This window comes from Oncorhynchus masou, chromosome 24 (genome assembly GCF_036934945.1).
Source record: "Oncorhynchus masou masou isolate Uvic2021 chromosome 24, UVic_Omas_1.1, whole genome shotgun sequence".
NCBI classification, from domain to species: domain Eukaryota; kingdom Metazoa; phylum Chordata; class Actinopteri; order Salmoniformes; family Salmonidae; genus Oncorhynchus; species Oncorhynchus masou.
Genome location: NC_088235.1, coordinates 115,829,223 through 115,901,311, shown reverse-complemented (window position 1 = coordinate 115,901,311; position 72,089 = coordinate 115,829,223). Strand labels below are relative to the sequence as shown.

The following is a 72,089-nucleotide window of genomic DNA, read 5'->3' as shown; positions in this document are numbered from 1 at the left end:
TACAGGGAAGACAGTCAGCAGTTCACACACCAACTAGGCTACAGGGAAGACAGTCAGCAGTTCACACACCAACTAGGCTACAGGGAAGACAGTCAGCAGTTCACACACCAACTGGGCTACAGGGAAGACAGTCAGCAGTTCACACACCAACTAGGCTACAGGGAAGACAGTCAGCAGTTCACACACCAACTAGGCTACAGGGAAGACAGTCAGCAGTTCACACACCAACTAGGCTACAGGGAAGACAGTCAGCAGTTCACACACCAACTGGGCTACAGGGAAGACAGTCAGCAGTTCACACACCAACTAGGCTACAGGGAAGACAGTCAGCAGTTCACACACCAACTGGGCTACAGGGAAGACAGTCAGCAGTTCACACACCAACTAGGCTACAGGGAAGACAGTCAGCAGTTCACACACCAACTGGGCTACAGGGAAGACAGTCAGCAGTTCACACACCAACTAGGCTACAGGAAGACAGTCAGCAGTTCACACACCAACTAGGCTACAGGGAAGACAGTCAGCAGTTCACACACCAACTAGGCTACAGGGAAGACAGTCAGCAGTTCACACACCAACTGGGCTACAGGGAAGACAGTCAGCAGTTCACACACCAACTAAGCTACAGGGAAGACAGTCAGCAGTTCACACACCAACTAGGCTACAGGGAAGACAGTCAGCAGTTCACACACCAACTAGGCTACAGGAAGACAGTCAGCAGTTCACACACCAACTAGGCTACAGGGAAGACAGTCAGCAGTTCACACACCAACTAGGCTACAGGGAAGACAGTCAGCAGTTCACACACCAACTGGACTACAGGGAAGACAGTCAGCAGTTCACACACCAACTAGGCTACAGGGAAGACAGTCAGCAGTTCACACACCAACTGGGCTACAGGGAAGACAGTCAGCAGTTCACACACCAACTAGGCTACAGGGAAGACAGTCAGCAGTTCACACACCAACTAGGCTACAGGGAAGACAGTCAGCAGTTCACACACCAACTAGGCTACAGGGAAGACAGTCAGCAGTTCACACACCAACTAGGCTACAGGGAAGACAGTCAGCAGTTCACACACCAACTAGGCTACAGGGAAGACAGTCAGCAGTTCACACACCAACTGGGCTACAGGGAAGACAGTCAGCAGTTCACACACCAACTAGGCTACAGGGAAGACAGTCAGCAGTTCACACACCAACTGGGCTACAGGGAAGACAGTCAGCAGTTCACACACCAACTAGGCTACAGGGAAGACAGTCAGCAGTTCACACACCAACTAGGCTACAGGGAGGACAGTCAGCAATTCACACACCAACTAGGCTACAGGGAAGACAGTCATCAGTTCACACACCAACTAGGCTACAGGGAAGACAGTCAGCACTTAAAGTAGATGGCCCTAGCTAGCAAAAAGACCATACTAAACAACAGATAAAGGTATTATATAATTGCACTTGAGCAGTCGTTCCCAATCACCAGCTGATTACAAGTGTGTGTGTGTGTGTGTGTGTGTGTGTGTGTGTGTTTCTATAATAGAGGCTTGTGATCCTCTGCTTGATTACACTGCTGAGGAGTGATTGGATTTGCAACCTCTTCACCAATAGAAATCTTTCAGCCAAAGGAGAGCAGGGTCATTATTACACAGCAGTCTATCAACCACTCATTCAAAATCCCTACAACAATATCTGCAATCCTATTGGAGCAGCTTCATAGTTAATGTCATCACCTAATCCAGAAAACAAAAAAAAACAGCATTTTGCCATTTTAAAAGAAACACACAGTGACACTAATTTAATCGCAATGTGGGAAAATGGCAGAAGTGGAAAGAGTACAGAAATATCTTACTCAAGAAGAAGTCAAACTATGGGTGTAAAACCCCCATCTGAAATAAAAGTACCTCATTTAAAATGTACTCAGAGTAAAAGTAATTGACTTACTTTAAAAATGATTAACAATCTTGATAATTAGCAAATTTCACTAATGTTTCCTGAATGTTGTTAGCCATGATTTTTTCCCATGATTCTACTGTAGGAACTAAGTCATAATATGGAGTTGCTACAAGGCACATCTGAATGGAAAAAAATATTAATCTATATTCTATTTATATTTGAAAATAAATGAAAGCAATTCATGAATAGAGTACTGAAATATTCTACTCAAGTAGAAGTACAATTACTGACTTAGAAAAATACTCAAAAGAGTATGAGCACTCGGAAATGCTACTAAATTACAGTAACGAGCCCACAACATGGAGGCCACAACATGGAGGCCACAACATGGAGACCACAACATGGAGGCCACAACATGGAGACATGGGGTCCACAACATGGAGGCCACAACATGGAGGCCACAACATGGAGGCCACAACATGGAGGCCACAACATGGAGAACCACAACATGGAGGCCACAACATGGAGGCCACAACATGGAGGCCACAACATGGTGACATGGAGGCCACAACATGGAGGCCACAACATGGAGGCCACAACATGGAGGCCACAACATGGAGGCCACAACATGGTGACATGGGGTCCACAACATGGAGGCCACAACATGGAGGCCACAACATGGAGGCCACAACATGGAGAACCACAACATGGAGGCCACAACATGGAGACATGGGGTCCACAACATGGTGACATGGGGTCCACAACATGGAGGCCACAACATGGAGGCCACAACATGGAGGCCACAACATGGAGAACCACAACATGGAGGCCACAACATGGAGAACCACAACATGGAGGCCACAACATGGAGACATGGGGTCCACAACATGGAGGCCACAACATGGAGGCCACAACATGGAGGCCACAACATGGAGTCTGCTGCAGTTCAGCCTCTTTGGCAGCCTGTTGAAGGAAGGTGTTTGTCCCACGGTGATCAATCAAATGTATTTATAAATCCCTTCTTTCATCAGATGTACAGAAACCAGCCTAAAACCCCAAACAGCATGCAATGCAGGTGTATTAGCACGGTGGCTCGAAAGGCCCGAACCTAGGAAGAAACCTAGAGAGGAACCAGGCTATGAGGGGTGACCAGTCCTCTTCTGGCTGTACCGGGTGGAGATTATAAACCTAGAGAGGAACCAGGCTATGAGGGGTGACCAGTCCTCTTCTGGCTGTACCGGGTGGAGATTATAAACCTAGAGAGGAACCAGGCTATGAGGGGTGACCAGTCCTCTTCTGGCTGTACCGGGTGGAGATTATAAACCTAGAGAGGAACCAGGCTATGAGGGGTGACCAGTCCTCTTCTGGCTGTACCGGGTGGAGATTATAAACCTAGAGAGGAACCAGGCTATGAGGGGTGACCAGTACTCTTCTGGCTGTACCGGGTGGAGATTATAAACCTAGAGAGGAACCAGGCTATGAGGGGTGGCCAGTCCTCTTCTGGCTGTGCTGGGTGGAGATTATAAACCTAGAGAGGAACCAGGCTATGAGGGGTGGCCTGTCCTCTTCTGGCTGTGCCGGGTGGAGATTATAAACCTAGAGAGGAACCAGGCTATGTGGGGTGGCCAGTCCTCTTCTGGCTGTACTGGGTGGAGATTATAAACCTAGAGAGGAACCAGGCTATGTGGGGTGGCCAGTCCTCTTTTGGCTGTGCCGGGTAGAGATTATAACAGAACATGGCCAAGATGTTCAAATGTTCATTGTGACGACCCTCCCACTCTGTCTGCCGTATTCTCTCTTTGTTCTTGTTTCCTTATTAGGATGCCGGTGGGCGGAGTTGTGAGGGTCGTCAGCTACATGGGAAACACCTGGGCCAGGTGTGCCCTGGGGATAAATAGACCTCTTCACATTCATTGGGGAGACTCTCTCCATGCAGACACAGACAGATTTTGGTTGTGGCATTTTTGTGGCTATATAGGTTGGTTTGCATTGGCACCTTTCAACACCCCTCATTATCATATGTATACACGCGACCACTCACTTACACTACTGACTAAACACACACTCACTTACACTACTGACTAAACACACACTCACTTACACTACTCACTAAACACACACTCACTTACACTACTGACTAAACACACACTCACTTACACTACTGACTAAACACACACTCACTTACACTACTGACTAAACACACACTCACTTACACTACTGACTAAACACACACTCACTTAAACTACTGACTAAACACACACTCACTTACACTACTGACTAAACACACACTCACTTACACTACTCACTAAACACACACTCACTTACACTACTGACTAAACACACACTCACTTACACTACTGACTAAACACACACTCACTTACACTACTGACTAAACACACACTCACTTACACTACTCACTAAACACACACTCACTTACACTACTGACTAAACACACACTCACTTACACTACTGACTAAACACACACTCACTTACACTACTCACTAAACACACACTCACTTACACTACTGACTAAACACACACTCACTTACACTACTGACTAAACACACACTCACTTACACTACTGACTAAACACACACTCACTTACACTACTGACTAAACACACACTCACTTACACTACTGACTAAACACACCCTCACTTACACTACTGACTAAACACACCCTCACTTACACTACTGACTAAACACACACTCACTTACACTACTGACTAAACACACACTCACTTACACTACTGACTAAACACACACTCACTTACACTACTGACTACTGACTCAACACACACTCACTTACACTACTGACTACTGACTCAACACACACTCACTTACACTACTGACTACTGACTCAACACACACTCACTTACACTACTGACTACTGACTAAACACACACTCACTTACACTACTGACTACTGACTCAACACACACTCACTTACACTACTGACTACTGACTCAACACACACTCACTTACACTACTGACTACTGACTAAACACACACTCACTTACACTACTGACTAAACACACACTCACTCACTACTGACTAAACACACACTCACTCACTACTGACTAAACACACACTCACTTACACTACTGACTAAACACACACTCACTTACACTACTGACTAAACACACACTCACTGACTACTGACTAAACACACACTCACTTACACTACTGACTAAACACACACTCACTTACACTACTGACTAAACACACACTCACTTACACTACTGACTAAACACACACTCACTCACTACTGACTACACACACCGTTGTTAATTGTATTTACGTTACTTCAGTTAATAAATACATTTTGTTTTTCCTTATCTCCACTTTGTCTCCCTTTTGTTACGGGCTTCGAGCCGGTTCGTGACATCATAGATGACCAGCAGGGTTAAATAATAATAATAATCACAGTGGTTGTAGAGGTTGCAACAGGTCAGCACCTCAGGAGTAAATGTCAGTGGGCTTTTCATAGCCAATCATTCAGAGTATCTCTACCGCTCCTGCTTTCTCTAGAGAGTTGAAAACAGCAGGTCTGGGACAGGTAGCACGTCCGGTGAACAGGTCAGGATTCCATAGCCGTAGGCAGAACAGTTGAAACTGGAGCAGCAGCACGGCCAGGTGGACTGGGGACAGCAAGGAGTCATCGGGCCAGGTAGTCCTGAGGCATGGTCCTAGTGCTCGGGTCCTCCAAGAGAGAGAGCGAATTAAAGAGTGAATACTTACATTCACACAAGACACCGGATAAGACAGGAGAAATACTCCAGATATAACAGACTGACCCTAGCCCCCCGACAGATAAACTACTGCAGCATAAATACTGGAGACTGAGACAGGAGGGAGGGGTCAGGAGACACTGTGGCCCCGTCTGACGATAACCCCGGACAGGGCCGGACAGGCAGTGACCTGGTCCCCCAGGAGAGCCAGGTCCTCCTGGTCTACAGGCCTGCTTAGAGACTCCAGAACCTGGATCAGGGGGGCATGATGATTCCTGGGCATGATGATCCCTGGGCATGATGATCCCTGGGCATGATGATCCCTGGGCATGATGATTCCTGGGCATGATGATCCCTGGGCATGATGATCCCTGGGTATGATGATCCCTGTGCATGATGATCCCTGGGCATGATGATCCCTGGGCATGATAATCCCTGGGCATGATAATCCCTGGGCATGATAATCCCTGGGTATGATGATTCCTGGGCATGATGATCCCTGGGCATGATGATCCCTGGGCATGATAATCCCTGGGCATGATAATCCCTGGGCATGATAATCCCTGGGTATGATAATCCCTGGGTATGATGATCCCTGTGCATGATGATCCCTGGGCATGATAATTCCTGGGCATGATTTTCCCTTGGCATGATGGGGGCAGCAGGGTAGCCTAGTGGTTAGAGCGTTGGACTAGTAACCGAAAGGTTGCAAGTTCAAATCCCCGAGCTGACAAGGTACAAAATCTGTTGTTCTGCCCCTGAACAGGCAGTTAACCCACTGTTCCTAGGTCGTCATTGAAAATAAGAATTTGTTCATAACTGACTTGCCTAGTAAAATAAAGGTTAAAAAAAAAAAATCTCACCTCCAAATCTCTGGCGGACAAGAGCCAGACAGGCAAACATTTTCTGTTCACATTAATCCACCAAAGAATGAGGAATTTGTCAACTCAATAGTTTATAAATCAACAGTCTTTGGGTGCAGAATTAAAAAAGCGTAGTCCAAACCTTATCCCACCAGAACCAGAAGTATTTTAGCCTGGTTGAAAGAGATGGTGATGCCGTCTATCTCCTCCAGAGTCAACGGTCTCCCTACAATACTATGCAGACGTCTGGGGGCATAATCAAAATACACAGGTATTCTGTCAGGTATTCTGTCAGGTATTCTGTCAGGTATTCTGCCAGGTATTCTGTCAGGTATTCTGTCAGGTATTCTGTCAGGTATTCTGTCAGGTATTCTGTCAGGTATTCTGTCAGGTATTCTGTCAGGTATTCTGCCAGGTATTCTGTCAGGTATTCTGTCAGGTATTCTGTCAGGTATTCTGTCAGGTATTCTGCCAGGTATTCTGTCAGGTATTCTGTCAGGTATTCTGCCAGGTATTCTGCAAAGGGATCCAGTATATAATACTGTGGTGGAGGTGGACATACAACGACAGCAGTCCTACACATCTATAAGGGCTGATTTAGCCTGTGACCTTTCATAGATTACACAGAGAGACTGACTTTTCATAGGTTACACAGAGAGACTGACCTTTCATAGGTTACACAGAGAGACTGACCTTTCATAGGTTACACAGAGAGACTGACTTTTCATAGGTTACACAGAGAGACTGACCTTTCATAGGTTACACAGAGAGACTGTGACCTGTCATAGGTTACACAGAGAGACTGACCTTCCATAGGTTACACAGAGAGACTGTGACCTGTCATAGGTTACACAGAGAGACTGACCTTTCATAGGTTACACAGAGACTGTGACCTTTCATAGGTTACACAGAGAGACTGACCTTTCATAGGTTACACAGAGAGACTGTGACCTTTCATAGGTTAGCAGAACCTCCTATAGTCTGCTTTTGTTGTCCTCAAGGTTGACTGACCAGAGGACTGACCAGAGAACTGACCAGAGAATTGATCAGAGGCCTGACCAGATAATTGATCAGAGGCCTGGCCAGAGGACTGACCAGAGAATTGATCAGAGGCCTGACCAGATAATTGATCAGAGGCCTGGCCAGAGGACTGACCAGAGAATTGATCAGAGAATTGATCAGAGGCCTGGCCAGAGGACTGACCAGAGGATTAACCAGAGGACTGATCAGAGGACTGACCAGAGGATTAACCAGAGGACTGACCAGAGGATTAACCTGGTGTACTGTAAAGTGTTCTGCTACTGATGTGGACCAGGGGAAGAAGAACCTGGCTATGGAAACAAACACATACATCCAGTAATCACATTACCCATGCTGTTGAACACCTGGAGGTGGGTGTGTTTTACCTCTGCTGTTGTGTTCTGAGCAGAACAACAGAAATTAACTCCATGCGTATTCCTGCTGAGTTACCATGGCAGCATCTTTTGTCATGTCTCCATCCCATTGAGGGTAGAGTGGTGTGTTCTGGAACCCACGCGATCATCAGTACTCAACATACTCATGTACTGTTTACAAGGCTGGTTCAGACACCTCTAGACTCGGCTTCATTTCTGCCTGAGCTGAATGAGAGGCCTGCAGTAGTTTACAATGTACACTATATATATATATACTGTATATATCTGTATATATATTTAAATAATTTAAATATATAAATCAATTAAAATGTGAGGATTATAAATTCACTCAATTAAAAGTTTGAGCCCTAATAGCAATTAATTCATTAATTAATGATCCGTTCTTGTATCACCACATCAAATGTTGACAAAAAAATTATGAAGCAGCTTTAAAGCTCCCATATATATACAGCATAATGTGGACCCACCTTCAAATGAGTGGATTCAGCTGTTTCAGCCACAGAAATCTAGCACTCCGCCATGCAATCTCCATAGACAAACATTGACAGTAGAATGGCCTGCACTGAAGAGCTCGGTGACTTTCAATATGGCACCGTCATAGGTTGCCACTATTTCAACAAGTCATTTCGTCAAATTTCTGCCCTGCTAAGGAGCAACAACGGCTCAGCAGCAAAGTGGTAAGCCACTCAAGCTCACTGAATGGGACCGCTGAGTGCTGAAGAGCGTAGTGCTTAAAAATCGTCTGTCCTCGGCTATAACACACACTACCGAGTTTTCAACACAGAAAACAGGAGAGGACAGTCACCGTCATACTGTATGTAATCAACACAATTACACAGCGTTCAGTAGGGTCTGCTAATTGAACATAAGCACTCATAATAATCAGTACTAGGAGCCCCAACAGTGTATTTATAACCTGGACATCATTCAGATCATCAGTAAAAATCAGTGTAGAAAACCACTCTTATTACTGCGAATGATTATTCCCTGATTGGTCAAGGTACTGTGTTCTCTTTAAACCCTCCTCCGGGTCTCTCTCTCTCTCCTTGACTCTCTAAATCTCTCCCCTTGACAAAAAATACAAGTTGTGGAAGGTTTCCAGATGAGATTGAAAAAGAGTTTCACGGGATCTTAAGCGCTTACGCTTTCGTTAACATATTGTACGAACTGGAATTGGTAACATCATATAAAGGGGAATGAAGAAGCAACATATCGAACGATATAGGTGATGTCGTCCACCATTGGCTCCATTACAGAGAACAATATAGGTGACGTCGTCCACCATTGGCTCCATTACAGAGAACGATATAGGTGACGTCGTCCACCATTGGCTCCATTACAGAGAACGATATAGGTGACGTCGTCCACCATTGGCTCCATTACAGAGAACGATATAGATGACGTCGTCCACCATTGGCTCCATTACAGAGAACGATATAGATGACGTCGTCCATCATTGGCTCCATTACAGAGAATGATATAGATGACGTCGTCCACCATTGGCTCCATTACCTAGAACGATATAGATGACGTCGTCCACCATTGGCTCCATTACCTAGAACGATATAGATGACGTCGTCCACCATTGGCTCCATTACCTAGAACGATATAGATGACATCGTCCACCATTGGCTCCATTACAGAGAACGATATAGGTGACGTCGTCCACCATTGGCTCCATTAGAGAGAACGATATAGATGACCTCGTCCACCATTGGCTCCATTACCTAGAACGATATAGATGACGTCGTCCATCATTGGCTCCATTACAGAGAACGATATAGATGACGTCGTCCACCATTGGCTCCATTACCTAGAACGATATAGATGACGTCGTCCACCATTGGCTCCATTACCTAGAACGATATAGATGACATCGTCCACCATTGGCTCCATTACAGAGAACGATATAGATGACGTCGTCCACCATTGGCTCCATTAGAGAGAACGATATAGATGACCTCGTCCACCATTGGCTCCATTACCTAGAACGATATAGATGACCTCGTCCACCATTGGCTCCATTACAGAGAACGATATAGGTGACGTCGTCCACCATTGGCTCCTGAGTGCTGCTTTCAAAACTACTGGCTGAAATGATATAAAACCTTTATAACGCATCTTTAAGTGAGAAACATATGGAAATATTCTTTATGCACAATGACGAGACATATCTGTATATACTGTACTGTGTCTTCGGAAAGCATTCAGACCCCTTTCACTCTTTCCACATGTTGTTACGTTACAGCCTTATTCTAAAATAGTTTTTTAAATCCTCGGCAATCTACACACAATGCCTCATAACGACTAAGCAAAAAAACTGTTGTTTTTTTTCTTCAGCAAATGTATTAAGAATAAAAAACAGAAATACCTTATTTACTTTACATAAGTATTCAGACCCTGGTGCATCCTGTTTCCATGAATCTTCCTTGTTTCTGCCACTTGATTGGAGTCCACCTGTGGTAAATTCTACTGATTGGACATGACTTGGGAAGGCACACACCTGTCTATATAAGGTCCCACAGTTGACAGCACGTCAGAGCTATAACTGAGCCATGAGGTCAAAGAAATGTCCCATGGAGTTCTTAGACAGGATTGTGCCACAGATCTGGGAAATGTTATTAAAAAATGTCTGCAGCATTGAAGGTCTCCAAGAACACAATGGCCTCCATCATTATTAAATGGAAGAAATTTGGAACCACCAATACTCTTCCTAGATCTGGCCGCCTGGCCAAACTGAGCAATAGGGGGAGAGGGGCCTTGGTCAGGGAGGCGACCAAAAACCCGATGGTCACTCTGACAGAGCTCTAGAATTCCTCTTTGGGGATGGGAGAATCTTCCAGAAGGACAACCATCTCTGCAGCTCCCCACCAATCAGGCCTTTTTGGTATAGTGGCCAGTTGGAAGCCACTCCTCAGTAAAAGGCACACGACAGCCTGCTTGGAGTTTGCCAAAAGGCCCCTAAAGACTCTCAGACCATGAGAAACAATATTCTCTAGTAGCGATTATAGCTTCGAGTCTTCTTGGGTATGTATATCTGATCTGATGAAACCAAGATTGAACTCTTTGGTCTGAATGTCAAGCGTCACGTCTGGAGGAAACTTGGCATCATCCCTACGGTGAAGCATGGTGGTGGAAGCATCATGTTGTGGGGATGTTTTTCAGCAGCAGGGACTCAGAGACTAGTCAGGATCGAAGCAAAGTACAGAGAGATCCTTGATGTGAAATCGCCACTGTATATACAGTACCAGTCAAACGTTTGGACACACCTACTCATTCCAGGGTTTTTCTTTATTTGTACTGTTTTCTACATTGTAGAGACATCAAAACAATGAAATAACACATGGACTCAGGTAGTTACCGAAATAGTGTTAAACAAATCTAAATACATTTTATATTTGAGATACTTCAAAGTAGCCACCCTTTGCCTTGATGACAGCTTTGCAAACTCTTGGCATTCTCTCAACCAGCTTTCATTCCCACATCCCTTAAATTGGTGCTGGCTGTATCCACATGCACATCGTGGCATTGTTGACAAGTTAGCTATTTTAATGTGGGGATATCGTTTTTTTCCTAATTCACTTACATTATTCTAAGCCCCGAAAGCAGGAGTATGATAATGTATCTTCAAAGGCTCTTAGACATAGGCTGTGTTTGAATACTCAGACTAACCGCACTGACAGTACTATTAGTGACGTAAATTGAGTATGTAGTATGCTTATTGGTCATAGCATGGATATAGTTTAGTATGTCAAAAGTTCAACTACATTCGCCAAAATACGAAGAATACAAGCAGTGGTCTGAGGTCCAGATGGCGACTTGAACAGACACTTTTTTAACCGAGCTCCGCACCAAACTTCCGAAAGATTGTGGAACTCGAATCTGGTATCAGGATAAATATAACAATGAGTCACCGATTTTATACTATGTATTTTTTATTAGCTAAGTAATAAATGGCAAATGCAACTTTCGTATATACGGGCTCACTGTAATACCACGCAGGGCAGAACAGAGAACTGACAGGATGTATGTAAACACTATTCTTCATACTGTGATAGACATAGTTCCAACACGTCTGTTGGCCTATCACAGTAGAGACTGGGCGTGGTTTAAACTTGCCCAGCCTATCGCAGGCGCTCAGGTGGGTCTCCGCCTCTTGGAGTCCTCCCTCCGTCGATGTATAGATCCTTACTGTTCTGGTATCACAGCCTAGTTATAACAGATGCTCAGTTCCTGCTATTGTGTTGTTCAGTATTTTTCCATCTCAGTTAAACCTCGTGACGACCACCCCTCCCTATCACAACTTTGTAAGATACAGCAAGTCACACCATGTGCTCAATATTGTTACATACAAACACAAGGACAAAGCATCTGCTGGGCTGTTATCTACAGTTTTGCAACATGCATGTCACACCATGTTACTCAGTTCTTGTCACATACAAACAGGCAAGTAGCAAGCAGTTGTTTAATCTCTTAATGATGCTCCAGTGCACAAATGCAGACACCTCACACAACCAACATCAGATGATATTTAATCATATATATACTAATGGCTATAATGTAAAACACAGGATCCAACAGTATATATAGATTAAATGAACTGGATAATATATATTTAATAAACTGGATAATATATATAGATTAAATAAACTGGATAATATATATAGATTAAATAAACTGGATAATATAGATTAAATAAACTGGATAATATAGATTAAATAAACTGGATAATATATATAGAGTAAATGAACTGGATAATATAGATTAAATAAACTGGATAATATAGATTAAATAAACTGGATAATATATATAGAGTAAATGAACTGGATAATATAGATTAAATAAACTGGATAATATAGAATGAATCAACTGTATAATATATATGGATTAAAAGTAGAAGGAGCCTTTATTATACAGAGGAAAAAATGTCATCCTATTTCTTTAGACTTGAGAAATTTAACTCTACAAATAACACTATCTATAACATTGATGGTGTTATTACAGATGACCACAAATAATTAGCTAAATACTGTAGCAATTTTTACAGGAAATTGTTATAGCTCTACATCCTGTCAGGAATCCACAGATATGTTTTTTAACTCACTGAATAATGTTCACTCTATCAGTGATATAGAATCTAAACAGTGTGATGAACCCATCAAAGTTGAAGAGATTATAGTCTATCAAACATCTAAAGAACAATAAATCACCAGGTGTTGATGGAATTACTTTATAATTTAACTAACTTTTTTCTGAACAAGTAGCTCCCTTCCTTTCCTATTTGAAGTCTTTTTAGAGAGTATTAAAAACAATGTTCTCCCTCCTACAATGACTCAGGGGTTAATAACACTGATACCTAAGCCTAAAAAAGAAGTGTTGCTCATCAATAACTGGCGTCCAATTTGTCTTCTTAATAATGACTATAAGATATTAGCCTCACTACTTGCAAAAAGAATGAAAGAGGTCCTGGATGCAATCATTGATGAAACAGTCTGGCTTCACGAGGAAGACATATTTCTAAACGATGTCAGACTGGTATTAGACACACTTGACTACTCAGACCTAATAACTGAGGATAGCTTCATATTATTTTTTAGATTTTAATAAAGCATTTGACACAATAGAGCATCAGTTCCTCTTCCACTTCCTTGAGAAATGTGGCTTTGTGGATTTGTTTATCTTTTGGTCCATTCAACAACAGAGCGATACAAACCTTGTTTCAGCAGGATGTTGTATGACCTTATTTCATGCCTTATTGGAATGGATTTATTGAACATATCTGTTGGAAAAAAGTTTGGATATTGCCACACACATACCAACTTGTTAACAAAATTAAGGAAGTTTCCTTTAAAATGATTCATAAATATTATCCTGCCAACCACTACATGTATATGAAGAAGTTTAAGGAAAATATCAACTCAAATGGCTCCTTTTGTAATGACCACCCAGAAACAGTGTTGCATCTTTTTTGACAATGTATTCATGTAAGAAAACTGTGGCAAGACAACAGTAGATTTATAATTGAACATATTTATGAAGGTCTTACACTATTTTGGAGAGATGTACTGCTTGGATTCTTTATCTACGATAGGAATAAGCTGAAACATTTTTATGGAATTAATTTCATTATTCTTTTGGCCAAATGTCATATTCACAAATGTAAATTTACAAACAAAAAAACACATTTTCTTACCCTACAAAAATAAATTGAACTGTATTTTAAGACAATTAAATACCCCACTAACAAAAAAATTTGTTAGAATTATAAGTATATCCCTTAAGGTCCTTGTGTAATGTGATATTGTACCCCCTAGCTCAATTGTCCATTGTATACTATCCATATATACTTGTGTTCCCTCATGTACTTCCTGTACTGATTTGTTGTTAATAAAAACATATTTTTTTTAAATCGAACACAGCATTTATCATTGGTCCCTAACCGGCCGGTATGGGTAGGTCAAATGCTTGTCAAAAAAAAGATACATCAAATAATAATTTGACATGTCAAATAACACGATTCTATAATAGAATGTTGTGTGTGAAAGCCAAACGCCACCAGTACTGTCAAAGTTGTACAAAATAATTCTACAAACAAGCACCCACACCGGCCACAATGTGTTTACAATACCACGTTGGTAATAACGCATTATTTGTTCCACCGAATGGTAAAACGTCTGTGTGAGCATTTGAAATAAGATCAGGATCAAAACTGTTTGGAAATATGTTTGATACAGATGTTATTAGCAACCTCTGGGGGTAGCTAGCTAGCTTAGCTTGGTACCTAGCTAGCATCGATGCAACCAGCCTGAAAGCAATGACAAGTAGAAACTGCAGTCATTTTCAATATTTTTTAGCAAAGATTTAGGAATCCATGAGAATAAGTATTAGCTAGGTAGCCAGTTGTTGTTCCCCTATTGAAATCGAAATTCATTTCATGAAAATAACTAGCTATCCAGCTACTTAACCCCGTTGACCACAGCTAACGTTATAAGCAGCCAGTTAGCTTCATCTGGCAAGAGAGGCGTGAACCGGAACCGGAACCGTGCTGTGACGCTATCCACAATAAGAATTATCCACAATAGTGGATTTTGCCGTTTTCCTTCAAAATAAAAGTTGCTCTTTGAAAGTTAAGCAGGTTACACAATTGATGGATCATGCCATATTTAGACTAGATAATATTTAACAAGGTTAGAGGGCTGGAATTTATGGAGCAATAAAATAGTGTATCAGTCTGCTCCTTAACACCCACAGAACGCAACGTTTTACGCAAATATTAGCGTCGTCAATCTTATTGTGGCACTTTGACTGTGGGAAAGTCCTCCTCAGAGTTATCTGACTCCAGAAAATACACTTGGTGTTGTTTTTTCTCTGGAATATTGTTCAATACATATAGTAGGTTGACGGGTATAATACATGTGGCTCAATTCACAGTGGTTTCAGAGTCCTGCAATAAGAGCTACGACGCTAATGTTCTGTGGGTGTCACTGGGTAGACTGATACCCAATGTCATTGATCCACAATCCATAGGGTAAGGCTGTACAGTGAAACAAGTATGCCATCGATGCAATTCTAAAGTCGAATACATCCACAGTGTGATTTCAACAGATTTTTGTCAAATTAACAAATTATTGTCCTTTGTTGTATTTATATAACAACAATCCAACCTCGTTTCGCATGATCTATGATCTATCCATTAAGGTATTGTAGCGACCCGCACAGACAGCTGTGTGTTATGTGTTAGGCTAGGAGGTGGTTGTGTTGTACTGACCAGTACCCGGTGTTCGCGGTGTCCGACATGTCAATCAACCTGCTATCTGCCAATCACGGGAATGCCTGGAATGTTCTGATGCCGGGCATCCTGGTGGTTGGCGGAGTGGCGTGGAGGGGGGGTGGAGCATTGGAAGTTAAGACCAGGTTCAGCTTTTTGTTCTCTCTCTCTTACGTCTGGGCTTCCCAAGAGAAGGTCACGATTGGCTTGTGGGTTATCTGTTATCTTTTTGGCGTGTGCTACGGCCCAAACAGTAGCCTGTGTAAAGTTGGTTTAATAAAACGTCAATTCGCAAACTCAAGCCTCTGTCTGGACAATTGCTCATTTATGATCTAGTCAGGTCATTACATTGGTGTCAGAAGTAAAAACGTTAATACAAGTTAGCCAGCTAGCTAGCTGACTTATGTGGCTAGCTACCGTAGGTGAGAACGGGGATTGAAAATGCGTTGAGGGAATCCGAAAGTGAAGGTGGAGGTAGGGGACGATTATGGCCAAGGAGGTGCGTGTGAATGGACGTCGGGGTTCTGTCTGAGGAGATCGCCAGGGCGTCGGAGCGCAGAGGCCGCTTGAGGGAGGACGTTAGAGCGATGGCGGCTGAAGCGGGCATGAGTGCTTCGTCGTCTGTATTTCGCGCGGATTCTGGTGGGCGGACCGAAGTGGCGACGTCGACGCGGCGTGACGAGGAATCTGGGGCTCAGGATGTAAACAAACATGGCGGCGCCCAGTTCCCGGCTGCGTCCGTATCTGTTAAGACCCCGAAGTATTCCGGTAATGCGGATTGGGAAGCTTTTCATGCTCAGTTTGAACTGTTAGCTCATTTTAGGGGTGGTCGGATGAAGAAAGGGCACTGCAGTTGGCTTTATGCCTCACGGATGAAGCTCTGGCCTGTTTGATATTGATTAGCCCCGAGGACAGGCATGATTATGGTGCTTTAGTGGGAGCACTGAGGAGGCGCTATGGACAGTGTGTACAGCCCGGGCTACTGCGCTCCGAACTGAGTAATAGACGCAGACAGCCTGGAGAGCCTCTACGGGTGCTAGCTAATGACATTGAGAGCCTCTCTCGGCGGGCATATGCTCACATGCCCCCTCCGTGCAGAGCGAGCTAGCACGGGACCAGTTCATACAGGCGCTCTCTCCTACGGAGCTGCGCATACAGACCCAGCTGGCTCATCCTGAGTCATTGCAGACAGCCTTGGAGATGGCTTTGGAGAGGGAGCTGGTGTGGGCTGGGGCTTCAGCTGGGGCTTTGGTGGGGGTGCAGGGAGACACACCCTCTGTGCGAGCTGGGGGGCAGAGCAGCCCGGAGCCGGAAAAGACTGCTTGGGTGGCCGAAATGACAAAACTCATTCGGGCTGTGTCGCTACAGGCGGCACGAAACACAAGCCCTGGTCCCAGGGTCTGCTGGGGTTGTGGCCAGCCAGGCCATCTGCGCCGAGATTGCCCCATGTCCCCCAGAGCTCAGGGAAACGGCTCGGGGTCCGCATAGACCGGGTAGTGCGGACCCCTGGCTTTCTATCCCAACCACCATCATCTTCAGGAGGAGCCCACCGGCACAGACGGGAAGCAAGGCTCCACTTCCCCCAGAAGCAGACGAGGGCAGCGGATGGAGCCTGTTGTTGTGGTGGGCCGGACCTGTGTTGGGGACTTTTGTCATGTCCCTGTCACTGTGGAGGGGGTGCCCTGCTCCGCCCTGGTGGACACTGGGTCCACAGTAACCCTGGTGAGGCCAGATATTGTGCCAGGTTGGACTCAGTGTGAGCCTACAACTGTGCAGCTCCGCACAGTCACAGGTGAGCTGGCACCCATGAAAGGGAAGGGAATAATGACTCTGACAGTAGGGGGCAGGACTGTGCGTCATCCTGTGTGGGTGGCGGCTGTGCAGGACCCTTGTATCCTGGGGTTGGACTTTCTTAGGAGCACAGGCTGCCAGTTAGACCTAAATAGGGGCACACTGAGCTTCCAGGGAGGGACGGAAGTCACCATGGCCCCCCCTAATGTCACATTCACTCAACCCAACAAACCCTTTACTCCAACAGTTAAAGCAGCAGAGACTCATGGCTGCGCCCCTCCCCACAGCTGTGTGTGACTTTTCCCCAGTCCCCCTGTCACCTACGGCGGTGTGTTACATTCCCCAGCTACCTCCATGACACAGCCCTCTGTGAGCCCGGGCCGCAACCCCCCAGCCCAGCTACCCCAGATGGGAGAGGAGAGGACACTGTCTGCAGTGAGGGAGATATGGGGGAGGAACTGTGTTGGTCTTGACCCCGAGCAGCAGGAACGGTTGTGGCAGTTGCTGTTTGAATTCAGAGACAGCTTTGCGTTGAGTGAGGAAGAGGTGGGTCAGACTCATCTGGTGCAGCATGAGATCGACACAGGTGATGCTCGACCCATCAAGATGCGTCCCCGCCGTATCCCGCTGGCACGCCAGGAGGCGGCAGACAAGGCTGTGTTGGAGATGCAGCGGGCAGACTTCATTGAGCCCTCAGACAGCCCCTGGGCGGCGCCAGTCGTCATGGTTCCGAAGAAGGGGGCAAGCTGAGGTTCTGTGCGGACTACAGGCGGCTGAATGAGGTAACCAGGAAGGACTCGTACCCCATACCACGTATCGATGAGTCGCTGGACCTGGTTAGGGGGTCCTCCTGGTTCTCCTCACTAGACCTCCGCAGTGGCTACTGGCAGGTGCCCCTCTCCCCAGAGGCCAGAGCCAAAACTGCGTTCTCCACTAACAGAGGACACTGGCAGTTCAAGGTCCTGTGCTTTGGCCTGTGCAACGCTCCAGCTACTTTTGAGCGTTTGATGGACAGGGTGCTGGATGGCATCCCCCGACAGCAGTGTCTGGTATACCTCGATGACATCCTGGCCCATGGCAGCTCCTTCCAGTCAGCCCTGGGGGCGTTACGGCGTGTGCTGGAGAGGGTGGCTGCCGCAGGTCTGAAGCTCCACCCCGAGAAGTGCCACTTCATGAGGAGAGAGGTGTCCTTCTTGGGCCGCCGAGTGGGGAAGGAGGGGATCAGCACCATGGAGGACAAGGTAGGGGCTGTCAGAGACTGGCCCACCCCCACCGACCAGCGTCAGCTGAAGAGCTTCCTGGGCCTGGCCTCGTACTACAGGAGGTTTGTACGGGGCTTCTCAAGCGTTGCTGCTCCACTGAACCGCCTGCTGCCGAAGGACAAGGCTTTCACTTGGACAGTGGAGTGTGAGGAGGCGTTCAACACCCTCAAACGTGCACTGATCGAGGCCCCGTGCTCGCCCCCTGACCTCACCTTGCCCTTTATCCTGGACACAGACGCGAGCAATGTGGGCATGGGTGGGGTGCTGGCCCAGGTGGGGCCAGAGGGGAGAGAGTGGTGGCGTACTTCAGCAAAACATTTGACAAACATGAGCGCCGCTACTGTGTCACCCGGCGGGAGCTCTTGGCTGTTGTGGCTTCCGTCAAACACTTCAAGTACTACCTGGGTGGTCTGCCCTTTACTGTAAGGACTGACCACTCTGCTCTCCAGTGGCTCATGTCTTTCAGAGAGCCAGAGGGGCAGGTGGCACGCTGGTTGGAGGAGCTTCAGCCGTATGACTTCATGGTGGTGCACAGGGCAGGGGCACGCCACTCCAACGCCGACGCCATGTCCCGTCGGCCCTGTACTGCAGACGGCTGCCGCCACTGTGAACGGAGAGAGGGACGGGAGAGAGAGCTGCGGGCAGAGGAGGGTGTCTGTGCCACAGTGTGTCGGGCGCGCGGGCCGGTCTGCTGCGAGCTGCAGACTGTCGACGTGGCTGAATGGCGGCAGCAGCAGGGACGGGACACAGACCTACAGCCAGTGCTACAGTGGGTAGAGGCGCAGGTGAGGCCACCATGGGAAGAGGTGACAGCGCTCTCACTCGCGACCAAAGGGTTGTGGTCGAAGTTTGAGAGACTGCGGCTGGCTGATGGCGTGCTACAGCGGGCATGGAAGGAGTCAGCTACGGGAGAGGAGAGGTGGCAGGTGGTGGTCCCAAAAGCATTGCGGGAGGCTGTGCTCCAGAGTACTCATGGGGGTGGGGACTGGACACTTTGGGGTCACAAAAACACTGCGCCGTCTCCGTCAGGGCTTCTACTGGGGGCAGCACAAGAGGGATGTGGAGGACTTTTGTCGCCGCTGTGACAACTGCACAGCGAGAAAGGGCCCCCAGGCCGCTCTCATGCTCAGCTCCAACAGTTCCCAGTGGGGGCTCCCATGGAGAGGGTGGGAGTGGATGTAGTTGGGCCGTTCCCCACCACAGACAGTGGAAACCGCTGGGTGCTCACGGCCATGGACTATTTCACAAAATGGCCCGAGGCCTATGCTCTGCCTGACCAGGAGGCAGAGACCATCGTCGGCGCCCTGACAGCGGGGATGTTCAGCAGGTTTGGAGCTGCAGAGTCCATCCACAGCGACCAAGGCAGAAACTTTGAGTCCCATGTGTTCGCCACCATGTGTGAGAGGCTGGGTATGCACAAGACCCGCACTACTCCTCTCCATCCTCAAAGTGATGGCCTTGTGGAGCGCTTCAACAAAACGCTTGGACAGCAGCTGGCCATCGTCTCTTCCAAACACCAGCGGGACTGGGACAAGCACCTGCCTATGGTCCTCATGGCATGCCGCTCCGCTGTCCAAGACTCCACCTCCTGCACGCCTGCCCTCCTCATGCTGGGGAGAGAGATCCGCACCCCTGCGGAGATGGCGTTTGGTCGGCCCCTGGATAGCCCTCATGTTCCTCCGGGGCCGGAGTATGCCCGGAGACTCCAGGACCGCCTGGAGACAGCCCACACCTTCGCCAGGGAGCAGCTGGTGAATGCAGGTGTGAGGCAGAAAAGGAACTATGACGTGCACACCCGGGGAAGGCACTTTGTGGCTGGGGAGCTGGTCTGGGTCTACAGCCCCCTAAGGAAAAAGGCAGATGCCCCAAGTTGGACAGTCACTGGGTGGGACCCTGCAGTGTCCTGGAGAGGGTAGGGGGAGGTTGTGTACCGGGTGCAGCTTCCTCCCAGGGGGAGAAAGGTGGCACTGCACCGGGACAGGTTAGCCCCATACAGAGGGGCCTCTTTTTCCCCAAACCCCAGGAACCCCCACAATTCCCCTCTCTGGCAATGACATTCTCCAGGCACCCACCCTCAGGTGCCGCAGACAAGGCTCCAGACAGCCCACTCCCCCTGTTTCCCCCCCTGTGTCACCGCGTGGTTCCCCAGAGCCACGGACTGTATTACCCGTTCCCGCTTCCTTGTCCCCCATGCCTTCATCCCCTGATTCCCAGAGGGGCACTCTGCGACCATCACGGACACGCAGGCAAAGGAGACCTCCGGGTCGCTTCAGAGACTTTGTTTGTTCCCTCGGGGACGAGGGACTTTGTGGTGGGGGGGCTGTGTAGCGACCCGCACAGACAGCTGTGTGTTATGTGTTAGGCTAGGAGGTGGTTGTGTTGTACTGACCAGTACCCGGTGTTCGCGGTGTCCGACATGTCAATCAACCTGCTATCTGCCAATCACGGGAATGCCTGGAATGTTCTGATGCCGGGCATCCTGGTGGTTGGCGGAGTGGCGTGGAGGGGGGGTGGAGCATTGGAAGTTAAGACCAGGTTCAGCTTTTTGTTCTCTCTCTCTTACGTCTGGGCTTCCCAAGAGAAGGTCACGATTGGCTTGTGGGTTATCTGTTATCTTTTTGGCGTGTGCTACGGCCCAAACAGTAGCCTGTGTAAAGTTGGTTTAATAAAACGTCAATTCGCAAACTCAAGCCTCTGTCTGGACAATTGCTCATTTATGATCTAGTCAGGTCATTACAGTATGATTCCACTATTCGTATTCATTTGTAACACTTTCAATTAGACATAAGGTGGCGCGCAATAGGTCCAGCGTCGTCCGGGTTAGGTCGTTATTGTAAATAATAATTTGTTCTTAACTGACTTGCCTAGTTAAATTAAGGTTCAATAGAATATATATATATATATATATTATATTATTTTTTTTTTTAAGGCGAACAGCAAATTCCACTATTTAGGCTAATCCTTATTGTGGCTAGCTTCACAAAGGTGTGGTCTGACCATCAAATTAGAACTGTTTTATAAATAAGGGATATTTTAGATGATGACACCTATATAGACAGTTAGCTAGCTAACTATAGCTACTGAAACAGATCATGTCGTTTTGCTATGTTTTTGGGGGAAGAACATTGTTTGTGTCCATTAGCTAGCTAGCTTTTTTATAGCAAGCACCGTCCATAGCTTGGGGGAGTGTGTCTGCGGTCGTGAGGCAGTGGCCGGTGAGCGAAACAAAACTTTAACGGCATCATTAGCACACGTATCAGTGAATCGTTGTGACATATGAGATACGAGTGATAGTCTAATCAATGTGTAATAATTACATAAACAATGAATGAACGTGTTAAATGATTACATGGCGTGATAGTCATATTCAGGTCCTGGTTGGTCAACAAGCTTATTTGACGCTTCGAATAGTGTAAAACGGCGTTCCATACCAGCGAGGTAAATCAAGTGCACCCCACCTAGGCAAAGGACTTATTCTGATTGGTTAAAGAAAACCGGATGGCTGGTTAGGATTGGTGACCCTTCGTGAACGCCGAATATTGTGTGTAAATGATGAAGAAATAGGGTCAGTAATGTGAAATCCCTATAAATGTAACATTTTTAAACTTCCATTTGTATTTGATTTTTTTTTTAGCAAAGCGTTAATTTAGAACTGTCTGTGAGAAAATGTTGTGGAAGATTACGGTTGAGCACCCCTAGTTACGTAATGGGTTAGTTCATCATTACTGTACAGCGGAAGGAGGAGGACGTCAATATACAACAGCGTATTTATCCCACCAGGAGAAATTCATACTATGTGGCTACCTAGTTAACTACCAAGTTAAAAATCCACGACACAATGCAAGGTATGTGTACCAAATGTTACAGGTTTATTGCGTTCATATTTTAGAGTATCCGATGCTACTGCATGATTTTGCTGACATCTTCTGAGATGACAGGTGGTGATGGTGACGGCCGTCTAGCCTAGTGGGCGCAAAATACATATTCTTATCTTTGTCTCTATGATTGAACGACCGGGTAATGTAAAAAAACATTTACACCAGTCCTAAGTGTGTTTTGTACTCAATGTCCAATACATTATCCTTATCAAATGTTCATGCTACTGTAGATCAGGTTATGGGTGAATTAATATCACGGCTTGCTGTAAAGTTAGGCAAAAGGCTGGCAGATGACGATATTGAGTCGTTTCATCTTACCATTCATTCAATGGCACCTATCCCTGAACCGGGTTGTACATAAAATATTTCCCATTGAGGCTGCAAGGGTGTAGTTCTCCTCCTTAACTAGATTGAATGGTGATAAGGCGTTAAAAAAACCCGTTTGTGATATCCAATTGGTAGTTAGGATCTTGTCTCATCGCTGCAACTCTCCAACGGGCTTGGGAGAGGCGAAGGACTGAAACATCACCCGCCAAGCCACACTGCTTCTTAACTAGGAAGCCAGCCGTACCAATGTGTTGGAGGAAACACTGTTCAACTGACGACTGAAGTCAGCTTGCAGGCGCCCGGCCCACCACAAGGAGTCGCTAGAACGCGATGAGCCATGGAAAACCCCCCGGTCTAACCCTCCCCTAACCCAGACGACGCTGGGCCAATTGTGCACCACCCTATGGGACTCCCGGTCACGGCTGGTTGTGACACAGCCTGGGGTCGAACCCCGGGTTGTAGTGAAGCTTCAACACTGACATGTAGTAGACCGCTGCGCCACTCAGGAGACCCCATACTTTCGTTATGAAGCACCAGTTTCCACCACCAGAGTAGCTAATGTTAGTCCTGGATGTTGCATATTCCGTTCAGCCAATCAGGTTGCAGCAGTCTGTTTTTTTTCTCCCACCCCCGGTCTGATTGGTTGATCACGATACGTAACATCAGGAAGTAGCATTATCCCCTTTAGCATGGTGGTGGAAAATAGTGTTTCATAAAAAAGTATGTAAATTCCCCCGTTTTTTTCCCGACCTCCCCATTCAATTGAGTTCAGGAGGAACATTTCACCCTTATAGCCTGAATGGAGAATGTTTAATGTACAAACTAGTCCATGGGGGATACGAGTGCATAGCCAGCTGCATAGATTCCATCTGGACGGTAAGATTAAATTACTCAACATCGCCATCTGCTGGCCTTTGGGATACCTTCAATTCTATGGTAGTTACTGACTATGAATTACATTTCAACACTTTACCTTTATAAGCCCAAAAACACAATTCCTGGTTGATATCTTTAAACCCAATTTGAAGTTTTAATAAATATATGTTTAACCCTTTCTGCAGCATAGATGACAACCCACCCCTCTAAACAGACCAACCACTCCAACTTTAAACAATTCTCTCATCCAACATCCCAGTCCTCTCTTCAATGCCTAACAGTGGGGATAGTTCAGGACCTAATGTATCTGGGAGTCAGCCAGGCGACCAGGCTATGCCCTTGTCCCAGCGACCCCCACCCCCTGACAGAGAGGATGACCAACGCGGCCTACTGACCACTCTCACCCGGGACTCCCTGAGGACCCGGAGAGCCTCCAGCGCTGAGCTCCAGCTCCCATGGACCTGCCCTGTCACTCACTCCAGGGAGAAGTTCTACACGGTCTGCTCAGACTACGCCCTCCTCAACCAGGCTGCCTCTCTCTACCGGCTCCCCAGCACCCCCAGAGAGGATGGCAGCGGGGCCCCATTAGTGAAGTCCAACACTGTGGACCTGTCTCAGGGTCAGGGGCAGCCTGCAGGTGTAGAGGAGGCTTCAGACGAAGACTTTGACATGGAGGGGGTGTCCTGCAGCAACACCGAGCCTATCCTGGCTTGGGAGATTGATACCACTAACTTTGATGCTGTGCTAACTCGAAAGCCCAGGACAAGTAAGCAAAATCAATAACCTAAATCATATACAGTATAAAACAGGGGTTCTGCTTGCTTTTGGAGACATCATTTCCAGTATGTTTTTAGTCTCATGAATATGCTATGAATTGCTTAGTATTATTCTCATGCTGATTCATCTGTTACTAAGAAATATGTGCCTGTAACTGGTGTTCTGTTGTTGGTACCGTGGGTATCGTAAGTATTCACCCCCCCCTTGGATTTCTTCACATTTTGTGTTACAAAGTGGGATTAAACTGTAATTTTAATCCTAACATTATTTTAAGATGAATGAAAAATAAAACATTAATATACATTAATTAGATACGTTTTCTACCCCCCTGAGTAAATACATGTTAGAAACACCTTTGGCAGCGATTACGTCTGCGAGTGTTCTTTGGTAAGTCTCTGCACACCTGGATTGTGCAATATTTACCCAGTATTCTTTTCAAAACACTTCAAGCTCTGTGAAGGTGTTGGGGATAATGACTAGACAGCAATTTTCAAGTCTTGCCATAGATTTCAAGAAGATTTAAGTCAAAACTGTAACTTGGCCACTCAGAATTGAGGAACATTCAGTGTTGTCTTGGCAACCGTCTCCAGTGTACATTTGGCCTTGTGTTGTAGTTTATTGTCCTGCTGAAAGGGGAATTCATCTCCCAGTGTCTGGTATAAAAGCAGACTGAAGCAGGTTTTCCTCTAGGATTTTGTATGTGCTCAGCTCCATTCCATTTATTTTCATCCTGAAAAACACCCCAGTCTTTGCCATTGTCAAGTATACCCATACCATGATGCAGCCAACATCACGCTTGAAAATAAGGAGGCATTTACTCAGTGACGTGTTGTACTGGCTTTGCCCCAAACGTTAGGCTTTACATTTATTCAGTGTAGTGTTGTACTGGATTTGCCCCAAACGTTAGGCTTTACATTTACTCAGTGACGTGTTGTATTGGATTTGCCCCAAACGTTAGGCTTTACATTTATTCAGTGTAGTGTTGTACTGGATTTGCCCCAAACGTTAGGCTTTACATTTACTCAGTGACGTGTTGTATTGGATTTGCCCCAAACGTTAGGCTTTACATTTACTCAGTGACGTGTTGTACTGGATTTGCCCCAAACGTTAGGCTTTACATTTACTCAGTGACGTGTTGTACTGGATTTGCCCCAAACGTTAGGCTTTACATTTACTCAGTGACGTGTTGTACTGGATTTGCCCCAAACGTTAGGCTTTACATTTACTCAGTAACGTGTTGTACTGGATTTGCCCCAAACGTTAGGCTTTACATTTACTCAGTAACGTGTTGTATTGGATTTGCCCCAAACATTAGGCTTTACATTTACTTAAGGCTTTGCAAAGTGTATTCCGTAGTTTGTTGTTCAGTATTACTTTAGTGCCTTGTTTCATACAGGATGCATGTCTTGGAATATTTTTATTCTGCTTTTCACTCATTTAGGTCGTTATTATGGAGACACAATAATGTTGCTGATCCATTTCTCCTATCACAACTTCGTAGCAGTTTTTCTCATTGTAACATCCCTGAGCAGTTTCCTTCCTGTTCTGTAGCTCAGTTTCCTTCCTGTCCTGTATCTCAGTTTCCTTCCTGTCCTGTAGCTCAGTTTCCTTCCTGTCCTGTAGCTCAGTTTCCTTCCTGTCCTGTATCTCAGTTTCCATCCTGTCCTGTAGCTCAGTTTCCATCCTGTCCTGTAGCTCAGTTTCCTTCCTGTCCTGTAGCTCAGTTTCCTTCCTGTCCTGTAGCTCAGTTTCCTTCCTGTCCTGTAGCTCAGTTTCCTTCCCGTTCTGTAGCTCAGTTTCCTTCCCGTTCTGTAGCTCAGTTTCCTTCCTGTCCTGTAGCTCAGTTTCCTTCCCGTTCTGTAGCTCAGTTTCCTTCCCGTTCTGTAGCTCAGTTTCCTTCCTGTCCTGTAGCTCAGTTTCCTTCCTGTCCTGTATCTCAGTTTCCTTCTTGTCCTGTAGCTCAGTTTCCTTCCTGTCCTGTATCTCAGTTTCCTTCTTGTCCTGTAGCTCAGTTTCCTTCCCGTTCTGTAGCTCAGTTTCCTTCCTGTCCTGTATCTCAGTTTCCTTCCTGTCCTGTAGCTCAGTTTCCTTCCTGTTCTGTATCTCAGTTTCCATCCTGTCCTGTAGCTCAGTTTCCTTCCTGTCCTGTATCTCAGTTTCCTTCCTGTCCTGTAGCTCAGTTTCCTTCCTGTTCTGTATCTCAGTTTCCATCCTGTCCTGTAGCTCAGTTTCCTTCCTGTCCTGTAGCTCAGTTTCCTTCCTGTCCTGTAGCTCAGTTTCCTTCCCGTTCTGTAGCTCAGTTTCCTTCCTGTCCTGTAGCTCAGTTTCCTTCCTGTCCTGTAGCTCAGTTTCCTTCCTGTCCTGTTGCTCAGTTTCCTTCCCGTTCTGTAGCTCAGTTTCCTTCTTGTCCTGTAGCTCAGTTTCCTTCCTGTTCTGTAGCTCAGTTTCCTTCCTGTTCTGTATCTCAGTTTCCTTCTTGTCCTGTAGCTCAGTTTCCTTCTTGTCCTGTAGCTCAGTTTCCTTCCTGTCCTGTAGCTCAGTTTCCTTCTTGTCCTGTAGCTCAGTTTCCTTCCTGTTCTGTATCTCAGTTTCCTTCTTGTCCTGTAGCTCAGTTTCCTTCTTGTCCTGTAGCTCAGTTTCCTTCCTGTCCTGTAGCTCAGTTTCCCTCCTGTTCTGTATCTCAGTTTCCTTCCTGTCCTGTATCTCAGTTTCCTTCCTGTCCTGTAGCTCAGTTTCCTTCCCGTTCTGTAGCTCAGTTTCCTTCCTGTCCTGTAGCTCAGTTTCCTTCCCGTTCTGTAGCTCAGTTTCCTTCCTGTCATACAGCTCAGTTCAGAAGGACGACTGTATCTTTGATGTGTCTGTGTGGTTAAATACATCATCCACAGCATAATTATTAACTTGGCCTTGACGTAAAAAGATATTCAATATCTGATTTAGGCCTAAAGGAAGAGGGTGAATACATATGCAACAGCCAAATTTTGTGTTATTACATTTTTATTAAATTGTAAACATTTCTAGAATTTTCTTTTTACTTTGGCATTATGGAGTATTTTATGTAGTAGATCAATGACACACAAAAAAAATCACAATTAAATCTATTTCATTCCCACTTTGTAACACAGCACAATTTGAAAAAAATCAAAGCAGGGTGAATACTTGTGATTAGAGGTGCAAAATTCCATAAACTTTCAATAAATTCCCTGTTTTCCCTGAAATCCCAGAATATTCTCCGGAAACAGGTGGGAATAAGGAAATCTATAATCCCCCAACCAGGAATTATGGAAAACCAGGAAATTTGAATTTTGAAACCCTACTCATGATACTCCTCTTCAACACAGGCAGAGAAACCACAGACAGGCAGAGAAACCACAGACAGGCAGAGAAGCCACAGACAGGCAGAGAAGCCACAGACAGGCAGTGAAACCACAGACAGGCAGAGAAACCACAGACAGGCAGAGAAACCACAGACAGGCAGAGAAACCACAGACAGGCAGAGAAACCACAGACAGGCAGAGAAACCACAGACAGGCAGAGAAACCACAGACAGGCAGAGAAACCACAGACAGGCAGTGAAACCACAGACAGGCAGAGAAACCACAGACAGGCAGAGAAACCACAGACAGGCAGTGAAACAACAGACAGGCAGAGAAACCACAGACAGGCAGTGAAACAACAGACAGGCAGTGAAACCACAGACAGGCAGTGAAACCACAGACAGGCAGTGAAACCACAGACAGGCAGTGAAACAACAGACAGGCAGAGAAACCACAGACAGGCAGTGAAACAACAGACAGGAAGAGAAACCACAGACAGGCAGAGAAACCACAGACAGGCAGTGAAACCACAGACAGGCAGTGAAACAACAGACAGGCAGAGAAACCACAGACAGGCAGTGAAACAACAGACAGGCAGTGAAACCACAGACAGGCAGTGAAACCACAGACAGGCAGAGAAACCACAGACAGACAGAGAAACAACAGACAGGCAGTGAAACCACAGACAGGCAGAGAAACCACAGACAGGCAGTGAAACCACAGACAGGCAGAGAAACCACAGACAGGCAGTGAAACCACAGACAGGCAGTGAAACCACAGACAGGCAGTGAAACAACAGACAGGCAGAGAAACCACAGACAGGCAGTGAAACCACAGACAGGCAGAGAAACCACAGACAGGCAGTGAAACCACAGACAGGCAGTGAAACCACAGACAGGCAGTGAAACAACAGACAGGCAGTGAAACCACAGACAGGCAGTGAAACCACAGACAGGCAGTGAAACCACAGACAGGCAGAGAAACCACAGACAGACAGAGAAACAACAGACAGGCAGAGAAACCACAGACAGACAGAGAAACAACAGACAGGCAGTGAAACCACAGACAGGCAGAGAAACCACAGACAGGCAGTGAAACCACAGACAGGCAGAGAAACCACAGACAGGCAGTGAAACCACAGACAGGCAGTGAAACCACAGACAGGCAGTGAAACAACAGACAGGCAGAGAAACCACAGACAGGCAGTGAAACCACAGACAGGCAGAGAAACCACAGACAGGCAGTGAAACCACAGACAGGCAGTGAAACCACAGACAGGCAGTGAAACCACAGACAGGCAGAGAAACCACAGACAGGCAGTGAAACCACAGACAGGCAGTGAAACCACAGACAGGCAGTGAAACCACAGACAGGCAGTGAAACAACAGACAGGCAGAGAAACCACAGACAGGCAGAGAAACCACAGACAGGCAGTGAAACAACAGACAGGCAGTGAAACCACAGACAGGCAGAGAAACCACAGACAGGCAGAGAAACCACAGACAGGCAGAGAAACCACAGACAGGCATTTGATTACATTTCTTTAAGGATCCGACAGCTAGTCTTACTGGGGTCCGACAAATAATGAAAAAGACATTACATCTATCAGTTACACACACAACCAGAAGGTCACATGTCAGTACACACACACAACCAGTAGGTCACATGTCAGTACACACACACAACCAGTAGGTCACATGTCAGTACAGACACACAACCAGTAGGTCAGTAGGTCACATGTCAGTACACACACTACCAGTAGGTCACATGTCAGTACAGACACACAACCAGTAGGTCACATGTCAGTACATACACACAACCCGTAGGTCACATGTCAGTACAGACACACAACCAGTAGGTCACATGTCAGTACAGACACACAACCAGTAGGTCACATGTCAGTACACACACACAACCAGTAGGTCACATGTCAGTACACACACACACACACACACAACCAGTAGGTCACATGTCAGTACACACACACAACCAGTAGGTCACATGTCAGTACACACACACACAACCAGTAGGTCACATGTCAGTACACACACACACAACCAGTAGGTCACATGTCAGTACACACAACCAGTAGGTCACATGTCAGTACATACACACAACCAGTAGGTCACATGTCAGTACACACACACAACCAGTAGGTCACATGTCATTACACACACACAACCAGTAGGTCACATGTCATTACACACACACAACCAGTAGGTCACATGTCAGTACACACACACAACCAGTAGGTCACATGTCAGTACACACACACAACCAGTAGGTCACATGTCAGTACACACAACCAGTAGGTCACATGTCAGTACATACACACAACCAGTAGGTCACATGTCAGTACATACACACAACCAGTAGGTCACATGTCAGTACATACACACAACCAGTAGGTCACATGTCAGTACACACACACAACCAGTAGGTCACGTGTCAGTACACACACACAACCAGTAGGTCACGTGTCAGTACAGACACACAACCAGTAGGTCACATGTCAGTACAGACACACAACCAGTAGGTCACAAAGTAGTACACTTTGTGGAGTGTGGTGTCAAAAAAGCAGAGCATCTCTTTATTAGACAGACCTCTCCCCATCTCTTTATTACAGACAGACCTCTCCCCATCTCTTTATTACAGACAGACCTCTCCCCATCTCTTTATTACAGACAGACCTCTCCCCATCTCTTTATTACAGACAGACCTCTCCCCATCTCTATATTACAGACAGACCTCTCCCCATCTCTTCACTACAGACAGACCTCTCCCCATCTCTTTATTACGGACAGACCTCTCCCCATCTCTTTACTACAGACAGACCTCTCCCCATCTCTTTACTACAGACAGACCTCTACCCATCTCTATATTACAGACAGACCTCTACCCATCTCTATACTACAGACAGACCTCTCCCCATCTCTTTATTACAGACAGACCTCTCCCCATCGTTACAACCATTGAATCTATATGTTTTGACCAGGACAGTTTACAATCTAAGGAAACACCAAGTAAAATGTAGTCTCCTCAACTTGGTCAACAGTCAGATTCAGCTCAGGTCTAGAGTTTGGGTAATGATTTGTACCAAATACAATGCCCTTAGTTTTAGAGATGTTCATGACCACTTTATTACTGGCCACCCATTCTAAAACAGACTGCAACTGTCACGCCTTGGTCTTAGTATTTTGTGTTTTAGTTTATTAGTTAGTCAGGCCAGGGTGTGACATGGGTTTATTTATTTATAAAAAGCATGAGTAACCAACACGCTGCATTTCGGTCCGACTCTCTTTCGACAAACGAAGAACGTCGTTACAGCAACTCTTTGTTTAGGGTTGCAATGATTTCACTAGCTGTGGTTGCTGACGGTTACAGGGTTTAATCACTGGCTGTGGTTGCTGACGGGTACAGGGTTTAATCACTGGCTGTGGTTGCTGACGGGTACAGGGTTTAATCACTGGCTGTGGTTGCTGACGGGTACAGGGTTTAATCACTAGCTGTGGTTGCTGACGGGTACAGGGTTTAATCACTGGCTGTGGTTGCTGACGGGTACAGGGTTTAATCACTAGCTGTGGTTGCTGACGGGTACAGGGTTTAATCACTAGCTGTGGTTGCTGACGGGTACAGGGTTTAATCACTGGCTGTGGTTGCTGACGGGTACAGGGTTTAATCACTAGCTGTGGTTGCTGACGGGTACAGGGTTTAATCACTAGCTGTGGTTGCTGACAGGTACAGGGTTTAATCACTAGCTGTGGTTGCTGACGGGTACAGGGTTTAATCACTGGCTGTGGTTGCTGACGGGTACAGGGTTTAATCACTAGCTGTGGTTGCTGACGGTACAGGGTTTAATCACTAGCTGTGGTTGCTGACGGGTACAGGGTTTAATCACTAGCTGTGGTTGCTGACGCGTACAGGGTTTAATCACTAGCTGTGGTTGCTGACGGGTACAGGGTTTAATCACTAGCTGTGGTTGCTGACGGGTACAGGGTTTAATCACTGGCTGTGGTTGCTGACGGGTACAGGGTTTAATCACTGGCTGTGGTTGCTGACGGGTACAGGGTTTAATCACTGGCTGTGGTTGCTGACGGGTACAGGGTTTAATCACTAGCTGTGGTTGCTGACGGGTACAGGGTTTAATCACTAGCTGTGGTTGCTGACGGGTACAGGGTTTAATCACTAGCTGTGGTTGCTGACGGGTACAGGGTTTAATCACTAGCTGTGGTTGCTGACGGGTACAGGGTTTAATCACTAGCTGTGGTTGCTGACGGGTACAGGGTTTAATCACTAGCTGTGGTTGCTGACGGGTACAGGGTTTAATCACTAGCTGTGGTTGCTGACGGGTACAGGGTTTAATCACTAGCTGTGGTTGCTGACCGGTACAGGGTTTAATCACTGGCTGTGGTTGCTGACGGGTACAGGGTTTAATCACTAGCTGTGGTTGCTGACGGGTACAGGGTTTAATCACTAGCTGTGGTTGCTGACGGGTACAGGGTTTAATCACTAGCTGTGGTTGCTGACGGGTACAGGGTTTAATCACTAGCTGTGGTTGCTGACGGGTACAGGGTTTAATCACTAGCTGTGGTTGCTGACGGGTACAGGGTTTAATCACTGGCTGTGGTTGCTGACGGGTACAGGGTTTAATCACTAGCTGTGGTTGCTGACGGGTACAGGGTTTAATCACTAGCTGTGGTTGCTGACGGGTACAGGGTTTAATCACTAGCTGTGGTTGCTGACGGGTACAGGGTTTAATTACTAGCTGTGGTTGCTGACGGGTACAGGGTTTAATCACTGGCTGTGGTTGCTGACGGGTACAGGGTTTAATCACTGGCTGTGGTTGCTGACGGGTACAGGGTTTAATCACTAGCTGTGGTTGCTGACGGGTACAGGGTTTAATCACTGGCTGTGGTTGCTGACGGGTACAGGGTTTAATCACTGGCTGTGGTTGCTGACGGGTACAGGGTTTAATCACTAGCTGTGGTTGCTGACGGGTACAGGGTTTAATCACTAGCTGTGGTTGCTGACGGGTACATGGTTTAATCACTAGCTGTGGTTGCTGACGGGTACAGGGTTTAATCACTAGCTGTGGTTGCTGACGGGTACAGGGTTTAATCACTAGCTGTGGTTGCTGACGGGTACAGGGTTTAATCACTAGCTGTGGTTGCTGACGGGTACAGGGTTTAATCACTAGCTGTGGTTGCTGACGGGTACAGGGTTTAATCACTAGCTGTGGTTGCTGACGGGTACAGGGTTTAATCACTAGCTGTGGTTGCTGACGGGTACAGGGTTTAATCACTGGCTGTGGTTGCTGACGGGTACAGGGTTTAATCACTGGCTGTGGTTGCTGACGGGTACAGGGTTTAATCACTAGCTGTGGTTGCTGACGGGTACAGGGTTTAATCACTAGCTGTGGTTGCTGACGGGTACAGGGTTTAATCACTAGCTGTGGTTGCTGACGCGTACAGGGTTTAATCACTAGCTGTGGTTGCTGACGCGTACAGGGTTTAATCACTAGCTGTGGTTGCTGACGGGTACAGGGTTTAATCACTGGCTGTGGTTGCTGACGCGTACAGGGTTTAATCACTAGCTGTGGTTGCTGACGGGTACAGGGTTTAATCACTAGCTGTGGTTGCTGACGGGTACAGGGTTTAATCACTAGCTGTGGTTACTGACGGGTACAGGGTTTAATCACTAGCTGTGGTTGCTGACGGGTACAGGGTTTAATCACTAGCTGTGGTTGCTGACGGGTACAGGGTTTAATCACTAGCTGTGGTTGCTGACGGGTACAGGGTTTAATCACTAGCTGTGGTTGCTGACGGGTACAGGGTTTAATCACTAGCTGTGGTTGCTGACGGGTACAGGGTTTAATCACTGGCTGTGGTTGCTGACGGGTACAGGGTTTAATCATCAGTGTACATAGACACACAGGCTTTTAAAAAAATATGTCATTGGTAAAAAATAGAAAACAGTAGAGGGCCAAAAGATTTGTAACATCCTTCACGTTGGAGTCACAGCAACATATTTTGTATGATCTCTTATAGAGGTCGACCTCTAATCTCTTATACACTATTTTAGGCCCAGCTTGGCTTTCCTGGATATAGCCACTATATTATGATCACTGTATCCAATGGGTACGGATACAGCTTTAGAACAAAGTTATACAGTATTGGTAGAAATGTGATCGATACATGTGGATGATCTTGTTCCTGTAGTGTTTGTAAACACCCTGGTAGGTTGATTAATAACCTGACCCAGATTACAGACACTGGTTACAGTGAGAAGCTTCCTCTTGAGTGGACAGCTTGATGAAAACCAGTCAATATTCAGATCCCCAAGAAAGTAGACCTCTCTGTTTACATCACATACACTATCAAGCATTTAACACACGTTATCTAGATACTGACTGTGAGCTCTTGGTAGCCTATAGCAACACCCTTAAATAATAGGCTTCAGGTGAGCCAGGTGAACCTGCCACCACAACACTTAAATAACACTTGACATGGCAACCACAACACTTAAATAACACTTGACATGGCAACCACAACACTTAAATAACACTTGACATGGCAACCACAACACTTAAATAACACTTGACATGGGATCTTCTCTTTGGCTCTGAATATATATATATATATATATATAATGTGTGTGTGTGTGTGTGTGTGTGTGTGTGTGTGTGTGTGTGTGTGTGTGTGTGTGTGTGTGTGTGTGTGTGTGTGTGTGTGTGTATGTATGTATGTATATATACAGCAACACCTCCCCCATAAGCATTTCTGTCTCTATAGATGTTGTATCCCTATATTGCTACTGCTGTATCATCAAATGAATTATGTAAATGAGTAAAAAAAAAAAAGGCTAATATATGAATTATCTGATGTTAGCAAGTTACTGATTTCATGAACCTGATTTCTAAGGCATCATATATTAATATGGGCTACTTTCAGCCCTTTCCTGGGGAGCTGATCAGAGAGAGACATTATATGGAAAAGACCAAAAAAACAAACATTATTCAGCAGTCGGTCAGTTTAAGGGTGTGTGTGGTGTGGGGTTGACGCAACGAACCCACAGGCTTCTGGGAGGGAGGGGGGAGTTTAAGGGTGTGTGTGGTGTGGGGTTGACGCAACGAACCCACAGGCTTCTGGGAGGGAGGGGGGACAATGAACCTGTCATAGTAGATGTCCCCACGCGCTCTGGCAGCTTTCATGGCTGGGATCAGTTCTTTCCTCTTCTGGCGCACAGCTTCAGGATCGTCCTCGTTGAGGAAGATATACGTTTATCTCAAGTTCTTGGCTCTTTCCAGAACAGCTACTTTTTCCTCTTGTAGAACTATTTTTGTTCGTTTAAAAGAGCCTTCACCTGTGATAGAGAGACACCACTGTCCAGAGTGCTAGTAGGACAGGTAGAGACACCACTGTCCAGAGTGCTAGTAGGACAGGCAGAGTCACCACTGTCCAGAGTGCTAGTAGGACAGGCAGAGACACCACTATCCAGAGTGCTAGTAGGACAGGCAGAGACACCACTGTCCAGAGTGCTAGTAGGACAGGCAGAGACACCACTGTCCAGAGTGCTAGTAGGACAGGCAGAGACACCACTGTCCAAAGTGCTAGTAGGACAGGCAGAGACACCACTGTCCAGAGTGCTAGTAGGACAGGCAGAGACACCACTGTCCAGAGTGCTAGTAGGACAGGCAGAGTCACCACTGTCCAGAGTGCTAGTAGGACAGGCAGAGTCACCACTGTCCAGAGTGCTAGTAAGACAGGCAGAGACACCACTGTCCAGAGTGCTAGTAGGACAGGTAGAGACACCACTGTCCAGAGTGCTAGTAGGACAGGTAGAGACACCACTGTCCAGAGTGCTAGTAGGACAGGCAGAGACACCACTGTCCAGAGTGCTAGTAGGACAGGCAGACACCACCTAAAGAATTAGTGTGCTGTAGGGAGAGGGTGAATGAGGGGACTGTGTTTATTTCACAGTGACGACAAGAGAGATTCCTTTTCACAGTGACAAGATCACCCAGCTGAGTATTATTTTTGCTGAAAGAAATGGAACAATGAATTACCGTATTGTTCTCAGAAGCAACTAGAACTTTAGGACCATCAGTACGCAACACTTCTTCATTATATTCAGACCTGATGAACGCTTGACAGATATAGCCTACTTTTATAATAATAATAATATATAATAATATAATATAATAATAATATAATATATCCCATTTAGCAGACGCTTTTGTCCAAAGCGACTTACAAGTCGGCTGGGGCCACTACTTTTACATATGGGTGGCCCCAGCGGGAAACGAACCCACGACGCTTGGCGTTGCAAGCGCCATGCTCTACCGACTGAGCCACACAGTGTCTGTATGAGCGATTGCTTTAACTTTGTGTCCTATTTTCAGGCAACACAAAGAGAGTCGGTACGAAGAAGATGAAGTCTTCAGGGGGCAGTAGGAACCTGCAGGACCTTCCTCTCCACGCCTCGCAGGACGAGATTAAACAGAGGAAAGTGCTGGACCTCAGGAGATGGTAATATAGCACACAGCTCATTATACTGTATTAACTAACACACGGCTCATTATACTGTAACTACTGAGGTAACACACAGCTCATTATACTGTATTAACTAACACACAGCTCATTATACTGTAACTACTGAGGTAACACACAGCTCATTATACTGTATTAACTAACACACAGCTCATTATACTGTAACTACTGAGGTAACACACAGCTCATTATACTGTAACTACTGAGGTAACACAGCTCATTATACTGTAACTACTGAGGTAACACAGCTCATTATACTGTAACTACTACTACTGAGGTAACACACAGCTCATTATACTGTAACTACTGAGGTAACACACAGCTCATTATACTGTAACTACTGAGGTAACACACAGCTCATTATACTGTATCAACTACTACTGAGGTAACACACAGCTCATTATACTGTAACTACTGAGGTAACACACAGCTCATTATACTGTAACTACTGAGGTAACACACAGCTCATTATACTGTATCAACTACTACTGAGGTAACACACAGCTCATTATACTGTAACTACTGAGGTAACACACAGCTCATTATACTGTAACTACTGAGGTAACACACAGCTCATTATACTGTATCAACTACTACTGAGGTAACACACAGCTCATTATACTGTAACTACTGAGGTAACACACAGCTCATTATACTGTATCAACTACTACTGAGGTAACACACAGCTCATTATACTGTATCAACTACTACTGAGGTAACACACAGCTCATTATACTGTATCAACTACTACTGAGGTAACACACAGCTCATTATACTGTAACTACTGAGGTAACACACAGCTCATTATACTGTAACTACTGAGGTAACACACAGCTCATTATACTGTAACTACTGAGGTAACACACAGCTCATTATACTGTATCAACTACTACTGAGGTAACACACAGCTCATTATACTGTATCAACTACTACTGAGGTAACACACAGCTCATTATACTGTAACTACTGAGGTAACACACAGCTCATTATACTGTAACTACTGAGGTTATACTGTATTAACTAGTTACCTTAGCTAACGTTAGCCTAACTAGTTACCTTAGCTAACGTTAACTAGCTAGTTACCTTAGCCAACGTTAGCATAGCTAGTTACCTTAGCCAACGTTAGCCTAGCTAGTTACCTTAGCTAACGTTAGCCTAGATAGCTAGCATCAAGTGAAGGAGATATAAAAATGGTGGTAAAAACAGCTCTAGCTAAGTTTAGAAGTAAGACTGATGTTAATTTATTTATCTGAGAATTACATTTAAATTGCGTTTGATGCACCGTAGCAAAGATTTGTATAACTTGCTCTTTGTTCTGTCTGCGCCGCTAGTTATACTGTATTAACTACTGATAGACCTATCACAGAGCTAGTTATACTGTATTAACTACTGATAGACCTATCACAGAGCTAGTTATACTGTATTAACTACTGATAGACCTATCACAGAGCTAGTTATACTGTATTAACTACTGATAGACCTATCACAGAGCTAGTTATACTGTATTAACTACTGATAGACCTATCACAGAGCTGGTTATACTGTAATAACTGCTGATAATGATGACAGTGGGCTTGCATCCCAAATGGCACCCTATGTAGTGCACTGCTGCCCAATAGGGCTCTGGTTAAAGCTAGTGCACTATATAGGGAATGTGGTGCACTGCTGCCCAATAGGGCTCTGGTTAAAGCTAGTGCACTATATAGGGAATGTGGTGCCCTGCTGCCCAATGTGGTGCCATTTCCGTCAGAGCCAGAAATTACTGCAAGTGGAGGAGGCATTCATTAGTGTCATGCTTTTCTCCCTCCCTCCCTCCCTCCCTCCCTCCCTCCCTCCCTCCCTCCCTCCCTCCCTCCCTCCCTCCCTCCCTCCCTCCCTCCCTCCCTCCCTCCCTCCCTCCCTCCCTCCCTCCCCTACCTACCTCCCCTACCTCCCTCCCTCCCTCCCTCCCTACCTCCCTCCCTACCTACCTACCTCCCCTACCTACCTCCCCTACCTACCTACCTCCCCTACCTACCTACCTCCCCTACCTACCTCCCTCCCTTCCCTCCCTCCCTCCCTCCCTCCCTCCCTCCCTCCCTCCCTCCCTCCCTCCCTCCCTCCCTCCCCTCCCCCCCCCCCTCCCCTTCCTCCCTCCTCTAGGTACTGTATCAGCCGCCCCCAGTACAAGACGTCATGTGGGATATCTTCATTAGTTTCCTGCTGGAACTTTCTGTACAGCGCACTAGGAGCAGGGAGGTAGGCATTTTATCGTCGTCTGTCGCTCTGTACGTGTGACGATGGGATCACCGCTCGTTGGGGGAAACAGACTCCATCGTTTATACTTGTTATATAGGTAATACAAAAGATCTGTACACACCAAGACAAATGTTTCCATCACATTGTAGCGTGTGGTATCATTTTGAATGTGTCATAAATAAGAGGATTAACAGCTACTTGATTGTTATGTGTATATTTTCAGTCTCCCACCTATCTCCCAGGAGGGGGCTCTTCAGATCCTAGGCTTCCAGCCTCCCTTTGAGGAGATTAAGTTTGGTCCCTTTACAGGCAACGCTACTCTGATGAGGTACTCAGAAATACTGACATTAGAAACAAGGTGCACACAGCTTATGGCTACAGACTATTATATATATATTTATTTTTTTATCTTTGTGAACAGATGGTTCAGGCAAATCAATGACAATTTCCGTGTCCGAGGATGTTCCTATATTCTGTACAAACCCCACGGGAAACACAAGACAGCGGGAGAGACTGGTGAGTTTGTCTGCTCTCTCCTCTCGTCTACCCTCTCTCTCTACTAACAAATTGGCTATGATGTAACAAGCTGGCCTCAGCTTTGGAAATACAAAGAGTAAAATGTGTTCAAATGTCAAGTCAATCCAGCAATTGTGGCTTGGGGCTGGCCTTGACTTTAGTTTGTCATCCAGTTTGTCTGTTATATAAAGAAATCGTTGGTTTTTTTTTTGACAATGAAACTGAATAGATGAAAAAGCATACAGTAGTTCAGACTGTCTGCGTGATTCAGTTGTTTTTTATTTTAAATGGAGTGTATTTGAATTGAGTATTTGTCCTCCCTGTTCCAGCTGAGGGGGCGTTGTTGAAGTTGACCCTGGGGCTAAGAGATGAAACCATGGCCTATATTTACCACTGTCAGAACCACTACTTCTGTCCTGTGGGCTTCGAGGCCACACCTTTCAAAGCAGCCAAGGCCTACAGGTGCATTCTTTTCTTATCCCTGTGTGCATTTACTTTCTAACAGGTCATCGTTTAGGCCAACCACGTAACTCCTACTGTCAACCACGTGACTCCTACTGTCAACCACGTGACTCCTACTGTCAACCACGTGACTCCTACTGTCAACCACGTGACTCCTACTGTCAACCACGTAACTCCTACTGTCAACCACGTGACTCCTACTGTCAACCACGTGACTCCTACTGTCAACCACGTGACTCCTACTGTCAACCACGTAACTCCTACTGTCAACCACGTAACTCCTACTGTCAACCACGTAACTCCTACTGTCAACCACGTAACTCCTACTGTCAACCACGTAACTCCTACTGTCATCCACGTAACTCCTACTGTCAACCACGTAACTCCTACTGTCAACCACGTAACTCCTACTGTCAACCACGTAACTCCTACTGTCAACCACGTAACTCCTACTGTCAACCACGTAACTCCTACTGTCAACCACGTAACTCCTACTGTCAATCACGTAACTCCTACTGTCAACCACGTAACTCCTACTGTCAATCACGTAACTCCTACTGTCAACCACGTAACTCCTACTGTCAACCACGTAACTCCTACTGTCAACCACGTAACTCCTACTGTCAACCACGTGACTCCTACTGTCAACCACGTAACTCCTACTGTCAACCACGTAACTCCTACTGTCAACCACGTGACTCCTACTGTCAACCACGTAACTCCTACTGTCAACCACGTGACTCCTACTGTCAACCACGTAACTCCTACTGTCAACCACGTGACTCCTACTGTCAACCACGTAACTCCTACTGTCAACCACGTAACTCCTACTGTCAACCACGTGACTCCTACTGTCAACCACGTGACTCCTACTGTCAACCACGTAACTCCTATTGTCAACCACGTGACTCCTACTGTCAACCACGTAACTCCTACTGTCAACCACGTAACTCCTACTGTCATCCACGTAACTCCTACTGTCAACCACGTAACTCCTACTGTCATCCACGTAACTCCTACTGTCAACCACGTAACTCCTACTGTCAACCACGTAACTCCTACTGTCAACCACGTAACTCCTACTGTCAACCACGTAACTCCTACTGTCAACCACGTAACTCCTACTGTCAACCACGTAACTCCTACTGTCAATCACGTAACTCCTACTGTCAACCACGTAACTCCTACTGTCAACCACGTAACTCCTACTGTCAACCACGTAACTCCTACTGTCAATCACGTAACTCCTACTGTCATCCACGTAACTTCTACTGTCATCCACGTAACTCCTACTGTCAACCACGTAACTCCTACTGTCAACCACGTAACTCCTACTGTCAACCACGTAACTCCTACTGTCAACCACGTAACTCCTACTGTCATCCACGTAACTCCTACTGTCATCCACGTAACTCCTACTGTCAACCACGTAACTCCTACTGTCAACCACGTAACTCCTACTGTCAACCACGTAACTCCTACTGTCATCCACGTAACTCCTACTGTCATCCACGTAACTCCTACTGTCATCCACGTAACTCCTACTGTCATCCACGTAACTCCTACTGTCAACCACCTAACTCCTACTGTCAACCACCTAACTCCTACTGTCAACCACCTAACTCCTACTGTCAACCACCTAACTCCTACTGTCAACCACCTAACTCCTACTGTCAACCACCTAACTCCTACTGTCAACCACGTAACTCCTACTGTCAACCACGTAACTCCTACTGTCAACCACGTAACTCCTACTGTCATCCACGTAACTCCTACTGTCATCCACGTAACTCCTACTGTCAACCACGTAACTCCTACTGTCAACCACGTAACTCCTACTGTCAACCACGTAACTCCTACTGTCAACCACGTAACTCCTACTGTCAACCACGTAACTCCTACTGTCAACCACGTAACTCCTACTGTCAACCACGTAACTCCTACTGTCAACCACGTAACTCCTACTGTCAACCACGTAACTCCTACTGTCATCCACGTAACTCCTACTGTCAACCACGTAACTCCTACTGTCAACCACGTAACTCCTACTGTCATCCACGTAACTCCTACTGTCAACCACGTAACTCCTACTGTCATCCACGTAACTCCTACTGTCATCCACGTAACTCCTACTGTCATCCACGTAACTCCTACTGTCAACCACGTAACTCCTACTGTCAACCACGTAACTCCTACTGTCATCCACGTATCTCCTACTGTCATCTACGTAACTCCTACTGTCAACCACGTAACTCCTACTGTCAACCACGTAACTCCTACTGTCAACCACGTAACTCCTACTGTCAACCACGTAACTCCTACTGTCAACCACGTAACTCCTACTGTCAACCACGTAACTCCTACTGTCAACCACGTAACTCCTACTGTCAACCACGTAACTCCTACTGTCATCCACGTAACTCCTACTGTCAACCACGTAACTCCTACTGTCAACCACGTAACTCCTACTGTCATCCACGTAACTCCTACTGTCAACCACGTGACTCCTACTGTCAACCACGTACCTCCTACTGTCAACCACGTAACTCCTACTGTCAACCACGTAACTCCTACTGTCAACCACGTAACTCCTACTGTCATCCACGTAGCTCCTACTGTCAACCACGTAACTCCTACTGTCAACCACGTAACTCCTACTGTCAACCACGTAACTCCTACTGTCAACCACGTAACTCCTACTGTCAACCACGTAACTCCTACTGTCAACCACGTAACTCCTACTGTCAACCACGTAACTCCTACTGTCAACCACGTAACTCCTACTGTCAACCACGTAACTCCTACTGTCAACCACGTAACTCCTACTGTCAACCACGTCTCCTACTGTCATCCACGTAACTCCTACTGTCAACCACGTAACTCCTACTGTCAACCACGTAACTCCTACTGTCATCCACGTGACTCCTACTGTCAACCACGTGACTCCTACTGTCAACCACGTACCTCCTACTGTCAACCACGTAACTCCTACTGTCAACCACGTAACTCCTACTGTCAACCACGTAACTCCTACTGTCAACCACGTAACTCCTACTGTCAACCACGTAACTCCTACTGTCAACCACGTAACTCCTACTGTCAACCACGTAACTCCTACTGTCAACCACGTAACTCCTACTGTCAACCACGTAACTCCTACTGTCAACCACGTAACTCCTACTGTCAACCACGTAACTCCTACTGTCAACCACGTAACTCCTACTGTCATCCACGTAACTCCTACTGTCAACCACGTAACTCCTACTGTCAACCACGTAACTCCTACTGTCATCCACGTAACTCCTACTGTCAACCACGTGACTCCTACTGTCAACCACGTACCTCCTAGTGTCAACCACGTAACTCCTACTGTCAACCACGTAACTCCTACTGTCAACCACGTAACTCCTACTGTCATCCACGTAGCTCCTACTGTCAACCACGTAACTCCTACTGTCAACCACGTAACTCCTACTGTCAACCACGTAACTCCTACTGTCAACCACGTAACTCCTACTGTCAACCACGTAACTCCTACTGTCAACCACGTAACTCCTACTGTCAACCACGTAACTCCTACTGTCAACCACGTAACTCCTACTGTCATCCACGTAACTCCTACTGTCATCCACGTAACTCCTACTGTCAACCACGTACCTCCTACTGTCATCCACGTAACTCCTACTGTCAACCACGTAACTCCTACTGTCAACCACGTAACTCCTACTGTCATCCACGTACCTCCTACTGTCAACCACGTAACTCCTACTGTCAACCACGTAACTCCTACTGTCATCCACTTACCTCCTACTGTCATCCACGTACCTCCTACTGTCATCCACTTACCTCCTACTGTCAACCACGTAACTCCTACTGTCAACCACGTAACTCCTACTGTCAATCATGTAACTCCTACTGTCAACCACGTACCTCCTACTGTCAACCACGTAACTCCTACTGTCAATCACGTAACTCCTACTGTCATCCACTTACCTCCTACTGTCAACCACGTAACTCCTACTGTCAACCACGTAACTCCTACTGTCATCCACTTACCTCCTACTGTCAACCACGTAACTCCTACTGTCAACCACGTAACTCCTACTGTCATCCACTTACCTCCTACTGTCATCCACGTACCTCCTACTGTCATCCACGTACCTCCTACTGTCAACCACGTAACTCCTACTGTCAACCACGTAACTCCTACTGTCAACCATGTAACTCCTACTGTCAACCACGTACCTCCTACTGTCAACCACGTAACTCCTACTGTCAATCACGTAACTCCTACTGTCATCCACTTACCTCCTACTGTCAACCACGTAACTCCTACTGTCATCCACGTACCTCCTACTGTCATCCACGTAACTCCTACTGTCAACCACGTAACTCCTACTGTCATCCACTTACCTCCTACTGTCATCCACGTACCTCCTACTGTCATCCACGTACCTCCTACTGTCAACCACGTAACTCCTACTGTCAACCACGTAACTCCTACTGTCAACCATGTAACTCCTACTGTCAACCACGTACCTCCTACTGTCAACCACGTAACTCCTACTGTCAATCACGTAACTCCTACTGTCATCCACTTACCTCCTACTGTCAACCACGTAACTCCTACTGTCAACCACGTAACTCCTACTGTCATCCACTTACCTCCTACTGTCAACCACGTAACTCCTACTGTCAACCACGTAACTCCTACTGTCATCCACTTACCTCCTACTGTCATCCACGTACCTCCTACTGTCATCCACGTACCTCCTACTGTCAACCACGTAACTCCTACTGTCAACCACGTAACTCCTACTGTCAACCATGTAACTCCTACTGTCAACCACGTACCTCCTACTGTCAACCACGTAACTCCTACTGTCAATCACGTAACTCCTACTGTCATCCACTTACCTCCTACTGTCAACCACGTAACTCCTACTGTCAACCACGTAACTCCTACTGTCATCCACTTACCTCCTACTGTCATCCACTTACCTCCTACTGTCAACCACGTAACTCCTACTGTCAACCACGTACCTCCTACTGTCAACCACGTAACTCCTACTGTCATCCACGTACCTCCTACTGTCAACCACGTAACTCCTACTGTCAACCACGTAACTCCTACTGTCATCCACTTACCTCCTACTGTCATCCACGTACCTCCTACTGTCATCCACGTACCTCCTACTGTCAACCACGTAACTCCTACTGTCATCCACGTACCTCCTACTGTCAACCACGTAACTCCTACTGTCAACCACGTAACTCCTACTGTCATCCACGTACCTCCTACTGTCAACCACGTAACTCCTACTGTCAACCACGTACCTCCTACTGTCATCCACGTACCTTCTACTGTCATCCACGTACCTCCTACTGTCATCCACGTACCTCCTACTGTCAACCACGTAGCTCCTACTGTCATCCACGTAACTCCTACTGTCATCCACGTAACTCCTACTGTCAACCACGTAACTCCTACTGTCATCCACGTAGCTCCTACTGTCAACCACGTAACTCCTACTGTCGTCCTCTTAACTCACGCTGTCATCCACACACCACCTACTGTCAACCACGTAACTCCTACTGTCAACCACGTAACTCCTACTGTCAACCACGTAACTTCTACTGTCATCCACGTAGCTCCTACTGTCAACCACGTACCTCCTACTGTCATCCACGTACCTCCTACTGTCAACCACGTACCTCCTACTGTCAACCACGTACCTCCTACTGTCATCCACGTACCTCCTACTGTCATCCACGTACCTCCTACTGTCAACCACGTAACTCCTACTGTCAACCACGTAACTCCTACTGTCAACCACGTAACTCCTACTGTCAACCACGTACCTCCTACTGTCAACCACGTAACTCCTACTGTCAACCACGTAACTCCTACTGTCATCCACTTACCTCCTACTGTCATCCACGTAACTCCTACTGTCATCCACGTAACTCCTACTGTCATCCACGTACCTCCTACTGTCAACCACGTAACTCCTACTGTCAATCACGTAACTCCTACTGTCAACCACGTAACTCCTACTGTCAACCACGTAACTCCTACTGTCATCCACGTACCTCCTACTGTCATCCACTTACCTCCTACTGTCATCCACGTAACTCCTACTGTCAACCACGTAGCTCCTACTGTCATCCACGTAGCTCCTACTGTCATCCACGTAGCTCCTACTGTCAACCACGTAACTCCTACTGTCAACCACGTAACTCCTACTGTCAATCACGTAACTCCTACTGTCAATCACGTAGCTCCTACTGTCATCCACGTAGCTCCTACTGTCATCCACGTACCTCCTACTGTCATCCACGTAACTCCTACTGTCAACCACGTAACTCCTACTGTCAACCACGTAACTCCTACTGTCATCCACTTACCTCCTACTGTCATCCACGTACCTCCTACTGTCATCCACGTACCTCCTACTGTCAACCACGTAACTCCTACTGTCAACCACGTAACTCCTACTGTCAACCATGTAACTCCTACTGTCAACCACGTACCTCCTACTGTCAACCACGTAACTCCTACTGTCAATCACGTAACTCCTACTGTCATCCACTTACCTCCTACTGTCAACCACGTAACTCCTACTGTCATCCACGTACCTCCTACTGTCATCCACGTAACTCCTACTGTCAACCACGTAACTCCTACTGTCATCCACTTACCTCCTACTGTCATCCACGTACCTCCTACTGTCATCCACGTACCTCCTACTGTCAACCACGTAACTCCTACTGTCAACCACGTAACTCCTACTGTCAACCATGTAACTCCTACTGTCAACCACGTACCTCCTACTGTCAACCACGTAACTCCTACTGTCAATCACGTAACTCCTACTGTCATCCACTTACCTCCTACTGTCAACCACGTAACTCCTACTGTCAACCACGTAACTCCTACTGTCATCCACTTACCTCCTACTGTCAACCACGTAACTCCTACTGTCAACCACGTAACTCCTACTGTCATCCACTTACCTCCTACTGTCATCCACGTACCTCCTACTGTCATCCACGTACCTCCTACTGTCAACCACGTAACTCCTACTGTCAACCACGTAACTCCTACTGTCAACCATGTAACTCCTACTGTCAACCACGTACCTCCTACTGTCAACCACGTAACTCCTACTGTCAATCACGTAACTCCTACTGTCATCCACTTACCTCCTACTGTCAACCACGTAACTCCTACTGTCAACCACGTAACTCCTACTGTCATCCACTTACCTCCTACTGTCAACCACGTAACTCCTACTGGCAACCACGTACCTCCTACTGTCAACCACGTAACTCCTACTGTCATCCACGTACCTCCTACTGTCAACCACGTAACTCCTACTGTCAACCACGTAACTCCTACTGTCATCCACTTACCTCCTACTGTCATCCACGTACCTCCTACTGTCATCCACGTACCTCCTACTGTCAACCACGTAACTCCTACTGTCATCCACGTACCTCCTACTGTCAACCACGTAACTCCTACTGTCAACCACGTAACTCCTACTGTCATCCACGTACCTCCTACTGTCAACCACGTAACTCCTACTGTCAACCACGTAACTCCTACTGTCAACCATGTAACTCCTACTGTCAACCACGTACCTCCTACTGTCAACCACGTAACTCCTACTGTCAATCACGTAACTCCTACTGTCATCCACTTACCTCCTACTGTCAACCACGTAACTCCTACTGTCAACCACGTAACTCCTACTGTCATCCACTTACCTCCTACTGTCAACCACGTAACTCCTACTGGCAACCACGTACCTCCTACTGTCAACCACGTAACTCCTACTGTCATCCACGTACCTCCTACTGTCAACCACGTACTGTCAACCACGTAACTCCTACTGTCATCCACTTACCTCCTACTGTCATTCACGTACCTCCTACTGTCATCCACGTACCTCCTACTGTCAACCACGTAACTCCTACTGTCATCCACGTACCTCCTACTGTCAACCACGTAACTCCTACTGTCAACCACGTAACTCCTACTGTCATCCACGTACCTCCTACTGTCAACCACGTAACTCCTACTGTCAACCACGTACCTCCTACTGTCATCCACGTACCTCCTACTGTCATCCACGTACCTCCTACTGTCATCCACGTACCTCCTACTGTCAACCACGTAGCTCCTACTGTCATCCACGTAACTCCTACTGTCATCCACGTAACTCCTACTGTCAACCACGTAACTCCTACTGTCATCCACGTAGCTCCTACTGTCAACCACGTAACTCCTACTGTCGTCCTCTTAACTCACGCTGTCATCCACACACCACCTACTGTCAACCACGTAACTCCTACTGTCAACCACGTAACTCCTACTGTCAACCACGTAACTTCTACTGTCATCCACGTAGCTCCTACTGTCAACCACGTACCTCCTACTGTCATCCACGTACCTCCTACTGTCAACCACGTACCTCCTACTGTCAACCACGTACCTCCTACTGTCATCCACGTACCTCCTACTGTCATCCACGTACCTCCTACTGTCAACCACGTAACTCCTACTGTCAACCACGTAACTCCTACTGTCAACCACGTAACTCCTACTGTCAACCACGTACCTCCTACTGTCAACCACGTAACTCCTACTGTCAACCACGTAACTCCTACTGTCATCCACTTACCTCCTACTGTCATCCACGTAACTCCTACTGTCATCCACGTAACTCCTACTGTCATCCACGTACCTCCTACTGTCAACCACGTAACTCCTACTGTCAATCACGTAACTCCTACTGTCAACCACGTAACTCCTACTGTCAACCACGTAACTCCTACTGTCATCCACGTACCTCCTACTGTCATCCACTTACCTCCTACTGTCATCCACGTAACTCCTACTGTCAACCACGTAGCTCCTACTGTCATCCACGTAGCTCCTACTGTCATCCACGTAGCTCCTACTGTCAACCACGTAACTCCTACTGTCAACCACGTAACTCCTACTGTCAATCACGTAACTCCTACTGTCAACCACGTAGCTCCTACTGTCATCCACGTAGCTCCTACTGTCATCCACGTACCTCCTACTGTCATCCACGTAACTCCTACTGTCAACCACGTAACTCCTACTGTCAACCACGTAACTCCTACTGTCAACCACGTACCTCCTACTGTCAACCACGTAACTCCTACTGTCAACCACGTAACTCCTACTGTCGTCCACGTAACTCCTACTGTCATCCACGTACCTCTTACTGTCAACCACGTACCTCCTACTGTCAACCACGTAACTCCTACTGTCAACCACGTAACTCCTACTGTCAACCACGTAACTCCTACTGTCATCCACGTAACTCCTACTGTCATCCACGTAACTCCTACTGTCAACCACGTACCTCTTACTGTCATCCACGTACCTTCTACTGTCAACCACGTACCTTGTTAACTTGTTGTTGTTTACTTCTAAGGGGTACATTACCAACTAATGAAATGGAACATTGGATCCTGATTGGTGAACCAAGCAGGAAACACCCTGCTATTCACTGTAAAAAGTATGATCCTTTCTCACTTCTAATGTTTACAAAAAATGATATGCAGTATTTTTGTTGTTGTTGTACAACGTTGTCGTCCTCTTTAGTTGATTTGTATTTAGTCGATTACTGTTTCACTTCTGTATCTTGCTGTTGTTTTTAGGTGGGCTGATATTGTTACAGATCTGAACACACAGAATCCAGAATACCTTGATATTCGTCACACGGAGAGGGGAATTCAGTGCCGCAAAACCAAAAAGGTTTTCATTTTCGTTTCAGTTTATAGTTATGTTAGTTGTTAGGATACCAGTTATGCTAACAATGGGATGAGGATGCGTTAGAGCCCAGAACTGGCATGAATTTTAAGCCCTACCCATGCCCGCGACATTCAGACCCCTGCCCAGGCCTGATTGCTTTTTGCCAAATTTAAGGCCATGCCCGAAACCAGAAATCAGAAATAACTTCCTCTGTAAGTAAATCCATTAGCTACTCCTCTGTCCGTCACTGGCTTCCTGCGCGCTGCTTGCTCTGCATGCACTCTGCTCATGGTGGCTCTGAGTCTGTGAGTGACCATAGCAACGGCTACGCTTGGGCTGCTCTGCTCAGTGACGAAACATGAGACAAGCTGTTAGTTACCTTTCATCCCTCTCAGACAAACTTGAGGAATAATATTATCATCTGTGAAATAATATCTCCTGTCTTCTATTTAGTTGAAGCTCATCTGGCACCATGTTATGATCTTAGACAGATATGTCTGTAATGCAGAGCACGAGCAAATGGCACAGCTTCACAATGCTAGTGATACCCAAGCCCTGCCGTACCGTACTTATTGATGAAAAATTTAACAGGCTCTACCCTAACCCAATGTATAATGTCAGGTTGGCCCGATGGGCTCGGGTAGCAGAGCTCTAGTATGAGTACCGCATTTCTGACTTGAACCTCTCCTCTTCTCAGTTTTTATAGTTATGTTAAAATGTAAAAGTTGAAGGTACCATTCACGGATCTGTTACGCGTTTCTGACATGAACCTCTCCTGGCAGGTGGGAGGGAATCTTCACTGCATCATGGCTTTCCAGAGGGTCAACTGGCAGAAGCTAGGCCCCTGGGCCCTCAACCTGGAGAACCTGAGGCATGACCTCCACCACCAGGGGTCTGAGAGGGCCCAGGGGGGCTTAGCAGAGGTCCAGGAGGACAGGGAGAAGACCTCAGGAAAACACCAGGCTTTGGCCCGGCTCGGCCGCTCCAACAGCACAGGTACCAGTAACCAGAAGGACGTAGCTTGGAAACACCTGTCTAACACCACAGAGTACCGACACAGGAGCTCACCTGAGAGCGACGTTGAAGAAGATACCACTGATGACTGAGATTCAATGAGAAGGCTGTGAAGTTAGTGCTGCTAAAATATACTGGTTAGTATATCAAACGTTCTCAATAGTTTTTCACCAAAAAAAAAGAGAGAGAGAGAGAGACGAAAGTGTTGTTTTACCCCGTCGAGCATCATCCAGATTCCATCAAGGATTTTGCTTGATTATTGTAATGAAAAGTTAGTACAACATACAAGTTGATACACTTTAGTGTGAAAGCTATGTTTAATCGTCTAGCAATGTATAGAGGACTGCTGCTATTAATCAGAATGTCTGATAACATTGCATTTAAAAGCCATTTAAGAAATAGAAGAATAAGAATAAAAATCTATTCATTTTACACTTTAAAGTGAGTGTGTTAGTTTGCGAATGTGACTAAAACCCAGTGACGACTGTAAGCCAAGTTTTTCTCAACTCCACGGTGCACATCACATCAATGGAGTTGAGCGGAGACAACTACAACGAGTCGCTGTCCGTCGATAAACCCTTACCTTGTACCTATGTTTGTCCTCTGTAGCTGCCTTTCTTACTTCCTTACCTTGTACCTATGTTTGTCCTCTGTAGCTGCCTTTCTTACTTCCTTACCTTGTACCTATGTTTGTCCTCTGTAGCTGACTTTTTTACTTCCTAACCTTGTACCTATGTTTGTCCTCTGTAGCTGCCTTTCTTACTTCCTTACCTTGTACCCATGTTTGTCCTCTGTAGCTGCCTTTTTTACTTCCTAACCTTGTACCTATGTTTGTCCTCTGTAGCTGCCTTTCTTACTTCCTTACCTTCTACCTATGTTTGTCCTCTGTAGCTGTCTTTTTTACTTCCTAACCTTGTACCTATGTTTGTCCTCTGTAGCTGCCTTTCTTACTTCCTTACCTTCTACCTATGTTTGTCCTCTGTAGCTGTCTTTTTTACTTCCTAACCTTGTACCTATGTTTGTCCTCTGTAGCTGCCTTTCTTACTTCCTTACCTTCTACCTATGTTTGTCCTCTGTAGCTGTTTGTAGCTGTGTGCCTTTCTTTGTTTGCTGATATCCATACTTTTTAATAAAACCTTTATCCAATACAACCACAGACTCTTTCCTTGTATCGACTGACAGCGACTCCGCCCACAGTTGTTGCAAACAAACTCCACCGAGATGTACATATGGTAGAGTTGAGAAACCCAGCTACAGGAAAACTAACAGTAGAAACAACGATGTACATATAGTAGAGTTGAGAAACCCAGCTACAGTAAAACTAACTACAGAAACATGGTAGACTTCAGACACCCAGCTACAGGAAAACTAACTGTAGAAACGTGAAACAAACAGTACAGTGGGTACAATTGACATTGTGATGTCCTGTGAAACTATGTTAATTGTAGATGTTCTTTTCCCAAAGAAAATACCTGAGAAATCAAGTCAATGGATGCTAATCACCTACCAAGATGTAGAGATTTATATTTGTGTTGTTATTGATGTCCAACGTGAGAGACAATGGATAATGAGTGCATGATTGTGTCCATGTTGTGTCTTAAGCCACAGTTAAGTCTCCTGCTCAAGCATCTGTTGTTTTGTGTTTAGATTTATCCCAACACTACTGTAAAATGTATCATTATGTATTAATGTGATTTTAGATTTGCTCCTTTTTCTTAATAAATAACAATTTATATCAATTCATATCAAAAAGTGTCAGAATTTTACAAAATAATGAGTCCACAGTTCGAGTCATAATAACCATAAAACCTAGAGGACAAACAAAGAAATGCCCCCCCCCCCCCTCCCCCACCATTTATTTTTCCCATAGGGGATTTTAGAAACACTTAAAATAAGGGCTGTGTTTCGTGTAGGCTTACCCTGGCATGAATACATAGGCTGAATTGATACAATACTCCCGAGTGGCGCAGTGATCTGAGACACTGCATCTCAGTGCAAGAGGCATCACTGCAGTACCTGGTTCGAACCCAGGCTGTATCACATCTGGCCTGTGATTGGGAGTCCCAGAGGGCGGTGCACAATTGGCCCAGTGTTGTCCGGGGTAGGCCGTCATTGTAAATAAGAATTTGTTCTTAACCGACTTGCCTAGTTAAATAAAGGTTAAAATAAATAATACCTGTTAGCAAAGGTGTCAGGTAGAGATGGCGTTCAGGAGCATGCTGGGATTTGTAGTCTTGCATGATGTCTACTTTGATGCTAATTACCATTTTTGAATCTGAAAGTAAATAAAGCTGAATATATTGATATTGAGTCACCTTGTCCAAGGGAGATTTTTACATGTTTATCAAACCATCACCCCAGGGTAAGCCTACACAAAACACAGCCCTTATTTTAACACAGCCCTTATTTTAACACAGCCCTTATTTTAACACAGCCATTTTGTTTCGTGTAGGCTTACCCTGGCGTGACGGTTTGATAACCGTGACAATGTTAAATGTTTCTGAAATTCTCCATGAGAAAAATGCAATGGTGTGAAAACGATCGCAACCATTTCCCCGTTTGACCGCCAGGTTTTATGGGAATTAGGACACCTCCACTGTGAGGCTCTATTACATGATATTAATGTGGGCTTACATAACAAGAGTAATACGAGCTCACAGTGGAGGTGTCCTTCTCAAAGTCAACAAGACGCGTGACCGTATTTTAACATCCTCTGAAGCATCAGACCCGGGCATGTTGCCATGGATCTGTCTTCGTAGCTATGCTATGTGAGCAGGGCTGAAGTAACATAACCCTCCAGGGTTGGACCACAATGCATCCTGGTAATTTAATACACACAGAGGACAGAACACTGGCGATATTCCATCATCTGTTCTCAACTATTTTCCTGACTACATTAAGATTAAATAAACATTCAAACGATTCCCCTTAACCCATTAGCGGTTTCATCCACTTCAGACTCAGTTCAGCAATTGATGATAATCTATTCTCTGGTTTTCTCTCATCTTTTTTTTTTCAAATGTTGAAATGATGAAATCAATACAAGATATTCACTCAGTACTCACGTGAGACGATTGAGGAATCATCACGATACTGTGAAAAAGTTAACATCACCTGGATTTGTTATACTACGAACCTAATTATATAGTGTGTGTGTAGCATTAATTAGTGGATGTGTCAGGTCACAGACGTGTTGTCTTCATCCCGAATGGCACCCTATTCAGTGCACTAGTTTTAACCAGAGCCCTATGGCACCCTATTCCCTATAATTAGTGCACTAGTTTTGACCACAGACCTATGGGCCCTGGTCATTTAAGTAGCACCACCACGTAAGGTATAAGGAACCATTTGGGATGCAATCCAAGGTGATTTAGTCGTACCAGGAACGTGTATCTCACTGCTCTCCACTGTTGGATTAGACCACCCAGCTGAGGCCTGGTCTCCTCTGTGTCCTGGCTGAGCCTAGGAGAGGCTGGACCAGTGCTGCAGGATAGACTGGACTCGAACGAGGATCTCTAGTGACACAGCTAGCAACTGCATCGCCTTAGTCCACTGCGCCACTCGGGAGGCCCAAAGCCTAGAGGTCAAGGACCTTGAGGATTTAAAGAAACTCATACTTCTCGAACAGTTAAAAAAAGCCCTTCACGAAAGGGTTGCTACCTACATTTATGAGTACAAGGGTCTCACTTTTGAGAAAGCTGCAGTCCTTGATGATTAGTTTGATAAATATCCGCATAAAAATGGTTTCTCTTATCCACCAGTTTGTCATTACTGCTATGAGAACGGACACGTTGTCTCTCAGTGTCCTATATTGAAACAGAAAAATGAGAGCAAAGAAACACTTTCTTCTTATGGAAGAAAGAACTGGGAACACTCCAGCCCATTAAGTCTCTGGTTGGGACTGGGAACACTCCAGCCCATTAAGTCTCTGGTTGGGACTGGGAACAATCTGTCATCAAGGCAAAGAGTGGCTACTTTGAAGAATTTTAAATATATTTTGATTTGTAACGCTTTTTTTTGTTTACTACGTGAATACATGTGTTATTTCATAGTTGATGGATTCACTATTATTCTACAATGTAGTAAAAAGAAAGAAAACCCCTTGAATGAGTAGGTGTGTCCAAACTTTTGACTGGTACTGTATGTTAGCATAATTAGCAGCCATAGTGTTTAGCTAGTATAATAGTTAGCATAATTAGCAGCCATAGTGTTTAGCTAGTATAATAGTTAGCATAATTAGCAGCCATAGTGTTTAGCTAGTATAATAGTTAGCATAATTAGCAGCCATAGTGTTTAGCTAGTATAATAGTTAGCATAATTAGCAGCCATAGTGTTTAGCTAGTATAATAGTTAGCATAATTAGCAGCCATAGTGTTTAGCTAGTATAATAGTTAGCGTAATTAGCAGCCACAGTGTTTAGCTAGTATAATAGTTAGCATAGTTAGCAGCCATAGTGTTTAGCTAGTATAATAGTTAGCATAATTAGCAGCCATAGTGTTTAGCTAGTATAATAGTTAGCATAATTAGCAGCCATAGTGTTTAGCTAGTATAATAGTTAGCGTAATTAGCAGCCATAGTGTTTAGCTAGTATAATAGTTAGCATAATTAGCAGCCATAGTGTTTAGCTAGTATAATAGTTAGCATAATTAGCAGCCATAGTGTTTAGCTAGTATAATAGTTAGCATAATTAGCAGCCATAGTGTTTAGCTAGTATAATAGTTAGCATAATTAGCAGCCATAGTGTTTAGCTAGTATAATAGTTAGCATAATTAGCAGCCATAGTGTTTAGCTAGTATAATAGTTAGCATAATTAGCAGCCATAGTGCTCCCCATCACTGTCCCTTTGGTCTGGAGGAAAAAGTCTCCTCTGAAGAGAAACTAGTTGGAGGTTCGTACCAGTTTAGCCAAGTTCACAATACATATTGGTGCTGGGAAGAGCATTAGGGGGACGGTCATTGAGGTAGAACATGAGGCCCTCTAGGCCACCCTGATGGGGGATGTTAGTATATAGACTGGTGACATCAAAATAAAGTCGCAGACTCCACGTCGCACACTCCATGTATAAACTCCCAGCAATTATAGGGCATCACTGTGCCTTCTTCAGGGTGGGGAAGACAGACACAGTGATGCCGAAACGTTGATAAATACTGTGTAATTGCTGGGAGTTTATACGTGGAGTGTGCGACTTTCTTTATTTTGATAGTTTATAATTTATTCGCCGTTAGGCAGCACCTCCACACAAACTATTTTTCTGGGTGTGCGCCGGCTCATGTTTTTTAGTATATAGACTGGTAACATCAGAAGTACACAGAAAACAATTGTCAGGTTTATGGTCCACAGATTTCAAAAGATTGATCAGATCAATAGAGTGTCTAGTATACGTGGGGAGAGAGAGAGATCTCGCCCAGGGTTTCACAAAATGGTCTACAAAGGTCGAGATATTCTCTGTCAGAGATCCGTTACTACTCACAATGGGCGTATGGGTGGTGTCATGCTCTTGTGAATTTAGGGTAGAGCGTATAGGACAGGTGTGGTTGGGCAGTTAACTTTCATATACTCATATTCTGTCTGTCATTTCCCCTTCATTCAAAAAAATGTAGCCAATTTATCATTGATCAGAGACTTTAATTGATTAGTAGTGTCTTTTGGGAGTCTTTTGTAAAAATTCATCATCACCATGTTGTCTCGGAATTTCCTTTTTATAGTCTTCTGCATTTAGTGTCACTGTTGTCCCTCCTTTGTCATTAGGTTTTATGATGATACTGGAGTCATGTTTCAGTTCCGTAAGAGATTCTTTCTCTACTTTGGACATATTGTGGAATACCTTGTTTTCTTTTAGTCTTAGCCAGGAGATGATGTACATCGTTCTCAACTAGGCGGCAATATGTTTCAAGAGAGGGATTTCCTTTGGTTGGTAAAAATTTCCTTTTCCTGTTAAAATGTGTATTCTCCCTTGCCATGTCCTCAGGGCGAGAGTCAGGTTCATTATCATTCAGGTTATCAATGGGGAAAACATTAGAACTGTTTCCTGTCTGGTTACTAATATCGATCAATAGATTAAAATTGGCAGGTGCAGAGGGAGGAACCACGTTATCAAAAAATACATCAAAATGTGGAAAAACTTTTGAAAGTATCAAATTCATTGGCCTGTGATGTTGGGACAAATGATAGCCCCTTACCTAGGGCAGATGAACATGTATCAGATATAGGCCTGCTGGACAAGTTAATTACCGTGTCTTGCTCCGTGTGTGAGGCAGGGACTTTGGGTGTTGCCGTCTTCCTACGTAGTCCTTGTGTGATGCTAGCACATTATCCAGGACCAATGATTGGATTTACTGTACTCACTCCACAACTCATGACCTTTCCTCTCTGTAGAAGTCTCCCAGACTTCCCCCTTTCCCCAGGTGAGTCTGCTGGACTATGGAACTCTAGAGCAACACATCAACAAACCTGTCACCCTGTCCGTCCCTCTGTCCCCAGGTGAGTCTGCTGGACTATGGAACTCTAGAGCAACACATCAACAAACCTGTCACCCTGTCCGTCCCTCTGTCCCCAGGTGAGTCTGCTGGACTATGGAACTCTAGTCCAGGAACTCTGTTGTCAGCTATCTGCAGACTTTCATTGGACATATTTTGAGGATGACCAAATACAATAAAGTTTTGTATAAACAACTCATTATAATTTTTTATTTTAAGATGATACAAAACAACTTTTTCATAGCATGTTTGTCATGTTGGTCATTTTTACAAGCTTCTGTCTGTGATAACTTAAACATCTAGACAAATACACTTAGTCTAAAATAAATACAAGTCTAATGTCCAGAGTGAATACATTTGTATAAATGTATGTCATACAGGTGTCTCAACTAAAACATATATCCCAGACAAGATTAAAGAATGGGACAAAGTAAATACAAGTCAGTGATTGCATCCGTAGCAGTTTGTATGAACTGAAGTGGTTACATACAATGAATATTGACAGAATGGCTGTGAGACAGAGACTGTTGCTGTACTCTGAGGTAAGGCCCTTCCTTCTGGATACATGTTGACAGAATGGCTGTGAGACAGAGACTGTTGCTGTACTCTGAGGTAAGGCCCTTCCTTCTGGAAGCCCTGAAGACCCCCAGTATTCAGTGAGGAAGCTTGAAGATGTGTGTCACTGTAACAATATAGCTTCGGTCCCTCTCCTTGCACCTACCTGGGCTTAAACCAGGGACCCTCTGCACACATCAACAACAGTCACCCTCGAAGCATCGTTACCCATCGCTCCACAAAAGCCACGGCCCTCGCAGAGCAAGGGGAACCACTACTTCAAGGTCTCAGAGCGAGTGATGTCACCGATTTTGAAACAAACCTGTCACGCTGTAAAGGGAAAATAAAAAGTAAAATATAAAAAAATATAGATTATATACAATGGACAATTGAGCTAGAGGCGGGGCTGGGGGCGGAGCTAGGGGGTACAATATCACATTACACAAGGACCTTCAGGGACATTTTTATTTATTTATTTTATTTATTTCACCTTTATTTAACCAGGTAGGCAAGTTGAGAACAAGTTCTCATTTACAATTGCGACCTGGCCAAGATAAAGCAAAGCAGTTCGACACATACAACGACACAGAGTTACACATGGAGCAAAACAAACATACAGTCAATAATACAGTATAAACAAGTCTATATACGATGTGAGCAAATGAGGTGAGATAAGGGAGGTAAAGGCAAAAAAAGGCCATGGTGGCAAAGTAAATACAATATAGCAAGTAAAACACTGGAATGGTAGATTTGCAATGGAAGAATGTGCAAAGTAGAAATAAAAATAATGGGGTGCAAAGGAGCAAAATAAATAAATTAAATACAGTAGGGAAAGAGGTAGTTGTTTGGGCTAAAATATAGGTGGGCTATGTACAGGTGCAGTAATCTGTGAGCTGCTCTGACAGTTGGTGCTTAAAGCTAGTGAGGGAGATAAGTGTTTCCAGTTTCAGTGCTTTTTGTAGTTTGTTCCAGTCATTGGCAGCAGAGAACTGGAAGGAGAGGCGGCCAAAGAAAGAATTGGTTTTGGGGGTGACTAGAGAGATATACCTGCTGGAGCGTGTGCTACAGGTGGGAAATGCTATGGTGACCAGCGAGCTGAGATAAGGGGGGACTTTACCTAGCAGGGTCTTGTAGATGACATGAAGCCAGTGGGTTTGGCGACGAGTATGAAGCGAGGGCCAGCCAACAAGAGCGTACAGGTCGCAATGGTGGGTAGTATATGGGGCTTTGGTGACAAAACGGATTGCACTGTGATAGACTGCATCCAATTTGTTGAGTAGGGTATTGGAGGCTATTTTGTAAATGACATCGCCAAAGTCGAGGATTGGTAGGATGGTCAGTTTTACAAGGGTATGTTTGGCAGCATGAGTGAAGGATGCTTTGTTGCGAAATAGGAAGCCAATTCTAGATTTAACTATGGATTGGAGATATTTGATATGGGTCTGGAAGGAGAGTTTACAGTCTAACCAGACACCTAAGTATTTGTAGTTGTTCACGTATTCTAAATCAGAGCCGTCCAGAGTAGTGATGTTGGACAGGCGGGTAGGAGCGGGTAGCGATCGGTTGAAGAGCATGCATTTAGTTTTACTTGTATTTAAGAGCAATTGGAGGCCACGGAAGGAGAGTTGTATGGCATTGAAGCTTGCCTGGAGGGTTGTTAACACAGTGTCCAAAGAAGGGCCAGAAGTATACAGAATGGTGTCGTCTGCGTAGAGGTGGATCAGAGACTCACCAGCAGCAAGAGCGACCTCATTGATGTATACAGAGAAGAGAGTCGGTCTAAGAATTGAACCCTGTGGCACCCCCATAGAGACTGCCAGAGGTCCGGACAGCAGACCCTCCGATTTGACACACTGAACTCTATCAGAGAAGTAGTTGGTGAACCAGGCGAGGCAATCATTTGAGAAACCAAGGCTGTCGAGTCTGCCGATGAGGATGTGATGATTGACAGAGTCGAAAGCCTTGGCCATATCAATGAACACGGCTGCACAGTAATGTTTCTTATCGATGGCGGTTAAGATATCGTTTAGGACCTTGAGTGTGGCTGAGGTGCACCCATGACGAGCTCTGAAACCAGATTGCATAGCAGAGAAGGTATGGTGAGATTCGAAATGGTCGGTAATCTGTTTGTTGACTTGGCTTTCGAAGACCTTAGAAAGGCATGGTAGGATAGATATAGGTCTGTAGCAGTTTGGGTCAAGAGTGTCCCCCCCTTTGAAGAGGGGATGACCGCAGCTGCTTTCCAATCTTTGGGGTTCTCAGACGACACGAAAGAGAGGTTGAACAGGCAAGTAATAGGGGTGGCAACAATTTCGGCAGATAATTTTAGAAAGAAAGGGTCCAGATTGTCTAGCCCGGCTGATTTGTAGGGGTCCAGATTTTGCAGCTCTTTCAGAACATCAGATGAACGGATTTGGGAGAAGGAGAAATGGGGAAGGCTTGGGCGAGTTGCTGTGGGGGGTGCAGTGCTGTTGACCGGGGTAGGAGTAGCCAGGTGGAAAGCATGGCCAGCCGTAGAAAAATGCTTACATACAGACACTTATAATTCTAACAGCTTTTTTGTTAGTAGAGTATTTAATTGTCTTAAAATACAGTTAAATGTATTTTTGTAGGGTAAGAAAATGTGTTTTTTTGTTTGTAAATATACATTTGTGAATATGAAATTTGGCCAAAAGAATAATTAAATTAATTCCATAAAAATGTTTCAGCTTATTCCTATCGTAGATAAAGAATCCAAGCAGTACATCTCTCCACAATAGTGTTAAATCTTCATAAAAGTGTTCAATTATAAACCTACTGATGTCTTGCCACAGTTTTCTTACATGAATACATTGTCAAAAAAGATGCAACCCTGTTTCTGGGTGGTCATTACAAAAGGAGCCATTTGAGTTGATGTTTTCCTTAAACTTCTTCATATACCTGTAGTGGTTGGCAGGATAATATTTATGAATCATTTTAAAGGAAACTTCCTTAATTTTGTTAACAAGTAGGTATTGTTGTGGCAACATCCAAACTTTTTTCCAACAGATATGTTCAATAAATCCATTCCAATAAGGCATGAAATAAGGTCATACAACATCCTGCTGAAACAAGGTTTGTATCGCTCTGTTGTTGAATGGACCAACAGAGAAACAAATCTTTCCTACTGATGAGTCAACAGGGTCAACAGAAGGTCGGCTCTGAGGGTCTTGACACGTTCCTGAATAACAGAGCAACACCTGAGGGAATGGCATCTAAAACAATTGCAAAACCTTTAGGTGTTACAGGGACCTTGTAAAGTGATAAGAATTCCTTATAACTGAGTAAATGACCCTCTGCATTTACCAGTTGGCTCACCAATAGGATATTATTTAGAAACCAATATTCCAGAAACAAAGAAGTATTTTTATACAATATATCCCAATTATTCCATATATAATATCTGTGGAGAAAAATGATGTTTATAAATGAAGGACCATGATGACAAGGATCCTTCTGATATATGGTAATGTTTCTGCCTAAATATGGAGGTTCTTCTTTTATTGGAATACCATAATATGAAGGTGTCACACAATCTTTAACAGCCATGAGTTCACATTTATTAATGTTAAGATATAGACCAAACGCTTTGGAAAAGGATTGTAAACACATTGATCGATATGTTAATTTGGTTAGCGTCTTTCAGAAAAAGTGTTGAGCTCCGACCTGTAGATGACTGACCGTCAAGGACTTCGTATTTTTCCGAGTTCCCAGTTCTTTGAAACGCGGCATTAACCAGCTACAAAAAGACACTTCCGGTTGTAGCTGTACTCCGTCTAGTCACAACTAGAGAGGAAGAGGAAGACAGAGAGGCCCAACTCGGCGGAAGATATGTCTCCGTCCAGCAGGCGGCGGTTTTTCGTTGTTGCGCCTACCAGGCAAGGAGTTTTTGTATGGAGGTAAATGAGAAAGTATCGAATTTGGTCAACAACAAAACAATTAATGGCTCATTTGCTACGTGAAGTTTATTTGATCTAATAATCGTAATGCTTAAGTTGTATCGAGAGTGTACTGATTTGAAGAAAAAAAAAAGTATATTGGTTCTTTCGAGGTGGCAATGCATATTCATGACATGAGGCTAGTAAGCATATTACCTCCATCCGTTGAATACAGGCGGGTGACGTAAACAACCCTCATCGACTTTTCCTTTATTAGATTGCCCGCCATGTTGCCCATGTGGACTTCCATTGTTTAGTGCGGAGATAGATGCATCTTGTCAGTATATTCATCACCTTCGTCGACAACAGGATCGTCATAGTTGTACTCCCAGGATCAACATCTGAAATATTTTAGCGTTTTCTTTTTATGTATCAGTTGTTAATTCTATGGAAATTAATTTTGATAACTTAAAAAACGTAACGTTATACAAATTTATCTATTTGTTGCTAGCTATAAAGTCCCATTTTGCCCGTGTTTAAAATAGTCTTGCTCATGTTGCTATGGTGATAACGGTTGTTGTTAAACGACGCTTACCTAGCTAACGTTAGCTTTTCTTTAAAATAATGATACCCTAGCGCTAGCGGTGCTTTATCTTCATAATTTTGTATTACCTACATTAAAATAATTTGCTAAAACTGTTTGAAATGTTTTACGATGAGCTTTTTATTTAGGCAGTTAATTAGATGGGTATCAAGTGAACTGTTAGCGAAGTGAACTGCTAACGTAGACAGACATTTACTCGTGTGGTTGTTAATTGTGACATCCAACAAAACTAGAACAGTAGTTTAGTCAGTTGACATAGTTGTCTAGCTACATTTAGACTAAATTGCTTGCTACCTAGATATCATTGGTTCTCCTACCGGAAGATGGCGTAATTTCCCCACAATGCTTTGTCCAGGATGTGTGACGGTCAGAAATGGAAATAGAGTGGAAACATGTTTGTTCTATTAATTAGATTTGTCTACCTGTAACAAACGTCGCACAATATTCATCCTCTATAACTGCCATGAAGGCATCTGTGGGGAGAGGATGGTTTCAGGGCAATGCCATGTTAACAGAATGATGCCGATGACAGATTGTTCACTTTAAAATGTATGCCACACAAAAAAAAATAATGATTGCAAAGTTAAATCAACCATTCAACTCTGTTCACAAGGATGACTTTTTAACATGCATTTTAAAGTGAAACGTCCGAGTCTCCGCATGATTCTGTTACCATGTAATTTTGTCTTTCATATTATTTTCCATGGCTGGCCTCATCCTTCCACGTCCAGATCAGTACAGTAAGTATGACACAGTTTGAGATAAACTGATTTAAACATTGGCTCGCCTGTCAAGCAATCAGTTAACCAACTCTGTGATAACGCACTGACTGTATCAAATACAACAGGTGTGTTTAGTGTGAAATCCTTACTAACGAGCTCTTCCCAACAATGCAAATAATAAGACATTACTAAATTACACAGAAATTGAGTTATATACAGGGAGTGCCAGTACCAGATCAATGTGCTGAGGTATGAGGTAGAAATTGGAAGTTTACATACACCTTAGCCAAATAGATTTAAACTCAGTTTTTCCACAATTCCTGACATTTAATCCCAGTAAAAAAAATCCCTGTTTTAGGTCAGTTAGGATCACCACTTTATTTTAATAATGTTAAATGTCAGAATAATAGTAGAGAATTATTTATTTAGGCTTTTATTTCTTTCATCACATTCCCAGTGGGTCAGAAGTTTATATACACTCAATTAGTATTTGGGAGCGTTGCCTTTAAATTGTTTAACATGGGTCAAACGTTTTGGGTAGCCTTCCACAAGCTTTGCACAATAAGTTGGGTGAATTTTCAGCTCCTGACAGAGCTGGTGTAATTCAATCAGATTTGTAGACCTTCTTGCTTGCACATGTTTTTTCAGTTCTGCCCACAAATTTTCAAAAGGATTGAGATCAGGGCTTTGTGATGGCCACTCCAATACCATGACTTTGTTGTCCTTAAGCCATTTTGCCACAACTTTGGAAGTTTGCTTGGGGGCATTGTCCATTTGGAAGACCGATTTGTGACCAAGCTTTAACTTGACTGATGTCTTATATTGCTTCAAAATATACACAATTTTCCTTCCTCATGATGCCATCTATTTTGTGAAGTGCACCAGTCCCTCCTGCAGTAAAGCACCCCCACATCATGATGCTGCCACCCCTGTGCTCCACGGTTGGGATGGTGTTCTTCGGCTTGCAAGCCTCTCAGTTTTTCCTCCAAACAAAGCGATGGTCATTATGGCCAAACAGTTCTACTTTTGTTTCATCAGACCAGAAGACATTTCTCCAAAAAGTACCATCTTTGTCCCCAGGTGCAGTTGCGAACCGTAGTCTGGCTTTTTTTTATGGAGGTTTTGGAGCAGTGGCTTCTTCCTTTCTGAGCAGCCTTTCAGGTTATGTCGATATAGTACTCGTTTTACTGTGGATATAGATACTTTTGTACCTGTTTCCTACAGCATCTTCACAAGGTCCTTTGCTGTTGTTCTGGGATTGATTTGTACCTTTCGCACCAAAGTACATCTCTAGGAGACAGAACGGGTCTCCTTCCTGAGCAGTATGACGGCTGCGTGGGCCCATGGTGTTTATACTTGCGTACAATTGTTTGTACAGATGAACGTGGTACCTTCGGGCATTTGGATATTGCTCCCAAGGATGAACGAGACTTGTGGAGGTGTACATTTTTTTTTTCTTGGCTGAGTTTGAAGGTGAGGCCTTGAAATACATCCACAGGTACACCTCCAATTGACTCAAATGATGTCAGTTAGCCAATCAGAAGCTTCTAAAGCCATGACATAATTTTCAGGATTTTTCCAAGCTGTTTAAAGGCCCAGTCAACTTAGTGTATGTAAACTTCTGACCCACAGGAATTGTGATACAGTGAATTATAAGGTATTTGAGGTAGATATGTACATGAAGGCAGGGTAAAGTGACATCAGGATAGATAATAATAAGGTATTTGAGGTAGATATGTACATGAAGGCAGGGTAAAGTGACATCAGGATAGATAATAATAAGGTATTTGAGGTAGATATGTACATGAAGGCAGGGTGAAGTGACATCAGGTTAGATAATAATAAGGTATTTGAGGTAGATATGTATATGAAGGCAGGGTAAAGTGGCATCAGGATAGATGATAATAATAAGGTATTTGAGGTAGATATGTACATGAAGGCAGGGTGAAGTGACTAGGCATCAGGATAGATAATAATAAGGTATTTGAGGTAGATATGTACATGAAGGCAGGGTAAAGTGACTAGGCATCAGGATAGATAATACTAAGGTATTTGAGGTAGATATGTACATGAAGGCAGGGTAAAGTGACTAGACATCAGGATAGATAATAATAAGGTATTTGAGGTAGATATGTACATGAAGGCAGGGTAAAGTGACTAGGCATCAGGATAGATAATAATAAGGTATTTGAGGTAGATATGTACATGAAGGCAGGGTGAAGTGACTAGGCATCAGGATAGATAATAATAAGGTATTAGAGGTAGATATGTATATGAAGGCAGGGTAAAGTGACATCAGGATAGATAATAATAAGGTATTTGAGGTAGATATGTACATGAAGGCAGGGTAAAGTGACTAGACATCAGGATAGATAATAATAAGGTATTTGAGGTAGATATGTACATGAAGGCAGGGTGAAGTGACTAGGCATCAGGATAGATAATAATAAGGTATTTGAGGTAGATATGTACATGAAGGCAGGGTGAAGTGACTAGGCATCAGGATAGATAATAATAAGGTATTTGAGGTAGATATGTACATGAAGGCAGGGTAAAGTGACTCATCATCAGTGTGTATTATATGCATGTGTGAATTGGATATGTGTTGTTTTTTAACTGATGACCTTTCGGTTACTGGCCCAATTCTCTAACCACTAGGCTGCCTGACGCCTGTATGTGTGTGGCGTCGCTTTGTGTGTGAGTGGACAAAACATTAAGAGCACCTTCAGAATATTGAGTTGTCCTCAGATCAGCCTCAATTTGTCAGGGGATGGACTCCTACACAATGTTCAATCAATAAATAAAATGTATTTATAAAGCCCTTCTGGCATCAGCTGATGTCACAAAGTGCTGTACAGAAACCTAAAACCCCAAACAGCAAACAATGCGGGTGTAGAAACAAAAAGTTGAAAGCGTTCCACAAGGATAGTGGCCCATGTTGACTCCACTGCTTCCCACAGGTGTCAAGTTGCCTGGATGTCCATTGGGTGGTGGACCATTTCTTTTATACACACAGGAAACTTGAGATTGAAACCCAGCAACGTTGCAGTTCTTGACACAATTCCCCTTTTCTTTTTTACGTAGTGGTGCAGCCAGTCCACAAGGTGGCGCAGTGCCCCTCTTACATTCTTTGTGGAGAACTGTGCCTGATCTAGAGATCATGGATGACCGGCCTTCCGCACGGCACCACCCTCTTTGCGATCAAGGTGGTAACAGTTGCCATACCAGGTGTTGATGCAGCCAGACAAGATTCTCTCAATGGGGCAGCTGTAGAAACCTTTTGAGGATCTGAGGTCCCATGCCAAATGGGGGGGCGAAGAGGCACTGTTGTGCTCTTTTCACGACTGTGCGGTGGTGTGGAACATGTTAAGTCCTTAGCGTCGCCAAGGAAAGTGAAGCTCTCCACTACAACTCGTGGATGGGGGTGTGCGCTCCACGTTTCCTGTAGTCCACTCCTTGGTCTTACTGATTTTGAGGGAGAGGTTGTCCTGGCACCACACACCAGGTCTCCTGCCTCTCTGTAGGCTGTCTCATCGCCGTCAGTGATCAGGCCTACCATCGTCGTGCCGTCAGGAAACTTGATGATGGTGTTGGAGTCGTGCGTGGCCACGAAGTCGTGGGTGAACGGGGAGTACAGGAGGGTGTATGCCAGCATGATTGTAGACTAGCTCAGAAGCACATTGACACACTAATGAATATGTTCACAGTGGCCCATATTCACAAAGCGTCTCGGAGTAGGAGTACTGAGCTGGCCCATATTCACAAAGTGTAGCAGTACTGAGCTGGCCCATATCCACAAAGTGTAGCAGTACTGAGCTGGCCCATATCCACAAAGTGTAGGAGTACTGAGCTGGCCCATATCCACAAAGTGTAGGAGTACTGAGCTGGCCCATATCCACAAAGTGTAGCAGTACTGAGCTGGCCCATATCCACAAAGTGTAGCAGTACAGAGCTGGCCCATATCCACAAAGTGTAGCAGTACTGAGCTGGCCCATATCCACAAAGTGTAGCAGTACAGAGCTGGCCCATATCCACAAAGTGTAGCAGTACAGAGCTGCGATCAAGTCGGCATTTCAGTTCATAATGAATAGGACTGAGGCACCCCATATTTAGGTCAGAACTTCTACTTTGAGACGTCTTGTGACCTCAGACCAATATAATTTTCTAAAACAAGTTTATTTGCTCCACTGTCATGGTATAAGCAGCATTTTTGTATTACTGACTGTGTAACGATTTCTTCTTGCCTGTTGCTCACTGTACGTGATTCTTTATGTGAGGAATATTGATCTGCTTTAGTTTAGTGCAGGCAGCAACAGATGTTTCCGTTGATAGTACTGTGAGACGGCAGGTGTCTGAGATGGTCTTTCTCTTCCCAGAGCTGACTGAAATGAAGGTCCTGCTCTGTTCTGCTTGGCTGGAGACCACATGGATCTAGCGATCACAACTTGGCCTGGCTAGCACAGCTGTGAGTTTTAGTTCAGTGATTCAGTTTGGAGTGGACACACAGGCCTACAAAACCATACATTCTGTAAAGTCGCTGGGAGTCATTGATCCTGTCAATTCAACAGCTCTAGTTATGATTAGTCAGTGATGATTCACTGTTTTGAACACAAAGGCTATCTTCAGTGTTATGTTAGCAGGTACTTTGACCCAATCAGAATGAAATTACACATTTTAATTGAATGCCTTGAACTGTGTAACCTCTGGGCCATAAAGCAGATCACATTCACTACACTAGCATTTCTTATTTATGATACCAACAATGGGACATTTAAAAAAAATCAAATCCGGTCCTGTGACTTCTGCCTTATTTTTACTCCCTCTGCCATAATGTTAATTTGTCTCCCTCTGCCATAGTAAACCCAAGGATAAATGCTCCCCTGTGTGAGGCACAGATTTTTAAAGAAAAATTTATATTAAAAAAAAATAATTCTCTCCCCAATTTCAAATCTTGTCTCATTGCTGCAACTCCTCAACCTAGGTGAAGGTTGAGTCGTGTGACCCCTGAAACCGTGCTTCTTAACACCCTCCGCCCGCTTAACCAGGAAGCCAGCCGCACCAATGTCGGAGGAAACACCGTTCAACTGACGACTGAGGTCAGCCTGCAGGTACCCGGCCCACCACAAGGAGTCGCTAGAGCGCGATGAACCAAGTAAAGCCCCCCCCCCCCCCGGCCAAACCCTCCCCTATCCCAGACGACACTGGGCCAACTGTGTGCCGCCCTATGGGACTCCCGATCACGGCCGGTTGTGATACAGCCTGTGATCGAACCCGGGTCTGTAGTGACGATGCAGTGCCTTAGGCCGCTGCGCCTACCCGGGAGTCCCGAGGAAGGATTCTTGATCCATCTAATGTTTGAAAGCGACCTGATGTTCAAAACGTATGGTTCATAATGTCTGCTGCAGAGGGATAAGAGAGTCATGAGAAAGCAAAGCTTGATCAGTCATGGAAATAAGTGATGAAAACTTGTTTATCTCAGCAGCTAAAAACAAGATGGAGAACAAGGCAGAGTGAGAAAAATCTGAGCTTTGGCAGAGTTACAGCCGACCAACACGAGCTCATCTCAACTACGTTTTCAGAGAGCCAATCAATACTTGACGTCAAATAATTGATATATCGTCACAAATAATATATACTGTATCAACTTCCCCCATCACTAGATATTACCTGCTCTTCCTATTCAGCCTTCAAATGTCATAGCTTAGCAGCTTTCCAAATGCAAGGGTTGATATAACTTTGGTGTATAGTGACGGAGATGATGGCTTCCTGTTTATAAAGAGAGATTTTTGTTGTCAGCTGAGCTCTGTCGCCACCATGCTGATGACGGCAGGGTAAAAATAGCCTCCACAACTCTATTTGTCCTCTCAAGTCAAAAGCAAGACTAACAATGAGGTCTAAGCACTGAATGTATGAAAGACACATACTTTATATGGGACCATCTTGAATAATTGAACATTGTCGTGATAGGTGTTCATTTGTAATTCTTCAGGCTAACAGATGTAATGAGCATGCCCTTAAAATTAACGTTTTGGTCCTTCCGACCACTTTGGAGTCATTTAACCAAAAGATCACAGACGAGACAAAAAATGTTCAACATCCCCTTTTTAAGGGTGGGAGGTTACCGTGGTAACGCGACTCTTCGGACCGATACGCCTGAAAGATGGCGGAAGTGGATGACGAGTTCAAATCAAGCAACGCGTCAAGTAAAGTTGGTGAAGACGAATGTTCTGAATGGACTACAGTAGTAACGGAAACGGAAAGGAAATAGTCTAAAATTGGAGTGGAGGATACGTGTATGAATGATAATGAATCACTTGTTGGGATTAGTTTGTTGAGTAAATATGCATATGTGGGAGACCCGTTTTGAGGTGTGGAATAATGAAGTATGCGCTGGGAAAAGTAGAGTCTGTCATTGTGACCAGAAGTGGTTTGCTTGGTTGTTTTTTGGGGGGTATTTTGTTCCATTTTTGGGAATCCTGTTTCTATCCCGCACAGTAGGTGGCGGAATGCTCATTAAATTGTGCGATCGCCCATATACCATAGAAGAAGGTAAAGCGACTCGAGTCTGACTTGTAGCCGCATTGTCTTCACTTCCATAACAGATGAAACTCAAAGCAACCTTGTGCACAAAGCATTTGTTAATAGCCAAGAAACAGAAGGACAAAGTTTCATTTCAAGTAAATTAGACCAACTTTTTTTTTATACCTGTCCACAGCACTTCAAAAATGAATGTTTCAACTCAGCTCTTCAGGTGCGTACAACCCCCAGCCAGGCTGTGTTGCAGTGCGAAGCAGGATAGGCTATGGGATTGGTAGTTCTTTGACTTTGTGCGATTTAATTTACCAGCTGTGAAACAAAACAACAGAAATACTGTAGCATTTATTTTACAATAAATGTCATCATACTTAACTTTTTATTCACAAATGCGAGTGAAATGCTCGCACCGTGGAGCCCTGACCACCCACAACGTGGTTGGTGATATAGACACCTTCCCCACCAATTCCAAAATCTCCCCGCATTTGACAGGTGTTCATTTTAGGCCCTGTCTATAAGGTCAGTTCAGTGTCCTCCTGTACAGTTGTACCGTAAACTGTTTACCTATGTTAGTGTCCTGTACCCTAAACCCTTGTACCCTGCATCCTTAACCTGTGTTAGATCACTGTCTTACATCCCTCTGTTTCCCTCAGGAGGAGCTGTTTTCCTTCCGGGCAGAGTGATATGACTCAAGTGTTGCTCTCCTGAGCTGCTATCAGCTGCTGTTCTACCAGAAAGATGGCTCTGTGGAGATGGTAAGCGTTAGGCAAGATAATCACATGACCCATGGGAGTAGGCAGGCCAGGGGCTGAATGTGGGGAGGATACTTATACCAGAGGATGTTTTGAAGATTGTTAGCACCCAAAGTGTCCTTTTTGCCTTTTCTACTTGCCCCTTTTTTAAATCTCAACTACATATTGTCCTCTAAATATTTATTGTCTGAGCTTCAGTCCTGTATGATTTATAAACTGTGCAAAGTGTACTCTGAAGTTACTTTAAAGAGTAACTGAAGGAAAACCTCTCTAGTGGAAAACGGCCTGTGACATTGACATTAGTCACATTTGTTCCAATGTCAAAATTTACTATAAACTGTAAATAGGATCATTTTCAGTCTCATCCAAAATTTTGATTTGCAAGATCATTAGGAAAAGGAAGGGTACATTTTAACAGTTTTCCTTGGCTTGGGTTTGTTTCAATCTTTCCTACAGTTGACAGCAATCATCAATTCTGAGCACAGCTGCAAGCGACCAGATCGTAATGACCATGATCAATTCGGTTTGACATTCAATATCCCTTTGGGGATAGTTAGGGACCATCAGGAAATTACAAAATGTACAGGGGGACAATATTTTTTACATGTCAATAGTTCCAAATTTCAATGACTTAACCTCAAACCAACTATAAATAGTAGCAATTAATATACAATTATTGAAAACATTTAAGAACTAAAATATGTGCAACGTAAAAAAACATTGTCACATTTTACATTGTGTAATTTATTGACGGTCCCTAACTAGCCCCCAGTGCAAGGCTATCCAAGGTCAAACCAACTGTGCCACGGTCACACACCGGCCGGCTGAAGCTAATTGGTGAGTGAAGTTGACTAGCTAGTCAAGGCTACTTTCAGACAAGACCTGGTTAGACTGTTTCAAGTCATCTAGAGGGGTGAGTGACTGTGTACTGTTTTGGCATGTTCAAACACACACGAGACACCTACATCAAAGCACACCTCCAAGACCCAAATCTCATTCTGTCTCATCTCCTAATAAGGGGAATTGAAACAGAGGCGAAATCGGGAAGTTCAGCCCCCCTTTAAATACATAAAAGTGAATAGTAGCTTCTTTTTTTTGACAATACAGCAGGGTCCAGGGAACAAACCAGGGTATCGCGTCCAGATGCATGTAAACACCCTGAAGTTGTCCCTTCAACTTGATGTTGATGTTTACATGTTGCAACACTGATGCTGAAGGGACAACGTCAGGGCGTTTACATGTAACATACAAAGTGCATGTTCGTTTAATGTTTAACTACCTTGTTTACAAGATATCCCCATTTTGATAGATTCCTCTGAGAACTTGTGGCTCAATAATGTCTAGAATTGAAGAATGAAACAAGTCTATTTTTCCTCAGTGAATGCTCATGCCTTGTGTTACTTTTTTGGGATTTGCTAGAAATGTGATTTTCTTTTCTTTCCAGTTTGATGTGAAAAACCAGCGCACCTTGTTGAGGAGGACCAACTGCCATGACCTTCACCAGGAGGACCTCTTTGTGGGGAACCGTGTGAATGTGTTCTCCTGCCAACTCAATCTGATTGTATATTGGGGACCAGTATACAGGAAACAAGCTCGGCAGCAAGAAAGAGAGGTATGTGTGGTTCAATGATTCCCATCTAAAAGGCTGTGAAAGATCATTGATAGCATGCTGTTTTACTTTCCATCTATTTGTGTGTGTGTGTGTGTGTGTGCGTTCTTCTCTCTGCTCCTCTGATAGATGGGACAGACCATGAGAACACATTGATTTGACCTCTAAACTCTTCACTCAGGGGCTGCAGTTGTCATGAGACAGATGGATCATTCATATGCACTGTTCAGTTCGGAGGTTCATGTTTTCTAGTGCTGATTGACACAGAAATGAGTATGCTTTCTTCAATGTCTTTAAATCAAGTTATACGTCTCAAAGATCCATTAAAATTAGTGCTTTCGGGAAAGTATTTAGACACCTTGACTTTTTCTACATTTTGTTACGTTACAGACTTATTATAAAATGGATTAAATAAAACATTTTCCTCATCAATCTACACACAATATCCCATAATGACATCACAATAACCCATAATGA

At 44.9% G+C, this 72,089-nt stretch overlaps 1 protein-coding gene across 3 annotated transcripts; it reads left to right on the top strand.

Moving 5' to 3' along the window:
- The first annotated feature begins 22,052 nt into the window (after window positions 1–22,052).
- LOC135513315 (basic immunoglobulin-like variable motif-containing protein) lies at window positions 22,053–52,207 on the top strand. 3 transcript variants are annotated; one of them, XM_064936223.1, is made up of 10 exons: window positions 22,053–22,562; window positions 24,058–24,564; window positions 36,291–36,417; window positions 38,581–38,676; window positions 38,900–39,004; window positions 39,098–39,192; window positions 39,522–39,654; window positions 49,131–49,214; window positions 49,357–49,453; window positions 50,233–52,207. In XM_064936223.1, the coding sequence occupies exons 1-10, from the start codon at window positions 22,556–22,558 to the stop codon at window positions 50,554–50,556; spliced, it is 1,575 nt and encodes a 524-aa protein (XP_064792295.1). In that variant the 5' UTR covers window positions 22,053–22,555; the 3' UTR covers window positions 50,557–52,207. The 3 variants fall into 3 exon arrangements, with proteins under 3 accessions (XP_064792295.1, XP_064792298.1, XP_064792296.1); XM_064936226.1 differs by having other exon boundaries at window positions 22,055–22,562; window positions 23,989–24,564; XM_064936224.1 differs by having other exon boundaries at window positions 22,055–22,562; window positions 23,984–24,564.
- The last annotated feature ends 19,882 nt before the right edge of the window (window positions 52,208–72,089 follow it).

What these genes read in the sequence shown, in the direction of transcription:
- LOC135513315 (XM_064936223.1), top strand. An exon ending in GGCAACGCTACTCTGATGAG is followed by an intron (nt 39,005 to 39,097) that starts GTACTCAGAAAT and finishes CTTTGTGAACAG; the next exon opens with ATGGTTCAGGCAAATCAATG. An exon ending in CAAGACAGCGGGAGAGACTG is followed by an intron (nt 39,193 to 39,521) that starts GTGAGTTTGTCT and finishes TCCCTGTTCCAG; the next exon opens with CTGAGGGGGCGTTGTTGAAG.